Raw genomic sequence first — 72,089 nt, forward strand, 5'->3', positions numbered from 1 at the left:
ATCTTTTGGCAAATAGAGGCAAGGGCCACTTCAAAGCAGGGAGAAAGAAAGTGAGAGGTAGAGGCAGAGATGGGTTTTGGAGGTTTCTCTTGTGTTTTGAAGAATCACCAGACACCCACTTGGGTTTCCTTAACAAAATAATACACACTGACTTAAGTAAAGAAAATTTGGAAGTAGTTTATACCCCACATGTACACTTCTGATCCGGTTACCATCTATCTATGTTCTGAGCAGCTCTCAACACAGTTCGATTTCCACACAGAGGCAGATCCTGACGCAGCAATATTTAATTAAACTGGCAGATAACCAGCATCACATGGGTTATATGGGACATTCTCATCTAATGAGGAATAATATAATTATAATATATGAATAAGACATTATTAGCATCTTCCCTCAAGGAAGATCCAAGCTCTTTCCATACCTGAATTAACTGTAATTTGACTCTGTAATTATCAAATGAAAATGACAAGCATGTAACACATCAGAAATGAACGCTCATTACAGACCCTCTGAGGTTCACAAACCCTTCCCTGCATCCAGCCTGTGACCATCCACAAAGAAGATGATGCCTCTCCATAGCACAAATATTCACTGCTAGGCAGCCTGCAATGACTATTTGTCATGTGTTATTTATCTCCTTTTATTGGACATTTAAATTTGGTAATTACAGCGCTGTTCCTACCAACCAGTCACTGGCTCATTTCACCAGGCAGTAACAGTACAGGTTCATGCAATAAGATGCTGGGACATGGATGAATATGAATTTGGTGGCTAACATCACCCACTCTGCTTGGGACAGGGTAAGATTTGTCAGAATTGATCCCAGAGCTCCAATGGCAGCACAGGAAGCACACAGTGCACAGTGACTAGACACACGGCCAGATTCTGCCACCTTCCCTGACAGGGAGTAGTTCTGGCTTCTTTCTGGTGACACTTGAACCAGCCAATACTTGAGCCATGAAGAGCCTTTACCTTATGTTCGTTGTCCTCTTCTTGGTGCAGCAAATAAATATTGTATAAATCTGCACTATTTTGAAAGTTGGGTTTCAAATTGGGAACCTATAGATTGTGAGCGTATCCTTTTGCAACATGCCTACAGATGCCAAGAAGCCTAAATGTCCTTTGGATGCACCTCTGCATTTTCAGAACAGACAACCCGTTTATACTGGTTTGATAAAGAGGTATAACTGATACTGAACCCATCTTCCAACCTGAAATTGAACTGAAGAACAGGAAGACTTTATGGTGTCTTCTCCGATTTATAAGAAAGGAAAACGATGGAAAGGAGAGAGTGCAAGAGCTTTCTTGCAGCTTTGGAGGAGGCAGACTGGAAATAAGTTATGCCTGTAGATATGTAGAAGGTCTCATAAAATAGAACAGACATTTCAAAGGTTCTGGGAGTTTTTTTAAGAAAGGAGATCATGCAAGGGCATTTAAATCCAAAGAAGCTTTAGAATAGGGATATCAGCAAACCTTTGCCGATGAAATATTTATTGTGCTGGGGGGTTTATTATGCAGGCAGCGACCTCTGTAAACATTAAAAGATTATGGAGAAGAGGAAGTTGTAGGGTCCTTTTACCCTGAAGAATTACTAAGAGAAAACCCTAAGCATGACCACGTTTACAGAATAGAAAAGATTCTAGCAAAGAAAGGACAGGGGAGAAACACATATTTTCTGTTGATATGGAGAGGGTGACCTGAAAAATGTAACAATCGGATTGAAGCATCTAAAATTAAATACTTCTGATGAGGGGGGAAACGACTGAAGGGGGCTTTTATATTACCATATCTAGCAGCACATCTATGGGGGCTTTTCCTTAGAATACTAATTCCAACTTTACAATACAACTGGCTAAGTCTTTCAATTTGATCGGGAATTGGTACGTAGCTTTATTGGAATTTGATTATTGTCACTCGTGGACCATGCTCTCTCGTGATATACCATTAGCGATAGCGTTGAAAAAAGAAACCCGGTACTACCACATAGAAGCTGGTTATTATTCAACCATTCACTATTTAGTAGAGAACATCAACAGCAGCCCCAAGAAACCAGAGGTCAGTGTCATCTACTACGTGGTGACCAGCTGTGGTTTTTGGGGACAGAAGAGGAACATTTAGACCAATGTCTCCATGACAAATGGGGGTAGACTTGGAGGCAGGGTAGGTGGGTGCCAGTGGGTGAGTAAATTCATCAAACTTCAGCCAACAATCATTCCAACTTCCAGCTGGTTCTGAAAAGAGGTCAAGGTGAGGGTGTTTGGCAGAAGAAGAAGACAAGGAATTTTTGATTTATTGTGCAAGAGGGAGTTTATTTTATCTGGAGCAATACGCCCATCCCCACCTATCACACCCACATTATCCAGCTTCTTCAAAAGCCAGGATTAGTCATCAGTGAGATAGCTAGGTGCCAGTTAAGGCACATCTTTGGGTTCCAGTAAGCAGCTGCAAGGGAGCTAGTTGGAGCATCGTCAGCTGTGGGGAATGCGTGGGCTGTTGAAAACTGTATTCTAATTGTAAGCTATCACTTTAAATGCTCCTGATCCTGCTTGCAGGCTAGGGAAGCATGTGATTTGGGCTGAGCACCAAGTCAGAGCCAGCCAGTCTATGGTGAGATGGGTGAGTCGTGCTTCTTGTTATGGGTAGATTTACCTTTAACATGCATTGGATAAAATCTTCTTCCTTTAAAACATCCACCACATTATTAATATGTCAATTATTAAGAAGAGGTGCTAGAAAGGAACCCTGGTGTTTCCCCTAGAAATAGGGAAAATGTTAGAACATTCTCCATTGGCTTTAGATCCTACTGTACCCATCTTGCTCCAGTGGAGATCCGCCACAATATGCAGAAGTCTTTGCTCGATACCCAACCTTCTTAATTTCACCCAAAACTTTTCTAGATTAAAAGAATCAAATGTCATCTTCAAATCTGTAAAAGCAGCATACGAGGTTTCCCCTTTAACCACAGTATATTTATAAACCAGATAGGATAAAATAAAGCCATTATCAATTGTTTCTCTACCAACCACTTTCCCACAAGAGTATTGCTTAGGGTTACCATATTTCAACAATCAAAAAAGAGGACGGGAGGAGCCCCACCCTAGCCCCGCCCTGTCCTGCCCTAGCCCCGCCCCTGCCCCTTCCACTCCCTCCCACTTCCCGCCCCCTCAGAACCCCCAACCCTCCCCCCCACTCCTTGTCCCCTGACTGCCCCTTCCTGGGACCCCTGCCCCAACTGCCCCCCAGGACTCCACCCGCTACCTAAGCCTTCCTGCTCCTTGTCCCCTGACTGCCCCCTCCTGAGACCTTCCCCACATCCTAACTGGCCCCCTAGGACCCTACCCCCTACCTGTCCCCTGACTGCCCCAACCCTTATCCACACCCCCATCCCGACAGCCCCCCCAGAACTCCTGACCCATCTAAACCCCTCTGCTCCCTGTCCCCTGACTGCCCCCTCCTGGGACCCCTGCTCCTAACTGCCCTCCAGAACCCCACCCCCTACCTAAGCCTCCCTGTGCCTTGTCCCCTAACTGCCCCCTCCTGAGACCCCCCCACCTGTACTCTGACTGCCCAAAACCTTACACCCCCAACCCCCAGACATCCCCCCTGAACTCCTGACCCATCCAACCCTCCCCCTGCTCCCTGTCTCTTGACTACCCCCCCCCAGAACCTCCCTGCCGCTTCTCTGACCCCCGGCCCCCTTACCGTGCTGCAGAGCAGTGCGCTGGGCAGCGGGGGAGGGGAGCAGGGTCAGAGCTCCAGACTGCCGAAGGCCGAGGCGAACGGCTGGCCGGTGATCTGCGAATGCAGGAGGGAGGGGGAGGGAGGGAGAGAGAGGAGGGGACTGGTCTCAAGTTGCAGAGGAGAGGAGGGGGGAAGTGGAGGAAGGGCTCTGGCTGCCGGAGCCCCATGCGAGTGGCAGGATCCAGCCGGCTGCCCTGTAAGGTGCGCACGCTCTGCATGGTGTGGGGGGGGAAGTCCAGACATTGACAAATTCCCCCCGGACGCTATTTTTAACTCAAAAAAGCCAGACATGTCCGGGGGAATCCGGACGAATGGTAACCCTAGTATTGCTGTTTTCATTGAACTTGTGTGTGTGTATGGAAGAACATAAATAGGAAATAAGAAGAGTGAGGTGGCCAGCCAGATTGATGTACCAGATTCTGCTGTCTTCACTGGGCAAGGAAACATCCAGTGTCCTTTGTTCTGTCTCTGTGGAGAAAGTGGCATGTAAGGAGACCTGCCACCTACGTCCACAGAGACATATTTGAAATAGAGAGCAATGACTAGAGGATGAGAGTGACAACTCACTTCCCTGACACAGCTTCTCATTGCCCCGTTGATAATGTTCTCCTTTATGGTGCTATACAATAATAATCATTATTATTAACAGGTTGCATCACAAATTTAATATAGGTGACATTATTCAAAACAAGATTTCAACAGATCAGCATTTCACAATCCTTGGCAGCCCATAAATAGGGACTCTCCATCTGCTGTGTATCTTGTGTCTCTTCTCTCCAGTGAACTTGAGTTCCCAGCTAAACTTCAGCCATGAAGATTCTTTACCTTCTCTTTGCTGTCTTCTTCCTGGTGCTGCAAAGTTCTCCAGGTAAGATATTAATAAAATGAAGGGGGAGTATGGAAGGATGTTTGGGAGTCTGTACTATGGTTTTCTAGAAATTTATAATTTGTCCAACTTTTTGCCCCAAGAGCTATAGGGCTTTGCAGCAGGCACTTGACATTTTGTTTGAGAATTGTCCTGGGGTCAGGAAGGTGCCTTGGATGTGTTTATTAAAAGCCATTCAATTTAGCTAAACTATAACCAGAAATAATATCCCCAACCTGCGACCTAGTGGAGTCCCATAGAGATTGGTTCTTGCTGCTACAATGTTCAACATTTTTTATCCAGGACTTGAAAAGAAAACATAAAATCATCACCTATAAATTTGGCAGGCAACAAAAATGAAGGGACAGTTCAGTGATACACAGGGATTTGCACCATTTGGTAAGATGGGAAAAGGAAAGAATATGTATTTTCATACAGCGAAATATAAATGTGTGAATCTAGGAACAAAGAACATCAACCAACAGGATGAGAAATTCAGTAACTCTGTAAAAGATTTGGAGTTGTGGGTGGATTATCAGATGAACATGTGCTACATGTTCTGTAGCCAAAAGGTATCATTCAAAGCTTGGCTGCATAAAGACAGAAATCTTTAATAGGAGTAGGGAGGTTATTTTACCTCTGTATTAGCCACCTTCACTTGGGGCCAATACTGGAATATTGTGTCCAGTTCTGGTGTCCACAAGTCAAGAAGGACGTTGATCAATTCGAGAGGGTTCAGAGAAGAGCCATGAGACTGATTAAAGGATTAGAAACATGCCTCTTAGTGATAGACTCAAAGAGCTCAATCGATTTAACTGAATAAAGAGAAGTTTAAGGTAAGATTTTATCACAATTTACAAGTACATAAGTGTGGAACAAAGATATTATAGTGGACTCTTCAATGTGGTAGTGAAAGGTATTATGTGTTCCAATGGCTGGAAGTTAAAACTAGACAAATTCAGATGGGGAAAAAAGATGACCGTTTTGAACAGTGACAATAATTAACCACTGGAACAACTTAAGGATTATGGTGGATTCTCATCACTGGCAATTTGTACATCATGATTGTATTTTTTTCTATAATTTGATCACGCTTGTCCCTTCTGACACTGGAATCTGTCAGTTTATCCGCACTGAGCATGCATTGCTTGGTGTGCTTCAGCATGCCACAGAGAACTGAATGTCTGTATGGGACACATACCAGATGTGTCCTCTTCATCTGGCCTAATCCAATGAAAATACCTTTGGTCTAGGGGATTGTGAATTGGGTTGGGAAGCAGGAGACCAGGAATTCAAATCTAACATCTTCTGCCGATTAGGGTGATTATGTAGGGACTTTACAATCTTTATTATTAAGTGATATCTTATGCCCCAAAGAAAGAATACACAGTCTAGAACTATAAACCAGATGTATGATGTGGCAGACCATTTTCCAATTCTCTTAGCTATACTCTCCCCCAGTCATATTTGTGTGTCTGGCTTCATTAATGGAAATGCCATTGTGTGGGGTTAGAATAGTTTTGCAGAAATGACAATGCACCTATATTGTTGTTATTTCATTATTATTATTATTTGTTAATATTAATATTAATAATCATCATTTTATACACTTAGCAACTAGAAGCCCCAATAATGGACTGGGACCCCATTGTATCAGATTCTGAATACTTGAAGGAAAGCACAGCTAAAATCAAATTTAAATATTTTAATCTAAAAATCCTAAAGGACATTTGGGCTAGAATCCAAAAGGACCGGCCTGTGTGGCATGTCTAAACCTGGCATTTGCTAATTGAGAAAGTATTCCCAAGTGCTGAGTCTTCACAGTAATGTCTGTGCAGAATCTCACAGACAATCAGGCCTTCAGACTGGAAGGGATTTGTTCAAACCCTCCTGTTACTAAAAGTACCAGCCACCCAACCCAGTGCTGAGCTGGTTCAACCCTGCTCAGCCAATCAGTACTTATGACACTGCCTGGAACATCAGTGTAAAGAATCAGAAAGAGTCAAAACCACTTCAGCAGCTACCATGAGTAGTGCGTGGTTCAGGCAGCTGCCTGTTTTCCATCCTGTACAGATATGGGGCTGTGAAGGACACCCATATTCAGTGCTATGGTTCTGAAGCGTGCCGCTGGGGAGCCAGCACATCTGCTGAATGAACTCGCTGTGTTCAACTCTTAGGGGCAGCCGTTGAAAGAGCACAGAACTAGAGACATTTATGTATTGTCAAATATCTAGTGAAAGGGGGCACAGGAAGATAACTGAGCTGACTTGGCCTTGTCTCAGTGAATTGGAAATTCAGTTAATGGGAAATGCCCTGCATCCTGCAATCACAGCTCTTGTTTACTCTGTTCTGTGAATGAAAATCAAGACTCTTTTTCTCTCTGCAGGATTCACCCAGCCTCCTCCCACTAACGTCCGTGCATGTATAGAATATGGGGGGTTGTGCTTTGGTGCGTGTCCCCCCCCTTTTAGAGGGATTGGAAGCTGCGGTGGTGGGGTCTCTTGCTGTGTATGGCGGGTAAGTTCAGGATTCCACAAAGCAAACGTCACTGTGTGAACAGAATATTTGTGTTTTTAATTTCCATAGCTGTTATTTAATGATCTTGAAGGCTCAGAACACACAGCACAATCCTGTGACATGGGACAAAATCAAATTTTATGTTGACCTCATTATCAACTATATGGGGTTCTCATATTAGAATGACCTTACAGCTGCTTTACCCAGAATCTCCACAGTGCTCAGTGCTACAGATATTGCCCCTCTGAGATCCAATAACATCCAACACCACTCGAGGACAATGCTTACACCGAAGGTAGCAAATGGGCAATTAGGAGAGCTCTGTATGTTCTTGTATTGCACTTACACTCCCCCAACCACTTTGAAATACCCATCTCTGTTGCCAGCTTGACATCATATAAAGAGGGTCTATGAACAGACTCACCCCTATGTCTACTTTGTTGTTTCATTTTAGAATGTAGAAAACAACAGGGAAGGACAAATGTAAAGTCCCCAGGAGAGAGCATGGGGGATGTGTCTTCTTTAGATCATTGTGCAGCCCCTCTGAGTCCAAAGTGGCTGCTCTTTACAATTTTAACGCTCAGTTTACCAAAAAGAAATGTGTACAAGTTTGGAGCTATGTTTCATTGGTGTCTCTGTTTATGTGTGTCTCTGTTTCACTGGTGTCTCTGTTTATGGGGTGGGGGGTGTCCTAGTTTCTCATATTTCAGTATAAAAGGATTGACTATTACAGAAAATCTAGAATAACTAGCCATATGTTGGCTTCTGATTGACACTTATACTTTTAAATCTTTCAGGATTTTTATATGTCACTCTCCCAATCACTGAAGGAAGGATCCTACTTTCAATAAGTAGATGAGGACAGATTCAACCATAGTATTTTCATGTTAGCACTTACCATATTAGCATTTACCATATTAACAACTTCCAATCTGCTTCCATTATAACCCCTTCTTCTCATATGCTTGTCCATTCTGGAAAGGTCTCCTTTCTGGATATCATTTCTGTATATGAAAGGCTTGCTGTCATCAAAGTCAAGGGAGTTGGGAGTACCTGTTGTGAGTCTCTCTGGCAAGAAAGAGAGCAGCAGACAGTAGAAGAACGTATCTTAACAGAAAGAAATGACTCAAAAATGAAGCCTGGGGGAAGCTCAGAGAAGAGCTGAGTAGAAAAGAATTTGGGAGTCCTACATGAAAACAGCTGTGGGGAAGAAATGTTCATTCATCCCAGAAAATTTTGTTTATTTATGTTTTAACTTTTGTTATCAGCAGTTTAGGCCGTTCATGGATCAGATGGGGGCTTAATCACTCACCAAAGATGATGAGAAGGTAAGCTGCCCCCTCCCAGTGTGGGTATAACCACTCCACTTAAAAATGGCAGCAGAGTGAAACTCAATTTGTAGCCTAGTCTTCACTACAGACTCGACTCCACTGTGAAATATTGGAAATGAACAAAATGATGAACATTTGAGAACTAATGATCCAACAGAGGCAGGGCCACATTCTTGCAGCTGGGCTACAGAACATGTGGGTCCAGATCCTGAAAATACAGTGATCTGCATTGAGAATATAGTTGCTCCTGTGTGTATTTGTAGGATGGAGGGACTTGTGATCACACGTGTGAAGGCTGCCATGCCTTCTTGGCCAGCTCTCTGTCGTTTGAAGCAGAGTCCTTCAAGGGCTAAATGCTCCAGTGGCTTCAGTTCTAACACAAGACATTTTTGTTGAAAAGAGCCTTACAGGCTCGACTCACAGTCACAACCGCAGGGGATGTGTAACACACACTTACTGCTTGGGCACACGTGTATTATCAGATGTGCTCACTCTTCAATGAAATTCAACAAATACCAGTGCACTTTAAGGACTGATTTTACTTTCAGTTCTTAAGGTACCTCAGTACCTTCTGATAGCCTTCATGTTTCTCCTTTTAGAATTGCAGAACAAATACAAACCTTGGTGACTTCATTGCTAACATTATTCAGAATTTCTTTTTACTGGTTTAAACGTGAAAATTCCTAGAGTGAAGTTAATTTGCTTATCTGTAGCCCTTCTACCCCGTTCTGCTTGTTACCTGATGGATCTGCCCTTAAACACCACAGGATGACCGGCAGGATCAAAATAAGGTTGATTTGAAATGCAATGCCACATTTCCCTTGTGTGAATGGATATAAACAGAGAATGTAAGAGTTTCTTCCCTTTTTGCAGCTCAGCCAGGGAGTGATGTCAGCAGAGACTGTCAATGCAGGATCTCTGGGAATCTGGCAGATGACACCTTGCTTCTAAAATCCTTGGATCCTTTTCCTCCGGGCTGCAAAGAATGTCTCAAACTAGAAAAAATCCAGAAGAGACCCCTTGTGTCACTCATAATAACTTGTTCTTCTCTCTTCAATAAAAGTAACTGGTTGTGGTGGTGTATTGCACACATGTGTGGGACTGTTTTGATTTGCACTTGGTAGCTGTTTTGCTATTTCTTTTTGATAAAAATTCCTTTCTTTACATTAAATATAAATAAAATAAAAGGTCACTGTCATGGGTTAAATCCATACAGCGCTGTCTCTAGACGAGGGGACACACATTTGTACGTCTCAGCGAGCTCACTAGGATCAATGTTTACCTGTTCCTCCTCCATTAACAAATCCCTTTGGCTGGTGTTGTTGTCATAGAATCATAGAATATCAGGTTGGAAGGGACCTCAGAAGGTCATCTAGTCCAACCCCCTGCTCAAAGCAGGACCAATTCCCAACTAAATCATACCAGCCAGGGCTTTGTCAAGCCTGACCTTAAAAACCTCTAGGGAAGGAGATTCCACCACCTCCCTAGGTAACCCATTCCAGTGCTTCACCAAACTTCTAGTGACAAAGTTTTTCCTAATATCCAACCTAAACCTCCCCCACTGCCACTTGAGACCATTACTCTTTGTTCTGTCATCTGGTATCACTGAGAACAGTCTAGATCCACCCTCTTTGGAACCCCATTTCAGGTAGTTGAAAGCAGCTATCAAATCCCTCCTCCAAGCTGGTCGCCTGCCATATTTACTATTCTTTCTACACATCAGGATGGTTTGTTCCTGTAACCTCAATAAGGGTTCTTTAAAGTACAGCCAGCTCTCCTGGACTCCTTTGCCCTTCATGTTATTCTCCCAGGGGATCCCTCATACTCAACTATATGGGGTTCACATATTAGAATTACCTTACAGCTGCTTTACCCAGAATCTCCACAGTGCTACAGAGATTGCCCCTCTGAGATCCAATAACATCCAGCACCATCCAAGGAAAATGCTCACACAGAGGGTAGTACACAGGCAATTAGGAGAGCCATGTATTGTTCATGTATTGCAGTTACACTCCCCCAACCACTTTGAAAGCCCCATCTCTGTTGCCAGTTTAGCATCATCTGAAGAGGGTCTACGAACGGACTCGCCCGCTATGTCTACATTGTTGTTTCATTTTAGAATGTGGAAAACAACAGGGAAGGACAAACGTAAATCCTCGGGAGAGAGCATAGGGGATGTGTCTCCTTCAGATCACTGTGCAACACGTATAAGTCCAAAATTGCTTCTCTTTATAATTGTAACGCTCAGTTTACCAAAAAGAAATGTGTACAAGTTTGGAGTTATGTTTCACGGGGTGTTTGTGTGTGTGTGTGTGTGGGGGGGGGGGGTTCCTAGTTTCTCATATTTCATTATAAGAACATAAGACCGTGCCGGGTCAGACCAAAGGTCCATCTAGCCCAGTATCCTGTCTACTGATAGTAGCCAATGCCAGGTGCCCCAGAGGGAGTGGACCTAACAGGCAATGATCAAGTGATCTCTCTCCTGCCATCCATCTCCATCCTCTGACAAACAGAGTCTAGGGACACCATTCCTTACCCGTCCTGTCTAATAGCCATTAATGGACTTAACCACCATGAATTTATCCAGTTCTCATTTAAACGCTGTTATAGTCCTAGCCTTCACAAAATTAATGGAGATATCCTATCTCCTAGAACTGGAAGGGGCCTTGAAAGATTATTGAGTTTAGCCCCTGCCTTCACTAGCAGGAACAAGTACTGATTTTGCCCCAGATCCCTAAGTGGCCCCTTCAAGGAGTGAACTCACAATCCTGAGTTTAGCAGGCCACTGCGCAAACCACTGAGTTATCCTTCCCCTTCGTAAAAGGATTTAATCTATTACAGAAAAACTAGAATAACTAGCCATATGTTGGCTTCTGATTGACACTTATACTTTTAAACCTTTCAGGATTTTTATATGTTACTCTAGCAATCACTGCAGGAAGGATCCCATTTTCAATAAGTAGATGAGGACAGATTCAACCATAGTATTTTAATGTTAGCACTTACCATATTAGCATTTACCATATTAATAGCTTCCAATCTGCTTCCATTATAACCCCTTCTTCTCACATGCTTGTCCATTCCTGGAAAGGTCTCCTTTCTGGATATCATTTCTGGATATGAAAGGCCTGCTGTCATCAAACACCAGGGAATTGGGAATAACTGTTGTGAGTCTCTCTGGCAAGAAAGAGAGCAGGGGAAAGTAGGAGAATGTATCTTAACAGAAAGAAATGACTCAAAAATGAAGCCTGCAAAAGCAACCTGGGAAGAGCTGAGTAGGAGAGAATTTGGGAGTCCTACATGAAAACAGCTGTGGGGAAGAAATGTTCATTCATCCCAGAAAATTTTGTTTATTTAAGTTTTGACTTTTGTTTTCAGCAGTTTAAGGAGGTCCTGGATCAGATGTGGGCTAATTCACTCACCAAAGATGATGAGAAGGTAAGGTGCCCCCTCACAGTGTGGATATAACCACTCCACCTAAAAATGGCAGCAGAGTGAAACTCAATTTGTGGCCTAGTCTTCACTACAGACTCGACTCCACTGTGAAATATTGGAAATGAACAAAATGAGGAATATGTGAGAACTGCTGATCCAACAGAGGCAGGGCCACATTCTTGCAGCTGGGCTACAGAACATGTGGGTCCAGATCCTGAAAATAGAACGAGCTGTGTTGAGAATATAGTTGCTCCTATGTGTGTTTATGGGATGGATGCACTTGTGAGCACACGTGTGAAGGCTGCCATGCCTTCTTGGCCAGCTCTCTGTGGTTTGAACCAGAGTCCTCTGGGGCTAAATAGTCCAGTGTCTTCAGTTTGAACAAAAGAGCCTTTTGCTCAAAGTAGCCTTTAACTGGAGCCTGTAACAGACTCACAGCCGCCACCGCAGGGGATGTGTAACACACTCTTACTGCTTGGGCACACGTGTAATATCAGATGTGCTCACTCTTCAATGGAATTCAATAAATACCAGTGCACTTTAAGGACTGATGTTACCTTCAGTCCTTAAGCTACCTACTTGTAGCCTTCACATTTCTCCTTTTAGAATTCCAGAGCAGATACAAACCTTGTTGACTTCATTGCTAACATTGTTCAGAATTTCTTATTACTGGTTTAACGGTGAAGATTCCCAGAGTAAAGATAATTTGGTCTCATTGCTTATCTGTAGCTCATTCTATCCTGTTCTGCTTCTTACCTACTGAATCTCCCCTTAAACTACACAGGAGGCCCAGCAGACTCAAAATAATGTTGCAGCAGGGGCAATTGTCAGAGAAGAAGTTGGGATGTGTGAGACATTTTCCCAGACAGTGTGGGCTTGTCTACTCAAACAGCTACTGTAGCACAGCAGCGGCACTGTTGCTGTGCCAAAGTGCTTCAGTGAGGAAGCTACCAAGAGCAATGGGAGGTGTTCTCCCATCTATGTAGGCACCCCATCATATTTACAGCTGCTCCAATAGTCAATAAGCAGTGGTTCTTCTCCTCACCCCTTGAATTCATTTATCTATATTTGGTTGTTTCTTATCTTTTTAGAATGTTATAGGAAGGATTTTTTTTAAAAATAATCTACTTTTTTACTAGTGTATAAGGCATAGAGGGGAGATCCATGTTCCAAAGCAAATATATTTACCACGTAAACCAGGTAGGCAGCTAGCTCACATGTTTAGCTATATCTGTCTATGTTCATTAAATCTCTGTAGCACAATGTTGCAGGAGAGAAATGAATCCCCTGCTCTGGAGATAACTGGGAATATCTGCACTCACCGTTCAGTGATGGGGAAATTCCTGCTCTGCTTTTGATTTGAAATGCAATGCCACATTTCCCTTGTGTGAATGGATATAAACAGAGAATGTGAGAGTTTCTTCCCTTTTTGCAGCTCAGCCAGTGAGTGATGTCAGCAGCGATTGTCAATGGAGGTGTCATAAATGGATAGTTAAGGGTTAATGCGTCTTTTACCTGTAAAAGGTTAAGAAGTTCGCCTAGCCTAGCTGACACCTGAATTACTGAAATATCGGGTCCACCTAGCTGAGAGCCAATAACAGCCAGACAGGGATAAGGAAGAGTTGCTTTATTCTGCAGAAGAAAGGAGAGCTTTGCACCTTGGTACAAAACCTCTGTCTTACACACATTTTACAGATCCTTTATACACATTCAGACAAAGGTCCTTGCAGTGTTAACACTTGATTGGTGGTTGTCAGACCCGTGCTTTTGCTATCTGGTCAGTGAAAACGGGCTTGGGACCAGCTCCAACTACCTTTAAGGCCTTGAAGGGAAAACGGTTGAGAAGTTCAGGCTACTGTGTACTTGAAGTGTCTGCTTCCCCGTAATGGCCGCTGGTTGACATAAAGGCTGCTCTGTTAAGGGGGGGTCACTAGGAACTTTCACAGAAGGGAATTAGTGCTTGGGAGTGGTGGCAGCCAGACCAGATCTAAGCTGTTAATTGAGCTTAGAGCTTCTCATGCAGATCCCCGGCATCTGTACCCTAAAGTTCAGAGTGGGGAAGGAACTTTGACATGGTGAGCAGAGGTGAGGGATTTTTTTAAGAACCAAAAGCCAGATTTTTTTCCCCTCCTTTGAGATGCTGGGGAAGCAGTGAAGGAGAGATACCCTGAAGGCAAACAGATAAGAGCTTCTAACAGGGGGCTTTTTGTTAGGAGGGAAGCTCCAGCTGTGAGCACTGGAGGGTCATTAACATTGCCAAGACAAGTCACAAAAGTCTGTTTTACTGTTTGTTTGTTTTTTTTGTTTTTTTTTAAGAGTCACATAACAGTAACCAAAGATTCCAAGCTGTTTCTCCCTCCTTCCCCCCACACCCTCAGATAGCTAAGGTAGACCATGGGGAAAATGTCAGGCAAAGGAAAAAAACACTATGCAACAGGACCTAGAATTAGCCAAATTCCAGGCTGAGGAGAATAAAAAGGAACATGACAGACAGATGGCCAGGGCTGAGGCTGCACACAAAAGAGCTGTGGAGGAAAAGGAAAAAGAAGAAAAATCCAAAGAGGATGCCCACAAAAGAGCTATGGAGGAAAAACAAAAAGAGATGGAGCTGAGGCAAAAAGAGATGCAGCTGAAAGAAAAAGAGATGGAGCAAAAACAAAAAGAGATGGAGGAGAGGGAAAAAGAGAGGAAGCATGAACTGGAATTGGTAAGGGCTAGGCAGGATACACCAGCCAACCCTCACAACCCCGCTCTAGGTACTGCTTCCCATCCCAGAAGGCTCCCCACCTACAAGACAGACAATGATACTGAGGCCTTCTTAGAAAATGTTGAGAGGGCCTGCCTTGGGTACAGCATCCCTACAGACCAGTACATGGTAGAGATGAGGCCGCAGCTCAGTGGACCCTTAGCAGAGGTGGCGGCTGAAATGCCTAAGGAACACGTGAACAGTTATGAAATTTTTAAAAACAAGGCCAGAATCAGAATGGGGCTAACACCCGGGCATGCCAGTCAGTGGTTGAGAGCCATAAGGTGGAAACCAGACATGTCATTTACTCTACACGCCTACCACATTGACAAAAATTGTGATGCCTGGGTATCAGGAGCAAATGTTAAATCTCTGGAAGATCTGTTTTTCCTAGTGAAAATGGAGCAGTTCTTAGAGGGGTTCCTGAGGAAATAGAAAGGTACATCCTAGATGGGCAACCCAAAACTGTAACCAAGGGGAGGGAGATTGGAGCCAAATGGGTGGAGGTGACAGAAAAGAAAAAATCTAATAGCTGTTGGAGCGAATATGAGAAGGGGAAACCCGAACCAAAACCCTACCACCGGGGACAACCCAAGGCCCCCCCTACATCCCAAGGGAAACCCCAGATGCCTTCTCACCCCACCACACAAGTCTCCACCAACCAACCTCGACCCGGTGATACCTCAGCCGGGAGATATTTTAAATGTAATGAACTGGGACATATAAAGGCCCACTGCCCAAAACCCCAGCTGATTACAGTTCATTACACCACAATCACACCAAAGATCCCGAGGCCCAGATGCCTCTCTCATACCCTCGGAGTGAAGGGAAACCTTGAGAATGGGCGGAAAGAAGGTTATCGCGTGGAGGGACACTGGGGCACAAGTGTCGACGATCCACCAATCCCTAGTGGACCCCAAACTCATCAACCCAGAGGCTCCGGTGACAATTCAGCCCTTCATGTCACACTCTTTAACCCTGCCTACAGCCAAGTTGCCTGTCCTGTACAAGGGCTGGTCAGGAAAGTGGGCTTTTGCAGTCTATGACAATTATCCCATTCCCATGCTACTGGGGGAAGACTTGGCCAACCATGTGAAGCTAGCCAAGAGGGTGGGAATGGTCACCCGCAGCCAGGCTAAGCAAGCTTTCACCCCCATCCCTGTTCCTGAGCTGCCCACCAGGGCCCCGTTTGTGTTACCAGAGACCCAGACAGAAGTGGTGGAACTGGATCCTATCCCAGAGACCCAGCCAAAGCCAGTCCCAGAACAGGAACTGGTAATGCAGCCAACACCAGAACCATTACCAGCACTGAGTCCAGCGCTTGCAAACCCGTCTACAACTCCAACGCCAGAGGGCACCAGCAAGCCTGAACTGGCAGAAGCATCAAGTTAAAGACTCTTTAAGAGTCTCAGCCAGAACCTGAAATACCCAAGAGGCTCAGCCAGAACCTGAAATACCACATAGTGCACCAGTGGACAGCGGTTCACAGTCAATGGAAACAGCCCCAGAACCTGCATCGCTTCCAGAGGGGCCAAGCCCAAGTCCACAGTCCAAGGAGGAACGGATGTCTCCAGCATCAAGGGAACAGTTCCAGGCCGAGCAGGAAGCAGATGACAGCCTTCAGAAAGCTTCGGCGGCGGCACGGAGCACCCCACCCCCTCTCAGCTCTTCTAACTGATCCCGGTTTATTGTAGAACAAGGACTTTTATACAAGGAGACTCTTTCTGGTGGGCACCAGGAAGACTGGCATCCTCAAAGACAGTTGATAGTTCCCACTAGGTATCGGGTAAAGCTCTTGAGCTTAGCCCATGATCATCCCAGTGGCCATTCTGGGGTGAACAGAACCAAAGACCGGTTGGTGAAGTCCTTCCACTGGGAGGGAATGTTGCTAATTATGTCCGGTCTTGTGAGGTGTGCCAACGAGTGGGAAAGCCCCAAGACCAGGTCAAAGCCCCTCTCCAGCCACTACCCATAATTGAGATCCCATTTCAGAGAGTAGCTGTGGATATTCTGGGTCCTTTCCCAAAGAAGACACCCAAAGGAAAGCAGTACATACTGACTTTCATGGATTTTGCTACCCGATGGCCGGAAGCAGTACCCTTAAGCAACACCAGGGCTAAAAGTGTGTGCCAGGCATTAGCAGACATTTTTGCCAGGGTAGGTTGGCCCTCTGACATCCTTACCGATTCAGGAACTAATTTCCTAGCAGGGACCATGAAAAACCTGTGGGTAGCTCATGGGGTGAATCACTTGGTTGCCACCCCTTACCACCATGAAACCAATGGCCTGGTGGAGAGGTTTAATGGAACTTTGGGGGCCATGATACATAAATTCGTAAATGAACACTCCAATGACTGGGACCTAGTGTTGCAGCAGTTGCTTTTTGCCTACAGGGCTGTACGACATCCCAGTTTAGGGTTTTCACCATTTGAACTTGTGTATGGCCATGAGGTTAAGGGGCCATTACAGTTGGTGAAGCAGCAATGGGAGGGGTTTACGCCTTCCCCAGGAACTAACATTCTAGACTTTGTAAGCAACCTACAAACCACCCTCCGACACTCTTTAGCCCTTGCTAAAGAAAACCTAAAGGATGCTCAGGAAGAACAAAAGGCGTGATATGATAAACATTCCAGAGAACGGTCCTTCAAAGTAGGAGACCAAGTTATGGTCTTAAAGGCACTCCAGGCCCATAAAATGGAAACGTCATGGGAAGGACCATTCACGGTCCAGGAGCGCCTAGGAGCTGTTAACTATCTCATAGCCTCCCCCACCTCCAACATAAAGCCTAAGGTATACCATGTTAATTCTCTTAAGCCCTTTTATTCCAGAGAATTAAAAGTTTTCCAGTTTACAGCCCAGGAAACAGATGACGCGGAGTGGCCTGAAGGTGTCTACTATGAAGGAAAATGTAACGGTGGCGTGAAAGAGGTGAACCTCTCCACGACCCTTGGATGTCTGCAGCGGCAGCAGATCAAGGAGCTGTGCACTAGCTTTGCGCCAATGTTTTCAGCCACCCCAGGACTGACCGAATAGGCATACCACTCCATTGATACAGGTAATGCTCACCCAATTAGAACCCCATCCTACCGGGAGTCATCTCATGCCCAAACTGCTATAAAACGGGAGATCCAGGACATGCTACAGATGGGTATAATCCGCCCCCTAACAGTGCATGGGCATCTCCAGTGGTTCTAGTTCCTAAACCAGATGGGGAAATACGCTTTTGTGTGGACTACCGTAAGCTAAATGATGTAACTTGTCCCAACAACTATCCAATGCCATGCACAGATGAGCTATTGGAGAAATTGGGACATGCCCAATTCATCTCTACCTTAGACTTAACCAAGGGGTACTGGCAAGTACCACTAGATGAACCTGCCAAGGAAAGGTCAGCCTTCGTCACCCAGGCAGGGGTGTATGAATTTAATACGCTCCCTTTCGGGCTGCGAAATGCACCCGCCACCTTCCAAAAACTTGTAGATGGTCTCCTAGCGGGATTGGGAGAATCTGCACTTGCCTACCTCGATGATGTGGCCATTTGTTCTGATTCATGGGCAGAACATCTGGAGCACCTGGAAAAAGTCTTCGAGTGCATCAGGCAGGCAGGACTAACTGTTAAGGCTAAAAAGTGTCAAATAGGCCAAAACAGAGTGACTTACCTGGGGCACCAGGTGGGTCAAGGAACAATAAATCCCCTACAGGCCAAGGTGGATGCTATCCAAAAGTGGCCTGTCCCAAAGTCAAAGAAACAGGTCCAATCCTTCTTAGGCTTGGCTGGATATTATAGGCGATTTGTACCACACTACAGCCAAATTGCCGCCCCACTGACAGACCTAACCAAAAAGAAACAGCTAAATGCAGTTCAGTGGTCTGATGAGTGTCAGAAGGCCTTTAACCAGCTTAAGGCGACACTCATGTCTGACCCTGTGCTAAGGGCCCCAGACTTTGACAAACCATTCCTAGTAACCACAGATGCGTCCAAGCGTGGTATGGGAGCAGTTTTAATGCAGGAAGGACCGGATCAAGATTTCCATCCTGTCGTGTTTCTCAGCAAGAAATTGTCTGAGAGGGAAAGCCACTGGTCAATCAGCAAAAAAGAATGCTACACCATTGTGTACGCCCTGGAAAAGCTACGCCCATATGTTTGGGGACGGCGTTTCCAACTACAAACCGACCATGCTGTGCTAACGTGGCTTCATACCGCCAATGGGAAAAATCAAAAAACTTCTTTGGTGGAGTTTAGCTCTTCAAGATTTTGACTTTGAAATTCAACACATTTCAGGGGCTTCTAACAAATTGGCTGATGCACTCTCCCATGAAAGTTTCCCAGAATCAACTGGTTAAAATCGTCCTTGAAATGTGAAAAATCGTGTAGTTTTTACCTAAGTAGTAGTATATGTAAGGGTGCATGTGTTTTATTAATCTGTTTATTCTAAAGTTTAGAAAGAAATCACAGCCAGTGCGGTCCAACACTGTCTGAGATTTGGGGGGCGTGTCATAAACAGATAGTTAAGGGTTAATGCGTCTTTTACCTGTAAAGGGTTAAGAAGTTCACCTAGCCTAGCTGACACCTGACCAGAGGAACCAATGGGAGGACAAGATGGTTCAAAGGGAAGGAGGAAAGTTCCCTTTGTCTGTCGAGTTTTCACTTTGGATCGGAGTGGGAAAGCTCCAGAATTCAGCCTCTTATTAAGTAGTGAGTATTAGTGAAGGAAATAAATAGGTTGATGTTTATTTCTTTGTAACCTGTCTTGTGCAATTAGAGGAATAGTCAAATTGGGTATTTTTTGTGTAACTAAGGGTTTGCCCAGGGGAACATCCTCTGCGTTTGGAATCTGTTGTCTGTGAGAGTAGCTGGTATGCTAATCTCTCCCAGAGGGTTTTCTTTTACCTTTCTTTTCTTTAATTAAAAGCCTTTTTCTTAATACCTGATTGATTTTTCCTTGTTTTTAGATCCAAGGGGGTTGGATCTGGATCCACCAGGAGTTGGTGGGAGAGAGGAGGGGGGGATGGTTAATTTCTCCTTGTTTTAAGATCCAAGGGGTTTGGATCTGTGTTCACCAGGAAATTGATGAAGTCTCTCAAGGCTACCCAGGGAAGGGAATTAGTGCTTGGGAGTGGTGGCAGCCAGATCAGATCTAAGCTGTTAATTGAGCTTAGAGCTTCTCATGCAGGTCCCCTGCATCTGTACCCTAAAGTTCAGAGTGGGGAAGGAACCTTGACAGCAGGATCTCTGGGAATCTGACAGAGGATGCTTTGCTTCCAAAATCCTTGGATCCTTTTCCTCTGGGCTGCAAAGAATGTCTCAAACTAGAAAATCCACAAGAGACCCCTTGTGTCACACAGAATAACTTGTTCTTCTCTCTTCAATAAAAGTAACTGGTTGTGGTGGTGTATTGCACACTTGTGTGGGACTGTTTTGATTTGCACGTGATGGCTGTTTTGCTATTTTTTTTTGATAAAAATTCCTTTCTTCTTTTCTTTACATCAAATATAAATAAAATAAAAGGTCACTGTCATGGGTTAAATCCAGGCAGCGCAGTCTCTAGACGAGGGGACACACATTTGTACGTCTCAGCGAGCTCACTAGGATCAATGTTTACCTGTTCCTTCCTCCTTTAACAAATGTTTGGCTGGTGGTGTTGTCAGAGGAGCTGGGTTCAGTCGTAGCTTGGCTGCACAGTGTGTAAGACCCACTTCAGCACTCCATGGCCTGTCGAGCATCCCTCTGCTTCCCTCACCTCTGTAGGAGGTCATCTAGTCCAACTACATGCTCAAAGTAGGGCCAATCCCCAGACAGATTTTTGCCTCAAATCCCTAAATGGCCCCTAAACAATTGAACTCACCACCCTGAGTATAGCTAGCCAATGCTCAAATCACTGAGCTATCCCTCTCCCCCCACCCTTCTCTTTTACTAGACATGGCCATGGGCAGCAGACTTCTTTGCAGGAATCAAGATGGCACCAGAAATCCTAAAGACCCAGCGTTATAGAAACCAGACTAAATTTGCAAGTTTAAATTGGTTTAATTGCAGCAGCCACATGGCGTCCTGCCTTGGAGAGGGAGAAACAATGGAACTCACAGTTCCTTTCCCATTTGTGTGCAGCAGCAAAATATTGTGACCTGCATCTTTTCTCCACTAGCCAGCTCCTTTTTTTAGTACCGCATCTCCCTGCCCTGCGCCCAGGTCTCCCCCTCAGCCCTTACTGTGACATCTTCAGTGACCAGTGCTAGAGGGACTTTTCTTTACTGGTAAAAGGCTTTGTGTTTGTACAGGAGTTTCTGTATAAACAGCCTCGTGCGAAGAGCACTTCCCTGAGACATAGAAGACCTGGGGTGCCACATAGGCCGGCCCCAAGAGGCAGTTTGAAAAATTAGGGCAAGTTCCAGGGTAGAGATTGATATATAACCAGAAGCAAAATATGATGTGGGTTCCCACTAAAAACTCCCCCCCACACACACACTTTGCCACTCAGAGTGGTGTCCGGGCGCAGGCGCATGACACCATCCTGAGAATGGGTTTTACCAATCAGTTCTGGGACGGGTTGACTCCTATGGAAGAGGATCGTGTGAGTCTTCAAAGTACTCCTCCTGCTGCCCTCTATCAAGCAGAGTGGGTTGCAGACCCATGGGACCACCCAAGAGAAAGTTTGACCAACCAGGGCAAGTTTTGAGGAGAACTAACCCATCACATATAGGGGCACGTTATCCCCAAAACCTCCACCCACCACCTTCTACCAATTGGAGTGGGTTTCAACGTGTCGGCCCTCTAGAAGGAAAACACATACCAATCAGAACATGTATTGGGCCAAATGAAATTCAATAAGGACAAAGGGAAGGATAAACAAGGTCAGGGCAAGGGGATAGGGCACTAAAAAGAGGAGCTGGTTTGTGGAGAAAAGATGGAGGTCACAATATCTTGTTGCTGCACACAAATGGCAAAGGAACTGTGAGTTCCATTGTTTCTCCCTCTCCAGGGCAAGACCTCATGTGGCTGCTGCAAAAAAACCCAGACTTGCAAATTTAGTAAGGTTTCTATAGGGCTGGGTGTTTTGGGATTACTGCTGCCATCCTGATTCCTGCACAGGAACCTGCTGCACGTGGCCATGTCTGGAAGCTCAGGTACAAGAGAAGGCATGGGCAGTGCGTGAACCACCGGCTGGGGGAGGCTAGTCCCCAGTTCTGCCCCTTCTACCTACATCCCTATCCCTTCCCCCACCCCTCAAAAGCCCAGAGCCCCTCCACCCACCGCCACTGGCCCAGTCCCGCCCGAGGCTAGCCCTCAAGTCCTGGAGTGCGGGAGGGCAGGTGGCCACAGCTCCTTCAGTCCCGGAGCACTGGGAAGGTTGGCAGCACGCAGCCGCAGCCCCCCCAGCCACGAAGCACGGGAGGGCGTTCGTCCGTGGTCCCTGCAGTTCTGGAGTGCCGGGAGGGCGGGTGGCATGTGGCCTTGCCTTCCCAGCCCCAGCCCGAGCACTGGGGGCTGGAGGGCTGGGGCTACATGCCAGGAGCAGTGGTAAGCAGGGGGCAGGTCCACACCTGGTTGTTTGGTGAGGCACAGCCTCCCCCAGCCTATGTGACCTGCTGTCCACGAGAGAAAGGGACCCCTTGGGGGAGATTTTGGAGGAGAGGGGAGCAGAGGGACGGTCGACATGCCATGGAGCACTGAAGTGTGTCTTACACACCATGCAGCCAAGCTGTGACTGAACCCAGCTCCTCAGAAAAGCAGACTGACTCCCTCAGGGAACTGACCGGCAGGATCCCCTGGGAGAATAACATGAGGGGCAAAGCAGTCCAGGAGAGCTGGCTGTACTTTAAAGAATCCTTATTGAGGTTACAGGAACAAACCATCCCGATGTGTAGAAAGAATAGTAAATATGGCAGGCGACCAACTTGGCTTAACAGTGAAATCCTTGCTGATCTTAAACACAAAAAAGAAGCTTACAAGAAATGACCATGGAGGAGTATAAAAATATTGCTCAGGCATGCAGGAGTGAAATCAGGAAGGCCAAATCACACTTGGAGTTGCAGCTAGCAAGAGATGTTAAGAGTAACAAGAAGGATTTCTTCAGGTATGTTAGCAACAAGAAGAAAGTCAAGGAAAGTGTGGGCCCCTTACTGAATGAGGGAGGAAACCTAGTGACAGAGGATGTGGAAAAAGGTAATGTACTCAATATTTTTTTTGCCTCTGTCTTCACGAACAAGGTCAGCTCCTAGACTGCTGCACTGGGCAGCACAGCATGGGGAGAAGGTGACCAGTCCTCTGCGGAGAAAGAAGTGGTTCGGGACTATTTAGAAAAGCAGGACAAGCACAAGTCCATGGGGCCGAATGCGCTGAATCCGAGGGTGCTAAAGGAGTTGGCATATGTGATTGCAGAGCCTTTGGCCTTTATCTTTGAAAACTCATGGTGATTGGGGGAGGTCCCGGATGACTGGAAAAAGGCTAATGTAGTGCCCATCTTTAAAAACGGGAAGGAGGAGGATCGGGGAACTACAGGCCAGTCAGCCTCACTTCAGTCCCTGGTAAAATCATGGAGCAGGTCCTCAAGGAATCAATTCTGAAGCACTTAGAGGAGAGGAAAGTGATCAGGAACAGTCAGCATGAATTCACCAAGGGCAAGTCATGCCTGACTAACCTAATTGCTTTCTATGAGGAGATAACTGGGTCTGTGGATGAGGGGAAAGCAGTGTATGTGTTATTCCTTGACTTTAGCAAAGCTTTTGATACAGTCTCCCACAGTATTCTTGCCGGCAAGTTAAAGAAGTATGAGCAGGATGAATGGACTATAAGATGGATAGAAAGCTGTCTAGATCATTGGGCTCAACGGGTATTGATTAATGGCTCCATGTCTAGTTGGCAGCCAGTATCAAGCGGAGTGCCCCAAGGGTCGGTCCTGGGGCCGGTTTTGTTCAATATCTTCATTAATGATCTGGAGGATGGCGTGGACTGCACTCTCAGCAAGTTTGCAGATGACCCTAAACTGGGAGGAGTGGTAGATACGCTGGAGGGTAGGGATAGGATACAGAGGGACCTAGACAAATTAGAGGATTGGGCCAAAAGAAACCTGATGAGGTTCAACAGGACACATGCAGAGTCCTGCACTTAGGACGGAAGAATCCCATGCACTGTTACAGACTAGGGACCGAACGGCTAGGCAGCAGTTCTGCAGAAAAGGACCTAGGGGTTACAGTGGACAAGAAGCTGGATATGAGTCGACAGTGTGCCCTTGTTGCCAAGCAGGCTAATGGCATTTTGGGCTGCATAAGTAGGGTGTGACGGTCCACACCCCTACGGTTGCGAGCGGCATGGACTATCCACCACCGTCCGTCAAATAGCCCTTCAGTCCAGGGCAGTATGGCCTAGCAGCCAGAGTCTATGACGTCCCCTTTTCCTCAAGGAGGTGCGGCCTGACGGCCGGAGTCTGTTACACAGCCCTCGGCTGCAGGGCAGTAGGGCCTGTCGTCCAGAGTCCAGGAAGCAACCCTCGGGAGGAGGGTAGTGTGGCCTAGCGGCCAGAGTCCAGGAAACAACCCTCGGGTAGAGGGTAGCGTGGCCTAGCAGCCAGAGTCCAGGAAGCAATCCTCGGGTGGAGGGTAGCGTGGCTTAGTGGCCAGAGTCCAGGAAGCAACCCTCAGGTGGAGGGTAGCGTGGCCTAGCAGCCAGAGTCCATGTCATTGGGGTGTAACAGCCCCCGTAGGGGGGTCCCAACCCGTGGCCCTAACAGTAGCACAGTGCTTTTCCACCAACTCAGCGGGGGGTTCCGACTGAAACATGCTGAGTTTCCCCGGAGGGGGGTGGAAGGTACCACTCTGTCACCCTCCCAGGGTCCCTTCCTACCAGGCTCTCCGTCGGGGTCTCCCAGGAGTCGTCAGGTCCTTGGTACTCAGCAGATTCGGTCATCCCCTGGGTCTCCTCCAATCGCCGGGGCGCCGGCAGGCTGTGGATGGCGTCTCTTCCCAGTGCAGCCAACGGCTGTGGCTGGTCCGCCACAGGAACTTCCCCGGCAGGTCCTTCTTCTACGGGCTCCAGCCCAGAATGAGCTGGTCTCCCTCCCTTTATACTCATATAGCACTTGGAGCATGCCCAGTCCGCCCAGGGAGGCGGGACTTCCGCTGCCAGTCCCTGGGGCTTAACTCCTTCCGGGCTAAGGCGGGGTAGCCTGGCCCCGCCACCCAGTCCCTGGGGCTTAACTCCTTCCGGGCTAAGGCGGGGTAGCCTGGCCCCGCCACCCAGTCCCTGGGGCTTAACTCCTTCCGGGCTAAGGTGGGGTAGCCTGGCCCCGCCACCCAGTCCCTGGGGCTTAACTCCTTCCGGGCTAAGGCGGGGTAGCCTGGCCCCGCCACATAGGGGCATTGCCAGCAGATCGAGGGATGTGATCATTCCCCTCTATTCGACATTGGTGAGGCCTCATCTGGACTACTGTGTCCAGTTTTGGGCCCCACACTACAAGAAAGATGTGGAAAAATTGGAAAGAGTCCAGTGGAGGGCAACAAAAATGATTACGGGGATGTAGCACATGACTTATGAGGAGAGGCTGAGGGAACTGGGATTGTTTAGTCTGCAGAAGAGAAGAATGAGGAGGGATTTGATAGCTGCTTTCAACTACCTGAAATGGGGTTCCAAAGAGGGTGGATCTAGACTGTTCTCAGTGATACCAGATGACAGAACAAGGAGTAATGGTTTCAAGTGGCAGTGAGGTTGGTTTAGGTTGGATATTAGGAAAAACTTTTTCACTAGAAGTTTGGTGAAGCACTGGAATGGGTTACCTAGGGAGGTGGTGGAATCTCCTTCCCTAGAGGTTTTTAAGGTCAGGCTTGACAAAGCCCTGGCTGGCATGATTTAGTTGGGAATTGGTCCTGCTTTGAGCAGGGGGTTGGACTAGATGACCTCCTGAGGTCCCTTCCAACCCTGATATTCTATGATTCTATGACAACACCACCAGCCAAAGGGATTTGTTAAAGGAGGAGGAACAGGTAAACATTGATTCTAGTGAGCTCGCTGAGACATACAAATGTGTGTCCCCTCGTCTAGAGACAGCACTGTGTGGATTTAAAACATCACAGTGACCTTTTATTTTATTTATATTTAATGTAAAGAAAAGAGGAAAGGAATTTTTATCAAAAAGAAATAGCAAAACAGCTACCAAGTGCAAATCAAAACAATCCCACATATGTGTGCAATACACCACCACAACCAGTTACTTTTATTGAAGACAGAAGAACAAGTTATTATGAGTGACACAAGGGGTCTCTTGTGGATTTTTTCTAGTTTGAGACATTCTTTGTAGCCCAGAGGAAAAGGATCCAAGGATTTTAGAAGCACGGCGTCATCTGCCAGATTCCCAGAGATCCTGCATTGACAGTGTCCGCTGACATCACTCACTGGCTGAGCTGCAAAAAGGGAAGAAACTCTCACATTCTCTGTTTATATCCATTCATACAAGGAAAATGTGGCATTACATTTCAAATCAAAAGCAGAGCAGGAATTTCCCAATCACTGAACGGTGAGTGCAGATTTTCTCAGTTATCTCTAGAGTAGAGGATTCATTTCTCTCCTGCAACATTGTGCTACAGAGATTTAATGAGCATAGACAGATATAACTAAACATGTGAGCTAGCTGCCTACCTGGTTTACGTGGTAAATATATTTGCTTTGGAACATGGATCTCCCCGCTATGCCTTACTCACTAGTAAAAAATGTAGATTATTAAAAAATACAATCCTTCCTATGAACATTCTAAAAAGATAAGAAAATATAGATAAATGAATTCAAGGGGTGAGGAGAAGAACCACTGCTTTTTGACTATTGGAGCAGCTGTAAATATGATGGGGTGCCTACACAGATGGGAGAACACCTCCCATTGCTCTAGGTAACTTCCTCACTGAAGCACTTTGGCACAGCAACAGTGCCGCTGCTGTGCTACAGTAGCTGTTTATGAGTAGACAAGCCCACACTGTCTGGGAAAATGTCTCACACATCCCAACCTCTTCTCTGACACTTTCCCCTGCTGCAACATTATTTTGATCCTGCTGGTCATCCTGTAAAGTTTAAGGGCAGATCCATCAGGTAACAAGCAGAACAGCGCTAGAAGGGCTACAGATAAGCAAATTAACTTCACTCTAGGAATTTTCACATTTAAACCAGTAAAAAGAAATTCTGAACAATGTTAGCAATAAAGTCACCAAGGTTTGTATCTGCTCTGGAATTCTAAAAGGAGAAACATGAAGGCTATGAGAAGGTATTGAGGTACCTTAAGAACTGAAAGTAAAATCAGTCCTTAAAGTGCACTGGTATTTATTGAATTCCATTGAAGAGTGAGCACATCTGATAATACACGTTTGCCCAAGCAGTAAGTGTGTGTTACACATCCCCTCGGTTGTGGCTGTGAGTCGAGCTTGTAAGGCTCTTTTGAACAGAAATGTCTTGTGTTAGAACTGAAGCCACTGGAGCATTTAGCCCTTGAAGGACTCTGCTTCAAACGACAGAGAGCTGGCCAAGAAGGCATGGCAGCTTTCACAAGTCCCTCCACCCTACAAATACACACAGGAGCAACTATATTCTTAATGCAGAGCATTGTATTTTCAGGATCCGGACCCATATGTTCTGTAGCCCAGCTGCAAGAATGTGTCCCTGCCTCTCTTGGATCAGTAGTTCTCACATATTCATCATTTTGTTCATTTCCAATATTTCACAGTGGAGTCGAATCTGTAGTGAAGACTAGGCCACAAATTGAGTTTCACTCTGCTGCCATTTTTAGGTGGAGTGGTTATATCCACACTGTGAGGGTGCAGCTTACCTTCTCATCATCTTTGGTGAGTGATTTAGCCCCCATCTGATCCATGACCTCCTTAAACTGCTGAAAACAAAAATCAAAACTTAAATAAACAAAACATTCTGGGCTGAATGAACATTTATTCCCCATAGCTGTTTTCATGTAGGACTCCCAAATTCTCTCCTCATCTCTTCTCTGAGCTCCTCTCAGTTTGCTTTTGTAGACTTCATTTTTGAGTCATTTCTTTCTGTTAAGATACCTTCTCCTACTCTCCCCTGCTCTCTTTCTTGCCAGAGAGACTCACAACAGGTATTCCCAATTCCCTGGTGTTTGATGACAGCAGGCCTTTCATATCCAGAAATGATATCCAGAAAGGAGACCTTTCCAGGAATGGACAAACATGTGAGAAGAAGGGGTTATAATGGAAGCAGATTGGAAGTTGTTAATATGGTAAATGCTAATATGGTAAGTGCTAACATTAAAATACTATGGTTGAATCTGTCCTCATCTACTTATTGAAAATGGGATCCTTCCTGCAGTGATTGCTAGAGTGACATATAAAAATCCTGAAAGGTTTAAATGTATGTGTCAATCGGAAGCCAACATATGGCTAGTTATTCTAGTTTTTCTGTAATAGATTCAATCCTTTTATACTGAGATATGACAAATTATGAACCCCCTACACACACACAGACACCCTGTGAAACATAGCTCCAAACTTGTGCACATTTTTTTATGGTAAACTGAGCGTTAAAATTGTAAAGAGCAGCCATTTTGGACTCACAGGTGTTGCACAATTATCTGAAGGAGACACATCCCCTATGCTCTCTCCCGAGGACTTTATTTTGTCTTTCCCTGTTGTTTTCCGTATTCTAAAATCAAACAACAATGTAAACATGGGGGCGAGTCCGTTCGTAGACCCTGTTCAGATGATGCTAAACTGGCAACAGAGATGGGTCTGTCAAAGTGGTTGGGGGAGTGTAACTACAATACATGAACAATACATGGCTCTCCTATTTGCCTGTGTACTACCCTCTGTGTGAGCATTTCCCTCGGGTTGTGTTGGATGTTATTTGGTCTCAGAGGGGCAATCTCTGTAGCACTGAGCACTGTGGAGATTTTTGGTGAAGCATCTGTAACGTCATTTTAATATGTGAAACCCATATAGTCAAGAATAAGGGCAACATAAAATTTTCTTTTGTCCCATGTCACAGGGGTCTGCCATGTGTTCTGAGCCTTCAAGATAATTAAACAGCTGTGGAAATTGGAAACATAAATATTCTGTTTACACAGTGACGTTTGCTTTGTGGAATCCTGAACTTACCCGCTATTGACAGCAAGAGACCCCACAACCGCAGCTTCCAATCTCTCTAAAAGGGGGGGGGGGGAAACGCACCCTTGCACAACCCCCCATATTCTATAAATGTACGGGTGTTAGTGGGAGGAGGCTGGGTGAATCCTGCAGAGAGAAAAATAGTCTTGATTTTCATTCACATGTAAGCACTAGCACTGGGGCTCCCCTACTATGAGCTGAAATTGCTAAGAGCTGAAATCACAAAAGAGCTAAAGTTATTAAGAGCTGAGATCACTGAGGCTGTGTTAAGTAGTGGGGGAGCTAAGCGGCTGGCGGAGCAGCTAGCAGAGTGGAGCTGAGCGACTCACAGGTCGGTGAGCGGAGTGGCTGTAGGAGCAGCTAGCAGAGCGGAGCCTTGTGGGAGCAGCCCAAGGGACAGCTGAAGTGGAGCAGAGCTGAGCGGCTCACAGGTCAGTGAGCAGAGTGGAGCAGCTGCCAGAGCAGTTCGTGGGACGGCGGGAGCAGCTCACGGGGCAGCTGGTGGAGTGGTGCGGCTCGTGGTGAAGGCTGCGGCGGAACCCCGTCAGCCTCGGATCACGTAAGGTGCCCCTTAACACCCTGCGTGCCCCCCCCTGAACTCTGGGGCTGCACTGACCAGGGACAGAGACTTTGGGGGGTTGTTGGACTTTTGGGACCTTGGTGATCCTTGGGTTGCTGGTTTCAAGAACCCAAGGGAAATACACAGCCCAACTTGCTGGGGTGGGTTTTTTTGCTCACGGTTTGTGTTATGAATCCTGTTTGTGGTGTTTTTCCAATTTAATGCTGATGTCGTTTACCTCATGTTATTAAACATTTTCTGTTACACTCAGACTCCATGCTTGCTAGAGGGGAAATATTGCCTCTTAGAGGCACCCAGGGGGTGGTATGTAATTGTCCCAGGTCACTGGGTGGGGGCTCGAGCCAGTTTTGCATTGCGTTATTGAAACGGAACCCCTAGATACAGAACCCAGCCCTTGTTGCTGCCAACTTAGATGGGCAGAAGGGTTACATTTTGGGGGGCTCGTCCGGGATTCCCTGAGTCAGTACCCATCGCAAGCACCTGTTGAGTGTTCCACTGCATTGGGAAACAATTGTGTTTATATTTTGAGGAAATTACTGTTTGTATAATGTCTAATATGTCAGGTTTATTGGGCCCCAGCCCTGCAGCCTCTAGCTCAGGGGCCGCAGCCTCAGCCAATGATTGGGCAAAAGCACTGGGGCAAATATTGGAAAAGGTTGTGTTGTCCCATGCTAGGTCAAACTCTTGTCGTGAGTTAAGGTTATTTGCTGGAGGCCCTTGATCATACCTTTGGGACTGTAGAGGGCCCTGAAGACAGTTACTGTAAATTCCTTAATTCCCGACAGCAAATTGGCGAGAAGATTTCAGCGTATATACAGAGGCTGGAGAGACTGCTTCAGAGAGCTGTCATGAGGGGTGCAGTGACTGCTGAACAGATGGATCGGACCAGACTGGCTCAAATTGTAAGAGGAACTCAGTATCAGAACCCGATTCTGCTCCATCTCCGGCTAAGAGAACAACGGGAACATCCCCCAAGTTATTCCCAGCTGATAAAGGAGGTCAGAGAAGAGGAAGAAAGGCAGGCTGCCAGCGAGTTTTGGGAAGCCCAAACATTGGAGCCAGCCGGCACAACACCACTGCAAATGGCCAGTGTACTGATGGTGAGCACCACAGAGGAACTTGCCCAACAAGTGCAGGTCATGACAGAACGGATAGCTGAACTGCAAAGCACCATTGACCGAGCTAAGACTTCCGGGAATAAGGAGCCTCTTACTGTGGCGATGGAGAAGTCAGCATTTAGAGCCACCATCCCATCTGGGCGAAGGGGGAAAGGACAATTCTTCTGCTACCGATGTGGTCAGGATGGACACAGTGCTGCCAAGTGCCATAATGAAGAAAACCCCTCCTTAGTGTATGGAAAGCTGAGGATCAGTTGGGAGAGATCCGGTAGCTGCCAGAGAGTCCGGGGACGGGGACCACCCAGGCCTGCAGGATTTGAAGATTCCCCCAGAAAAGACCATCCAGCTGGGATCCCCGCAGGACTGATAGGGCCTCGAGCAGAGGTCATGGTGAAGATTGAAGGGGAGGAGTGTAAAGCCGTGCTTGACACTGGATCTCAAGTGACTATTATATTTCAGTCATTCTACCAACAAATGCTTAGGCACCTGCCTATACAGCCACTGACTGGCGTTGGTCTGCGTGGCCTCAGCATGGATGAATACCCTTACCAAGGGTATGTCATAGTGCACCTGGAATTCCCAGAGGAGGTTGCTGGGGTAAGAGAAGAGGTGGACACAGCTGCATTAATATGCCCTGACCCTAAAGGGACCTCTGATGTGTCTGTGCTGATAGGGACCAACTCCAGTCTCTTCAAGGTGCTCGCGGATTACTGCAGACGACGGGCTGGGGACCAGTACCTGAATACCCCGATGATCCATACACTTTGTGCTGAAGCCTATAGGAAGATTGAGGGTGCTAAAAAGGAGACATCTGAGCTACCGATTGGGGCACTGAAGTACATGGGCACAACCCCCTTAGTAGCGCCTGCAAGGATGGAGCAAGAAGTGCTTGTCATGAGTACTTGGCTGAAAGGCAGTAAAGGGGCATTAGCAATGGTAGAGCAGCCAGTTGAAGGAGAGCTCCCGGAAGGAGTGCTGGTCCTCAGTGGAGTCATAACCCTACCTGCTGAAGCCCAGGAAAAGGTGACTATACTGATTGCTAATGAAACAAGTCGAGATGTTGTTGTGAAGCAAGGACAAAAGATAGCAGATCTCTTCGAGCCTGAATCAATTGTAAAACCCCAGTGTGAGACTCAAGTTCCGACAATAGACCCTGCAAAGTTTGACTTTGGAGATTCACCGTTGTCCGAGGAGTGGAAAGATCGCCTGAGAAGGAAACTTTGTGAAAGATCCAAGGTGTTCTCATTGCATGAGTGGGATGTGGGATGTGCAAAAGGAGTCGAGCACAACATCAGACTACATGACTCTCGACCTTTCAGGGAGAGATCTAGGAGGATTGCCCTCTCCGAGATGGAAGATGTGCGACAACATCTTCAGGAGCTGGCTGCGAATGGCATCATTACAGAGTCCCGCAGCCCATACGCCTCACCCATTGTGGTGGTCCATAAAAAGAATGGGAAAATCCGGATGTGTATTGACTACCGCACCCTAAACCACCGTACTGTGGTTGACCAGTACACAATGCCCCGAGTCCAAGATGCCTTAGACTGTTTGCTGGGAAGCCAGTGGTTCTCTGTGTTGGATCTTCAGAGTGGATACTACCAGATCCCTCTGGGTGAAGAAGATAAGGAGAAGACAGCCTTCATCTGCCCAATAGGGTTTTATCAGTTTGAACGCATGCCCCAAGGGATTTCTGGAGCACCTGCCACATTTCAACGTCTTATGGAGAAAGTTGTGGGAGACATGAATTTACTGCAAGTGTTAGTTTATTTGGATGACCTGATAGTGTTTGGAAGAACCTTGGAGGAGCATGAAGAAAGACTTCTTAAAGTGCTTGATAGGTTAGAGGATTATGGTTTGAAGCTTTCAATTGACAAATGCCAGTTCTGCAGGACCTCAGTGAAGTATGTGGGTCACATCGTGTCCCAAGAGGGTGTGAGTACTGATCCCGATAAAATAGAAGCCCTCACTACATGGCCATATCCAAGTAACTACAGAGAACTCAAGACCTTTCTTGGGTTTAGTGGCTACTACCGCAGATTTGTGAAGAACTATGCTATGATTGTAAAACCTCTGAATGATCTTACCAGGGGATACCAGTCCAGCAGGAACAAATCTAAGACCAAGAATAAGGGGAGGTCCCCAAAGCCTCCTGTGCAGAGACACTATGGCCCCTTCGAACCATTTGGGCCACGGTGGGATGAGAGATGTGAAAGGGCTTTTCGAGAAATCATTACATGCCTAGTCTTTGCTGACCCAAGCAAGCCATTTATCCTGCATACTGATGCCAGTTTGGAGGGTCTGGGAGCAGTACTGTACCAGGAAGTGGAAGGAAGACGTAAACCTGTAGCCTTTGCCAGCCGAGGACTGTCTGATAGTGAAACTCGCTATCCCACCCACAAGCTGGAGTTCTTGGCCTTGAAATGGGTCATCACTGAGAAATTTCGAGACTACTTATATGGTGCTCAGTTCCAGGTGTGGACAAACAACCCACTGACCTATGTGTTAACAAGTGCTAAGCTGGATGCTACAGGGCAAAGATGGGTGGCCGCTTTGGCTAGCTATGACTTCAGCATTCAATACCGATCAGGGAGAAGCAATGTAGATGCAGATGCATTGTCCAGGCATCCACAGGCACCAGGAGTTGCTGTGATACCCACAGATGGAGTGAGGGCTATTTGCAGTGTGAGTCGCCGGGAACCAGAGTCCCATGAGAGTCTTCATGGATGTGCTGCAGAAGCTTTGGGCCTGCCCCCTGAATGCGTGCCTTCTGCTTCAGTGAACTATATTGCGTTGGACCAATCTCCTTTGCCCATGCTCAATGCGGCTGACTGGCAGGAAGCCCAGCTGCAAGATATTGACATTTGTGATACACTACTTGCCAAAAGGGAGGGGCGAAGCCCAGCTGTGGTTGTCCCACCTAACCCGGAGGGTAAACAACTATTGAGAGAATGGACCAAACTAAAACTGATTCAGGGAGTGCTACACCGAGTGACCACAGACCCTTTACAAAAGCAACGAGCACAGCTAGTGCTGCCAAAAGAGTACAGAGCCCTGGCCATGAGGGCCCTGCATGATGACTTTGGACATTTAGGGATGGAGAGGACCCTGGAACTTATTCGTAGTAGGTTCTATTGGCCTCGGATGGCTGAAGATGTTCGCAGGAAATGTGAGACCTGAGCTCGATGTGTTCAAAGGAAAACTCTGCCCACGAGGGCTGCATATCTGAAGAACATCACCAGCAACAAACCTCTGGAGCTGGTATGCATTGATTTCTTGTCTTTAGAAGTAGACAAGAGGAATATTGGGAACATTTAGTAGTGACTGACCATTATAAGCGATATGCGCAGGCATATCCCACACGTGATCAGAAGGCCACCACTGTTGCTCGAGTACTGTGGGAGAAATATTTCTCAGTTTATGGATTTCCAGCCCGGATACACTCGGATCAGGGGCGGGACTTTGAGAGTCATCTTATGAAGGAGGTGCTGAGGATAGCGGGAATTAAAAAGTCTAGGACAACGCCTTATCACCCACAAGGTGAGCCTCAGCCAGAGAGGTTCAACCGAACCCTATTAGATATGTTGGGGACTTTGCGGCCAGAGCAGAAGGCAACCTGGAGCCAACATGTTGCATTTCTGGTGCACGCCTACAATCCCACAAAGAATGATGCTACAGGAGCCACCCCATATCTCTTAATGTTTGGGCGAGAACCAAGATTACCCATAGACCTGTGCTTTGGTGTATCAGAGGATGAGGATAGCTATGAAACTCATCAGCAATATGTATCCCGACTAAGAGAAAAGCTGCGGGATGCTTATCACTTAGCTACATCTGCTGCTCAGAAGAACGCAGACCTCAACAAACAGCGATATGATGCTAGGGTACGTTTACAAGAGCTCCAGCCGGGGGACAGAGTCCTGCTGCGAAATTTGGGTATTGCTGGCAAACACAAGATAGCTGACAGATGGAAGGCAATAACTTATTTGGTGATGGAAAAGCTAGGAGACCTGCCGGTCTACAAGATCAAACCTGAAGAGGGTCCAGGGCAGACAAAGACAGTGCATAGAAACCTTTTGCTCAATGTGGGAGAACTGGTAGGCACCCCTTATGAGATGGGCCACAACAAGGCAACCGGGCAGAACGAAGGTGCTGGACCAAAGCTGCCCTCCAACGTGGACAGCCAGCCCCCTGCAGCTAACCTACCCCTATGCAGCACATCCGAGAGTGAGTCTGAGGAGGAAGACACAACCATGGTGTATCCTGGGATGGAGACAACATTTCAGTTTCGATCAGCTGAATCAAAAGACAGCTCCTCCTCTTCTGCCCTAAACCCCATGGCAGAAGTATTTAGGCCCATTCCTGACACCCCTGAGCCACTGGTGGGACCCCCATGTGATGACACACACAGGTTATTGGACAGTGGAGACATACAGGTGGAGGATGTCCTGGGCACCTTGGACCCTCCACTGTTAGAACTAGAAATGCAGGGGCCTATGCCAGTAGCCGAGGGGCCCTCAAAGGAAACCACTCCATCTGTCGTTCAAGAGGCTGTCCCCCCACCACGACAACAGAGATTCTCAATAGACGAGACAGGGTAATAAGGCCAGTAAAACGGTTGACTTATGATGCACCTGGGGTGACTAGTGAGGAATCAATATGTTTAGCACACAGGCTTGTGGAAGCTAAAGTGGGCTATCTGAGGCCCTTTGGAGGGAACCAGTGAGTTGTTATAATAGGGAGTGTGATTTGTTGGGACGACAAATTTTCGGCTGGGGGGAGGATGTAAGCAGAGTCAGGATGAGCTCAACCCTGACATCTGGTGGTGAATTATGGCGAGTGTGGAAAAGAACTCCAGGGGCTGATCTTGTTTGCATAGGCACACCCACTCGCCTGGCATGAAACAACAGCAACTCAAAGTGGTTACTTTGGCTGGTGTGGGATCCCCAGTTTTCTTTGTTATTGGGACAGGAAGAATAAAGTTTTGTTACCCTGATTCTGTGAATCAAGGCCAGTGAAACTGTTGTATGACAGAAGGACTGAGTGAGTCCTTCACCATTACCTAGGTAGCACTTGCTTGACAAGGGGCATGGGTTGCAAAACCCAGTGAATAGAGAGAGGATAGGGGCAGGTATTTGTACCTGATGGTATGAGCCCTCTCTGAGGGGTTGAAACACCAATTGCACTACCTCCTCTCTCCACTGTTGAATATCAGAGCTAACTTTGATTCCATTACAAGTCTAGTTACAGGCTGCTGAGCTGAATTCACTTTGGGCTAATGGTGCACTGGGGCTCCCCTACTATGAGCTGAAATTTCTAACAGCTGAAATCACAAAAGAGCTAAAGTTATTAAGAGCTGAGATCACTGAGGCTGTGTTAACTAGTGGGGGAGCCTGAAGCTATATTACTAAGCGACTGGCAGAGCAGCTAGCAGAGTGGAGCTGAACGACTCACAGGTTGGTGAGCGGAGTGGTTGGAGGAGCAGCTAGCAGAGCAGAGCGGAGCCTTGTGGGAGCAGCCCAAGGGACAGCTGAAGTGGAGCAGAGCTGAGCGGCTCACAGGTCAGTGAGCAGAGTGGAGCAGCTGCCAGAGCAGTTCGTGGGACGGCGGGAGCAGCTCACGGGGCAGCTGGTGGAGTGGAGCGGCTTGTGGTGAAGGCTGCGGCGGAACCCCGTCGGCCTCGGATCACGTAAGATGCCCCTTAACACCCTGCGTGCCCGCCCCCCCCCAAACTCTGGGGCTGCACTGACCAGGGACAGAGACTTTGGGGGGTTGTTGGACTTTTGGGACTTTGGTGATCCTTGGGTTGCTGGTTTCAAGAACCCAAGGGAAAGGACACAGCCCACCTTGCTGGGGTGGGTTTTTTTGCTCATGGTTTGTGTTATGAATCCTGTTTGTGGTGTTTTTCCAATTTAATGCTGATGTCGTTTACCTCATGTTATTAAACATTTTCTGTTACACTCAGACTCCGTGCTTGCTAGAGGGGAAGTATTGCCTCTTAGAGGCACCCAGGGGGTGGTATGTAATTGTCCCAGGTCACTGGGTGGGGGCTCGAGCCGGTTTTGCATTGCGTTATTGAAACGGAACCCCTAGATACAGAACCCGGCCCTTGTTGCTGCCAACTTAGATGGGCAGAAGGGTTACACACAGAACAGAGTAAACAAGAGCTGTGATTGCAGGATGACGGGCATTTCCCATTAACTGAATTTCCAATTCACTGAGACAAGGCCAAGTCAGCTCAGTTATCCTCCTGTGTCCCCTTTCACTAGATATTTGACAATACATAAATGTCTGTAGTTCTGTGCTCTTTCAACGGCTGCCCCTAAGAGCTGAACAGAGCGAGTTCATTCAGCAGATGTGCTGGCTCCCCAGCGGCACGCTTCAGAACCAGATCACTGAATATGGGTGTCCTTCACAGCCCCATATCTGTACAGGATGGAAAACAGGCAGCTGCCTGAACCGCGCACTACTCATGGTAGCTGCTGAAGTGGTTTTGACTCTTTCTGATTCTTTACACTGATGTTCCAGGCAGTGTCATAAGTACTGATTGGCTGAGCAGGGTAGAATGAGATCAGCACTGGGTTGGGTGGCTGGTACTTTTAGTAACAGGAGGGTTTGTACAAATCCCTTCCAGTCTGAAGGCCGGATTGTCTGTGAGACTCTGCACAGGCATTTCTGTGAAGACTCAGCACTTGGGAATACTTTCTCAATTAGCAAATTGCTACACAGGCCGGTCCTTTTGAAATGTAGCCCAAATGTCCTTTAGGATTTTTAGATTATAATATTTTAAATTAGATTTTAGCTGTGCTTTCCTTCAAGTATCCAGAATCTGATACAATGGGGTTCCAGTCCATCATTGGGGCTTCTAGTTGCTAAGTGTATACATTTTCTGTTTATTTATTATTGTTAATAGTAATAGTAATAATAGTAATAATAATAAGTAATAATAAGTAATAAATAGCAATAATACAGGTGCATTCTCATTTCTGCAGAACTATTCTAACCCCGCACAATGGCATTTCTAGTAACGAAGCCAAATACCCAAATATGAGTGGGGGAGTGTATAGCTAAGACAATTGGAAAATGGTCTGCTACATCATACATCTGGTTTCGAGTTCTAGACTGTGTATTCTTTCTTTAGGGCATAAGATACCACTTAATAATAAAGATTGTAAAGTCCCTAAATAATCACCCTGATCAGCAGAAGACGTTAGATTTGAATTCCTGGTCTCCTGCTTCCCAACCCAGTTCACAATCCCCTAGACCAAAGGTATTTTCATTGGGTTAGGCCAGAGGAAGAGGACACATCTGTTATGTGTCCCATACAGACATTCAGTTCTCTGTGGCATGCAGAAGCACACCAACCAATGCATGCTCAGTGCTGATCGATTGACAGATTCCAGTGTCAGAAGGGACCAGTGTGATCATTTACTCTGAGCTCTTATATTACCCAGGTCATAGAACTTCCTCCAAAAAATTTAATTATAGAAAAAAATCCATAATGTACAAATTGCCAGTGATGAGAGTCCACCACAATCCTTATTAAGTTGTTCCAGTGGTTAATTATTGTCACTGTTCTAAACGGTCATCATGTTTCCCATCTGAATTTGTCTGGTTTTAACTTACAGCCATTGGAACACATAATACCTTTTGCTACCAGATTGAAGAGTCCACTATAATATATTTTTTCCTCATTTATGTACTTCTAAATTGTGATCAAGTCTTACTTTAATCTTCTCTTTATTTAGCTAAATCGATTGAGCTCTTTGAGTCTATCACTAAGAGGCATGTTTTCTAATCCTTTAATCAGTCTCGTGGCTCTTCTCTGAACCCTCTCGAACTGATCAACGTTCTTCTTGACTTGTGGACAAGTATTGCGCCTTTCACACCCTGCAGCCAAACTGTGACTGAACCCAGCTCCTCTGACAACACCACCAGCCAAAGGGATTAGTTAAAGGAGGAAGGAACACGGAAACATTAATCCTAGTGAGCTCACTGAGACGTACAAATGTGTGTCCCCTCGTCTAAAGACAGCGCTGCCTGGATTTATCCCATGACAGTGACCTTTTATTTTATTTATATTTAATGTAAAAGAAAAGAAGAAAGGAATTTTTATCGAAAAGAAATAGCAAAACAGCCATCGCGTGCAAATCAAAACAGCCCCACACATGTGTGCAATACACCACCACAACCAGTTACTTTTATTGAAGACAGAAGAACAAGTTATTATGAGTGACACAAGGGGTCTCTTGTGGACTTTTTCTAGTTTGAGACATTCTTTGCAGCCCGGAGGAAAAGGATCCAAGGATTTTAGAAGCAAGGCGTCATCTGCCAGATTCCCAGAGATCCTGCATTGACAGTCTCTGCTGACATCACTCACTGGCTGAGCTGCAAAAAGGGAAGAAATTCTCACATTCTCTGTTTATATCCATTCACACAAGGAAAATGTGGCATTGCATTTCAAATCAAAAGCAGAGCAGGAATTTCCCCATCACTGAACGGTGAGTGCAGATATTCCCAGTTATCTCCAGAGCAGGGGAATCATTTCACTCCTGCAACATTGTGCTACAGAGATTTAATGAACATAGACAGATATAGCTAAACATGTGAGCTAGCTGCCTACCTGGTTTACGTGGTAAATATATTTGCTTTGGAACATGGATCTCCCCTCTATGCCTTACTCTCTAGTAAAAAATGTAAATTATTAAAAAATACAATCCTTCCTATTAACATTCTAAAAAGATAAGAAACAACCAAATATAGATAAATGAATTCAAGGGGTGAGGAGAAGAACCACTGCTTATAGCAGCCCATGAAAGCTTATGCTGAAATAAATGTGTTAGTTTCTAAGGTGCCACAAGTACTCCTGTTCTTTTTGCGGATACAGACTAACACAGCTGCTACTTTGAAACCTGCTTATTGACTATTGGAGCAGCTTTAAATATGATGGGGTCCCTACACAGATGGGAAAACACCTCCCATTGCTCTAGGTAGCTTCCACACACTGAAGCACTTTGACACAGCAACAGTGCCGCTGCTGTGCTACAGTGGCTGTTTATGAGTAGACAAGCCCACACTGTCTGGGAAAATGTCTCACACATCCCAACTTCTTCTCTGAGTTCTGCCCCTGCTGCAACATTATTTTGAGTCTGCTGGGCCTCCTTTGTAGTTTAAGGGGAGATCCAGTAGGTAACAAGCAGAACAGGATAGAATGGGCTACAGATAAGCAATGAGACCAAATTCAGTTCACTCTAGGAATTTTCACCTTTAAACCAGTAAAAAGAAATTCTGAACAATGTTAGCAATGAAGTCACCAAGGTTTGTGACTGTTCTGGAATTCTAAAAGGAGAAACATGAAGGCTACGAGAAGGTACTGAGGTACCTTAAGAACTGAAAGTAAAATCAGTCCTTAAAGTGCACTGGTATTTATTGAATTCCATTGAAGAGTGACCACAGCTGATAATACACGCGTGCCCCAGCGTGTGTTACACATCCTCTGCGGTTGTGGATGTGAGTTGAGCCTGTAACACTCTTTTGAACAAAAAGACACTGGAGCATTTAGCCCTTGGAGGACTCTGCTTCAAACGACAGAGAGCTGGCCAAGAAGGCATGGCAGCTTTCACACGTGTGCTCAGAAGCTCCTCCATCCCACAAATACACACAGAAGCAACTATATTGTCAATGGAGATCATTGTATTTTTAGGATCTGGACCCACATGTTCTGTAGCCCAACTGCAAGAATATGGCCCTGCCTCTGTTGGATCATCAGTTCTCACATTTTCATCATTTTATTCATTTCCAATATTTCACAGTGGAGTCGAGTCTGTAGTGAGGACCAGGTCACAAATTGAGTTTCACTCTGCTGCCATTTTTAAGTGGAGTGGTTATACCCACACTGTGAGGGGGCAGCTTACCTTCTCATCATCTTTGGTGAGTGATTTAGCCCCCATCTGATCCAGGACCTCCTAAAATTGCTGAAAACAAAAGTCAAAACTTAAATAAACAAAACATTCTGGGATGAATGAACATTTCTTCCCCACAGCTGTTTTCATGTAGGACTCCCAAATTCTCTCCTACTCATCTCCTCCCAGTTTGCTTTTGCAGACTTCATTTTTGAGTCATTTCTTTCTGTTAAGATACGTTCTCCTACTCTCCCCTGCTCTCTTTCTTGCCAGAGAGACTCACAACAGATATTCTCAACTCCATGGTGTTTGATGACAGTAGGCCTTTCATATGCAGAAATGATATCCAGAAAGGAGACCTTTCCAGAAATGGACAAGCATGTGAGAAGAAGGGGTTATAATGGAAGCAGATTGGAAGTTGTTAATATGGTAAATGCTAACATTAAAATACGATGGTTGAATCTGTCCTCATCTACTTATTGAAAATAGGATCCTTCCTTCAGTGATTGGGAGAGTGACATATAAAAATCCTGAAAGGTTTAGAAGTATAAGTGTCAATCGGAAGCCAACATATGACTAGTTATTCTAGTTTTTCTGTAATAGATTCAATCCTTTTATACTGAGATATGACAAACTATGAACCCCCTACACACACACAGACACCCTGTGAAACATAACTCCAAACTTGTGCACATTTCTTTATGGTAAACTGAGCATTAATATTGTAAAGAGCAGCCATTTTGGACTCACAGGCATTGTACAATTATCTGAAGGAGAAAAATCCCCTAGGCTCTCTCCTGAGGACTTTATTTTTCTCTTTCCCTGTTGTTTTACATATTCTAAAATCAAACAACAATGTAAACATAGGGGGCGAGTCCGTTCGTAGACCCTGTTCAGATGATGCTAAACTGGCAACAGAGATGGGTCTGTCAAAGTGGTTGGGTGAGTGTAACTGCAATTCATGAACAATACATGGCTCTCCTAATTGCCTGTGTACTACCCTCCATGTGAGCATTTTCTTCGGGTTGCGCTGGATGTTATTGGGTCTCAGAGGGGCAATCTCTGTAGCACTGAGCACAGTGGAGATTCTTGGTAAAGTATCTGTAAGGTCATTTTAATATGTGAACCCCATATAGTCAAGAATAAGGGCAACATAAATTTTTCTTTTGTCCCATGTCACAGGGTTCTGCCATGTATTCTGAGCCTTCAAGATAATTAAACAGCTATGGAAATTGGAAACACAAATATTCTGCTTACACAGTGATGTTTGCTTTGTGGAATCCTGAACTTACCCGCCATACACAGCAAGAGACCCCACCACCGCAGCTTCCAATCTCTCTAAAAGGGGGGGGACACACACCGAAGCACAACCCCCCATATTCTACACATTCACGGACGTTAGTGGCAGGACACTTGGTGAATCCTGCAGAGAGAAAAAGAGTCTTGATTTTCATTCACACAGCAGGATAAACAAGAGCTGTTCTTGCAGGATGACGGGTATTTCCCATTAAGTGAATTTCCAATTCACTGAGACAAGGCGAAGTCAGCTCAGTTATCTTCCTGTGCAGCATTTCACTAGATATTTGACAATACATAAATGTCTGTAGTTCTGTCCCCTTTCAACGGCTGCCCCTAAGAGTTGAACACAGCGAGTTCATTCAGCAGATGTGCTGGCTCCCCAGCGGCACGCTTCAGAACCAGATCACTGAATATGGGTGTCCTTCACAGCCCCATATCTGTACAGGATGGAAAACAGGCAGCTGCCTGAACCGCGCACTACTCATGGTAGCTGCTGAAGTGGTTTTGACACTTTCTGATTCTTTACACTGATGTTCCAGGCAGTGTCATAAGTACTGATTGGCTGAGCAGGGTAGAACGAGATCAGCACTGGGTTGGGTGGCTGGTACTTTTAGTAACAGGAGGGTTTGAACAAATCCCTTCCAGTCTGAAGGCCTGATTGTCTGTGAGATTCTGCACAGACATTACTGTGAAGACTCAGCACTTGGGAATACTTTCTCAATTAGCAAATTGCTACACAGGCCGGTCCTTTTGAAATGTAGCCCAAATGTCCTTTAGGCTTTTTAGATTATAATATTTTAAATTAGATTTTAGCTGTGCTTTCCTTCAAGTATCCAGAATCTGATAGAATGGGGTCCCAGTCCATTATTGGGGCTTCTAGTTGCTAAGTGTATACATTTCTTGTTTATGTATTATTATTAATAGTAATAGTAATAATAGTAATAATAATAAGTCATAAATAGCAAAAATACAGGTGCATTCTCATTTCTGCAGAACTATTCTAACCCCACACAATGGCATTTCCATTAACGAAGCCAGACACACAAATATGACTGGGGGAGAGTATAGCTAAGAGAATTGGAAAATGGTCATACATCTGGTTTCTAGTTCTAGACTGTGTATTCTTTCTTTGGGGCATAAGATACCACTTCCTAATAAAGATTATAAAATCCCTAAATAATCACCCTAATCGGTAGAAGACGTTAGATTTGAATTCCTGGTCTCCTGCTTCCCAACCCAGTTCACAATCCCCTAGACCAAAGCTATTTTCGTTGGGTTAGGCCAGAGGAAGAGGACACATCTGGTATGTGTCCCATACAGACATTCAGTTCTCTGTGGCATGCAGAAGCACACCAACCAATGCATGCTCAGTGCTGATAGATTGACAGATTCCAGTGTCAGAAGGGACCAGCGTGATCATTTACTCTGAGCTCCTCTCTAACCCAGGCCATAGAGCTTCCCCAAAATAATTAAATTATAGAAAAAAATACAATCATGATGTACAAATTGCCAGTGATGAGAGTCCACCACAATCCATATTAAGTTGTTCCAGTGGTTAATTATTGTCACTGTTCAAAACGGTCACCATGTTTCCCATCTGAATTTGTCTAGTTTTATCTTCCAGCCATTGGAACACATAATACCTTTTGCTACCAGACTGAAGAGTCCACTATAATATATATTTTTCCTCATTTATGTACTTCAAAATTGTGATCAAGTCTTACTTTAATCTTCTCTTTATTTCGCTAAATCGATTGAGCTCTTTGAGTCTATCACTAAGAGGCATGTTTTCTAATCCTTTAATCAGTCTCGTGGCTCTTCTCTGAACCCTCTCGAACTGATCAACGTTCTTCTTGACTTGTGGACACAAGAACTGGACACAGTATTCCAGTAGTGACCCCAAGTGGAGGTGGCCAATACAGAGGTAAAATAATCACCATACTCCTATTCAAGATTTCCCTCTTTATGCAGCCAAGGAATGAATTATCCCTTTTGGCCACAGAATTGTACTGTAGCACATGTTCAGCTGATAATCCACCCACAACTCCCAAATCTTGTACAGAGTTACTACTTCTAAGGATAGAGTCTCTCATCCTATAAGTGTGGTTGACGTTCTTCGTTCCTAGATTCATACATTTATTTTCAGCCACATTGAGTGGCTTTTAATAGACACATCAATGGCACCCTTCTGATTCCAGGACTATTCTCAAACCAAATGTCAAGTGTCTGCTGCGAACATGTATGCCCTATAGCTCTTGGGGGGGAAAAGTTGGAAAAAATTATAAGTTTTAGGAAACGGTAGTACAGACTCACAAACATCCTTCCATGCTCCCCCTTCATTTCATTAATATCTTACCTGCAGAGCTTTGCAGCACCAGGAAGAAGACAGCAAAGAGAAGGTAAAGAATCTTCATGGCTGAAGTGTAGCTGGGAACTCAATGTCAGTGGAGAGAAGAGACTCTAAGATACACAGGAGATGGAGAGTCTCTATTTATGGGCTGCCGGGGATTGTGAAATGCTGATCTTTGAAATATTTTTTTGAAGAATGTCACATTTATTAAGTTTGTGTTGTCATCTGTTAATAATAATGATGATTACTATTTGTACAGCACCATAAAAATTCCTGGAGAATTGCAGGGAAATACAATTAACAATACCTTGCCTTAAGGTGTTATAATATGAACATTTACACGTAGCAAATATCAACTGTCTGGTCAAAAACCTTTTGATGTCCATGGAAAGCCTCCTATTACATGTAAATGAAGGCCTTAATGTGGAGAGAAATTCAAGAACACAGCTGTACCTGGGAGCATTGGCCAAAGGATGTGTGCATTTCTGCATTTGTTATGTACAATATTTCTCAATACACCTCTACCCCGATATAGCGCTGTGCTCAGGAGCCAAAAAATCTTACCACGTTATAGGTGAAACCGTGTTATATCGAACTTGCTTTGATCCGCCGGAGTGCGCAGCCCCGCCCCCCCAGAGCGCTGCTTTACCGCGTTATATTCAAATTTGTGTTATATCGGGTCACGTTATATTGGGGTAGAGGTGTATTTTACTTGTATTTTCCTAATTTCATGTATCAAAACCCATTACAAAATAGTAAAATTCCCTTTTAAGATAAGAAATAAAGTGAATAACATTGTAAATACTCTGTCCCAGGAATGTATGGTATTTTTTTTAAACCAATCTAATCTGATGAATTTTAAAGTTAGTGATGGGAGACAAGCATAAGTTTTCTCTTTCTTTTCCTCCCCATAACAGGCATGAGGATGAATGATAACGGGCCATCATGTAAAGTAGAGAAATATAATGTTGCTGCATCAAACATGCGGAAGCCAATGGCACATGCAGGTGCTAATCACCTATCAGGATATATCTCATTCTGCCAGGTAGGAGAGAAGGGGAAGTGATTGGGGTTAAACCACAGCCAGGAAAATTGTAGAAAATTTCTAACGGTTCTATAGCGCATTTGATACCTAAGTGTTGCCTGACTGATGCATTCTAACTAGGGCCCAGAACCGCCCCACAAAGCTTCACAGCATCCTGTGGAATCTCCCTCCCAATCCTCTCCTTTGTCTCCCCCCCATCCTATTTCCAGCCATTTGGAGGTACCAAATATATGAAGTTGAGGAGAGCAGACCAAGAATGAAAATGCACGGGGAGGAGGTCATCAACAGAGCAATGAGGAGCTGTGACAGGGAAGTGAATTGTCCCTCTCAAACTCTACTCATTGCCTTCTATTTCAACTATGTCTCTGTGGATGGAGGTGGCAGGTCTCCTTCCATGTCACTTTCTCCACAGAGACAGAACAAAGGACACTGGATGTTTTCCTGCCCAGTGGAGACACCCGGATCTGGTACATCAACCTGGCTGGCCACCTCACTCCTCTTATTTCCTATTTATGTTCTTGCCATACACACACAGAAGTTCAATAAAAACAGCAATACTCTTGAGGGAAGGTGGCTGGTAGAGAAACTATTGATAATGGCTTTATTTTATCCTATCTTGTTTATAAATATACTGTGGTTAAAGGGGACACCTTGTATGCTGCTTTTACAGATTTGAAGATGACATTTGATTCTTTTAATCTAGAAACATTTTGGGTGAAATTAAGAAGGATGGGTATCGATCAAAGACTTCTGCATTTTGTGGAGGATCTCCACTGGAGCAAGATGGGTACAGTAGGATTTTAAGCCAATGTTCTAACATTTTCCCTATTTCTAGGGGAAACACCAGGGTCGTTTTCTAGCACCTCTTCTTAATAATTGACATATTAATAATGTGGTGGATGTTTTAAAGGAAGATTTTATCCATTGCATGTTCAGGTAAATCTATCTGTAACTCGAGGCACAACTCACCCATCTCACCATAGACTGGCTGGCTCCTGACTTGGTGCTCAGCCCAAATTACATGCTTCCCTAGCCTGCAAGCGGGATCAGGAGCATTTAAAGTGATAGCTTACAATTAGAATACAGTTTTCAACAGCCCACACATTCCCCACAGCTGACGATGCTCCAACTAGCTCCCTTGCAGCTGCTGACTGGAACCCAGGGATGTGTCTTAACTGGCGCCTAGCTGTCTCACTGATGACCAGTCCTGGCTTTTGGAGAAGCTGGAGAATGTGAGCATGATAGGTTGGGATGGGCGTACTGCTCTAGATAAAATAAACCCCCTCTTGCACAAAAAATCAAAAATTCCTTGTCTTCCCCTTCTTCTACCAAATACCCTCACCTTGATCTCTTTTCAGAACCAGCTGGAAGTTGGAATGATTGTTGGCTGAAGTTTGAGGAGAATTCACTCACCCACTGGCACCCACCTACCCTGCCTCCAACTCTGCCCCCATCTGTCATGCTTTGTGCTCTGCTCTTGGGGGAGGCCCATCCACCTCCAACCCTTCACTCCCAGCATCTTGCGGAGATGGCCCATAACTCTGCAGACTTTCTAGAGGGTGGTTGGGGGCCCACTCCTCCTCCCACTATCTTAGAGATCTGGCCAGCCACCCTTAGAGACTGAAGTATAGGAGCCCTCGTCCTTTAGTAGAAGGACATGGCACTTCTTCTTTATACACTAGGTCTAGCATTTTCTAATGCACTGTAGATATTTAACCTAGGATAGTGCCTGGTAATTGTAAAGGAGAAAATAGCAATGGGCCTGTGCTCTTTTTTACTTCTTTACTGTTAGAAGACAAACAGAAGGTTTTGTTGTTGTTGTTTTTTGTTGTTTTTTAAAGTTTTTTTTGGGGGGGGGGGAAGGGTTGCGGGGGGGGGAAGGGTTGCATTTATTCAATTATTTATTTTTTTTGGTTTGTTCTATACCTTAGAAACATCAGGAAAATCATGTTGGGTCTTTCCTCTTTATCTGGAAGGCTCTTCAACCCCTGAGCTGAAGGGGCAAGGAGTTGCTAAACTTTTAACAAAGAAAGTTTTCTCTGAACTGCTTAAAAATAATGTCAATGAAATACTCGTTAATAATGAAAAAATAAACAAAGGGTTTCAAATCCTTCTTTAGTACCTGTGGTGTCCTAACATGATCTCTCTCTCTGTCTCTCAAGACTCTTGTGGGAGACGGCTATGAGGTGGGGGGGAAGGGGCGAGACGGTGTGTGTTTGAGTGTGTGTGCATGTGTGTGTGTGTGTGTGTGTGTGTGTGTGTGTGTGTGTGTGTGTGTGTGTGTGTATTTCTTAAGAACATAATAACAGCCATACTGGGTCAGAACAATGGTCCGTCTAGCCCAGTGGCCAATGCGAGGTGCTTCAGAGGGAATGAACACAACAGGTAATCATCAAATGATTAATCCCCTGTCACTTATTCCCATCTTCTGGCAAATAGAGGCAAGGGGCACTTCAAAGCAGGGAGAAAGAAAGTGAGAGGTAGAGGCAGAGATGGGTTTTGAAGGTTTCTCTTGTGTTTTGAAGAATTACCAGACATTCACTTGGGTTTCCTTAACAAAATAATACACATTGACTTAAGTAAAGACAATTTGGAAGTAGTTTATACCCCACACGTACACTTCTGATCTGGTTACCATCTATCTATGTTCTGAGCAGCTCTCAACACAGCTCCATTTCCACACAGAGGCAGATCCTGACGCACCAATATTTAATTCAACTGGCAGATAACCAGCACCACATGGGTTACATGGGACATTCTCATCTAATGAGGAATAATATAATTATAATATATGAATAAGACATCATTAGCATCTTCCCTCAAGGAAGATCCAAGCTCTTTCCATACCTGAAATAACTGTAATTTGACTCTGTAATTACCAAATGAAAATGACAAGCATGTAACACATCAGAAATGAACTCTCATTACAGACCCTCTGAGGTTCACAAACCCTTCCCTGCATCCAGCTTGTGACCATCCACAAAGAATGGTATATTTAACACCATTAGTAATGCTGGAGGCAAAGTGGGGTTTGGCGTGGAGGATGACAGCTTGCGACCCCCCATGTAATTATTATTATTATTATTATTATTATTATTATTATTATTATTATGTGACTCTCATGCCCCATGGAGCGAGTTGAAAGTCTGGGAGTCCTAGTGACAGACTAGGACCTGTAGTAAAACAGCTTAGAGAATTCTGAAATAATAAAGCTGTACAATTATAAGGGATTAAATACATCTATCTGTTTATTTTTAAACAGGGAGCAGAGACGGCTGATAAGGAGAGACAGATGGTTTTCAAAACAGACAAGGGAATGGTTGAGGTAGCATAAGGCATTGGAAATAAATTATGCCTGTTGATATGTACGAGGTTTCGTAAAATAGAACAGACATTTCAAAGCTTCTTCCTAAAAGGTAAAATAATAATAATAATAATATTGATTGACATGTACACAGCCCACGGTCAGAAACAAATAACAACCTTTTGCTTTTCTCAGCCGTTCTCATTCATTTTTTTATTTTCTCTAAAAAACACATGCTCTATTCTATTTGAAAATAACCATTTTTATTTTCTAAAAAAATCTCTAATTTTCTCTAAAAATTCAAAATGGCTGACCACATCAAAAGTGTACATGTCCAGATATGATACCGGAGGGTGGGACAAATATGAAAAAGGGGCCTGATAATGGATCAAATTTCTATGGTGATGAATGCTATAGCGTAGTGATTGATAGAACGGGGTTGAACAGCCTCAGGACTGTGGTGGGTGGCAGCAACATTTAGAAACTGAAGCATCTGAATGAGTCCACTTTAGTCTAAATGCCTGATTCTCTGTGGGACTCTGCACAAACATTCTTGTGAAGACTCACAGTTGGGAATACTTCCTTAATCACCAATTACCAGGATTAGACATGTAGAAAGGCCGGTCCTTTTGGAATGCAGCCCAAATATCCATCACCTCATCCTTTAGGAGATTTCAATTTGAATATTTTAAATTGGATTTTAGCTGTGCTTTCATTAACTACCCACTCAACATAGACAGGAGCCCAAGATGTAAACAGTGTTGTTTCATTACTTCCTTGTTCTCAACCCATCTCTCTCTGTTTTTCTCTCCTCGTATACATGGATTATGAATTCTTTGGTGCAAGGAGTGTGTCTTAGTGATACCTTAGTAGAAGGTCCTAGTCTGTCACTAGGACTCCAAGGGCCCTATACATTTCTTTAATAATAATAATAATTAATAATAAATACAGATGCATGTTCTTGTCTGCTGAAACTTTTCCAAGATAATTAAAACAAGTAATTAAGACAAGTAATTAAGACAAGCGCACAGATTATTGTCTGGGAGACATTGTGGCTAGGACACTGGGACAATAATCTGCCACATCAAAATTGTAGGTTTTATTCCCAGACTTTCAACTCGCTCCATGGGGCATGAGAGTCACATAATAATAATAATAATAATAATAATAATAATAATTACATGGGGGGTCGCAAGCTGTCATCCTCCATGCCAAACCCCACTTTGCCTCCAGCATTACTAATGGTGTTAAATATACCATTCTTTGTGGATGGTCACAAGCTGGATGCAGGGAAGGGTTTGTGAACCTCAGAGGGTCTGTAATGAGAGTTCATTTCTGATGTGTTACATGCTTGTCATTTTCATTTGGTAATTACAGAGTCAAATTACAGTTATTTCAAGTATGGAAAGAGCTTGGATCTTCCTTGAGGGAAGATGCTAATGATGTCTTATTCATATATTATAATTATATTATTCCTCATTAGATGAGAATGTCCCATGTAACCCATGTGGTGCTGGTTATCTGCCAGTTGAATTAAATATTGGTGCGTCAGGATCTGCCTCTGTGTGGAAATGGAGCTGTGTTGAGAGCTGTTCAGAACATAGATAGATGGTAACCGGATCAGAAGTGTACGTGTGGGGTATAAATTACTTCCAAATTGTCTTTACTTAAGTCAATGCATATTATTTTGTTAAGGAAACCCAAGTGAATGTCTGGTAATTCTTCAAAACACAAGAGAAACCTTCAAAACCCATCTCTGCCTCTACCTCTCACTTTCTTTCTCCCTGCTTTGAAGTGCCCCTTGCCTCTATTTGCCAGAAGATGGGAATAAGCGACAGGGGATTAATCATTTGATGATTACCTGTTGTGTTCATTCCCTCTGAAGCACCTCGCATTGGCCACTGGGCTAGACGGACCATTGTTCTGACCCAGTATGGCTGTTATTATGTTCTTAAGAAATACACACACACACACACACACAAACACATGCACACACACTCAAACACACACCGTCTCGCCCCTTCCCCCCCACCTCATAGCCGTCTCCCACAAGAGTCTTGAGAGACAGAGAGAGAGATCATGTTAGGACACCACAGGTACTAAAGAAGGATTTGAAGTCCTTTGTTTATTTTTTCATTATTAACAAGTATTTCATTGACATTATTTTTAAGCAGTTCAGAGAAAACTTTCTTTGTTAAAAGTTTAGCAACTCCTTGCTCCTTCAGCTCAGGGGTTGAAGAGCCTTCCAGATAAAGAGGAAAGACCCAACATGATTTTCCTGATGTTTCTAAGGTATAGAACAAACCAAAATAAATAAATAATTGAATAAATGCAACCCTTTCCCCCCCCAAAAAAACTTTAAAAAACAACAAAAAACAACAACAACAACAACAAAACCTTCTGTTTGTCTTCTAACAGTAAAGAAGTAAAAAAGAGCACAGGCTCATTGCTATTTTCTCCTTTACAATTACCAGGCACTATCCTAGGTTAAATATCTACAGTGCATTAAAAAATGCTAGACCTAGTGCATAAAGAAGTGCCATGTCCTTCTACTAAAGGACGAGGGCTCCTATACTTCAGTCTCTAAGGGTGGCTGGCCAGATCTCTAAGATAGTGGGAGGAGGAGTGGGCCCCCAACCACCCTCTAGAAAGTCTGCAGAGTTATGGGCCATCTCCACAAGATGCTGGGAGTGAAGGGTTGGAGGTGGATGGGATTGGGAGGGAGATTCCACAGGATGCTGTGAAGCTTTGTGGGGCGGTTCTGGGCCCTAGTTAGAAAGAACAGAGCACAAAGCATGACAGATGGAGGCAGAGTTGGAGGCAGGGTAGGTGGGTGCCAGTGGGTGAGTGAATTCTCCTCAAACTTCAGCCAACAATCATTCCAACTTCCAGCTGGTTCTGAAAAGAGATCAAGGTGAGGGTATTTGGTAGAAGAAGGGGAAGACAAGGAATTTTTGATTTTTTGTGCAAGAGGGGGTTTATTTTATCTAGAGCAGTACGCCCATCCCAACCTATCATGCTCACATTCTCCAGCTTCTCCAAAAGCCAGGACTGGTCATCAGTGAGACTGCTAGGCGCCAGTTAAGACACATCCTTGGGTTCCAGTCAGCAGCTGCAAGGGAGCTAGTTGGAGCATCGTCAGCTGTGGGGAATGTGTGGGCTGTTGAAAACTGTATTCTAATTGTAAGCTATCACTTTAAGTGCTCCTGATCCTGCTTGCAGGCTAGGGAAGCATGTAATTTGGGCTGAGCACCAAGTCAGGAGCCAGCCAGTCTATGGTGAGATGGGTGAGTTGTGCCTCGAGTTACGGATAGATTAACCTGAACATGCAATGGATAAAATCTTCTTCCTTTAAAACATCCACCACATTATTAATATGTCAATTATTAAGAAGAGGTGCTAGAAAACGACCCTGGTGTTTCCCCTAGAAATAGGGAAAATGTTAGAACATTGACTTTAAATCCTACTGTACCCATCTTGCTCCAGTGGAGATCCTCCACAAAATGCAGAAGTCTTTGATCGATACCCATCCTTCTTAATTTCACCCCAAAGATTTCTAGATTAAAAGAATCAAATGTCATCTTCAAATCTGTAAAAGCAGCATACAAGGTGTCCCCTTTAACCACAGTATATTTATAAACCAGATAGGATAAAATAAAGCCATTATCAATAGTTTCTCTACCAGCCACCTTCCCTCAAGAGTATTGCTGTTTTTATTGAACTTCTGTGTGTGTATGGCAAGAACATAAATAAGAAATGGAAATAAGAGGAGTGAGGTGGCCAGCCAGGTTGATGTACCAGATCCGGGTGTCTCCACTGGGCAGGAAAACATCCAGTGTCCTTTGTTCTGTCTCTGTGCAGAAAGTGACATGGAAGGAGACCTGCCACCTCCATCCGCAGAGACATAGTTGAAATAGAAGGCAATGAGTAGAGGATGAGAGGGACAATTCACTTCCCTGTCACAGCTCCTCATTGCTCTGTTGATGACCTCCTCCAGGTGCATTTTCATTCCTGGTCTGCTCTCCTCAACTTCCTATATTTGGTACCTCCAAATGGCTGTAAAGAGGATGGGGGGGAGACAAAGGAGAGGATTGGGAGGGAGATTCCACAGGATGCTGTGAAGCTTTGTGGGGCTGTTCTGGGCCCTAGTTAGAATGAATCAGTCAGGCAACACTTAGGTGTCAAATGCGCTATAGAACCCTTAGAAATTTTCTACAATTTTCCTGGCTGCGGTTTAACCCCAATCACTTCCCCTTCTCTCCTACCTGGCAGAATGAGATATATCCTGATAGGTGATTAGCACCTGCATGTGCCATTGGCTTCCGCATGTTTGATGCAGCAACATTATATTTCTCTACTTTACATGATGGCCCGTTATCATTGATCCTCATGCCTGTTATGGGGAGGAAAAGAAAGAGAAAACTTATGCTTGTCTCCCATCACTAACTTTAAAATTCATCAGATTAGATTGGTTTAAAAAAAAAAAACACCATACATTCCTGGGACAGAGTATTTACAATGTTATTCACTTTATTTCTTATCTTAAAAGGGAATTTTACTATTTTGTAATGGGTTTTGATACATGAAATTAGGAAAATACAAGTAAAATACACCTCTACCCCAATATAACATGACCCGATATAACACAAATTTGAATATAACGCGGTAAAGCAGCGCTCTGGGGGCGCGGGGCTGCGCACTCCGGCGGATCAAAGCAAGTTCGATATAACACGGTTTCACCTATAACGCGGTAAGATTTTTTGGCTCCTGAGCACAGCGCTATATCGGGGTAGAGGTGTATTGAGAAATATTGTACATAACAAATGCAGAAATGCACACATCCTTTGGCCAATGCTCCCAGGTACAGCTGTGTTCTTGAATTTCTCTCCACATTAAAGCCTTCATTTACATGTAATAGGAGGCTTTCCATGGACATCAAAAGGTTTTTGACCAGACAGTTGATATTTGCTACGTGTAAATGTTCATATTATAACACCTTAAGGCAAGGTATTGTTAATTGTATTTCCCTGAAATTGTCCAGGAATTTTTATGGTGCTGTACAAATAGTAATCATCATTATTATTAACAGATGACAACACAAACTTAATAAATGTGACATTCTTCAAAAAAATATTTCAAAGATCAGCATTTCACAATCCCCGGCAGCCCATAAATAGAGACTCTCCATCTCCTGTGTATCTTAGAGTCTCTTCTCTCCAGCGACATTGAGTTCCCAGCTAACCTTCAGCCATGAAGATTCTTTACCTTCTCTTTGCTGTCTTCTTCTTGGTGCTGCAAAGCTCTGCAGGTAAGATATTAATGAAATGAAGGGGGAGCATGGAAGGATGTTTGTGAGTCTGTACTACCGTTTCCTAAAACTTATAATTTTTTCCAACTTTTCCCCCCCAAGAGCTATAGGGCATACATGTTTGCAGCAGACACTTGACATTTGGTTTGAGAATAGTCCTGGAGTCAGAAGGGTGCCATTGATATGTCTATGAAACGCTATTCAATGTGGCTGAACATAAATGTATGAATCTAGGAACGAAGAACGTCAACCACACTTACAGGATGAGAGACTCTATCCTTAGAAGTAGTAACTCTGTACAAGATTTGGGAGTTGTGGGTGGATTATCAGCTGAACATGTGCTACAGTACAATTCTGTAAAAAGCAACAGAGGGTCCTGTGGCACCTTTGAGACTAACAGAAGTACTGGGAGCATAAGCTTTCCTGGGTAAGAACCTCACTTCTTCAGATGCAAGTAATGGAAATCTCCAGAGGCAGGTATATATCAGTGTGGAGATAACGAGGTTAGTTCAATCAGGGAGGATGAGGTGCTCTGCTAGCAGTTGAGGTGTGAACACCAAGGGAGGAGAAACTGTTTCTGTAGTTGGATAGCCATTCACAGTCTTTGTTTAATCCTGATCTGATGGTGTCAAATTTGCAAATGAACTGGAGCTCAGCAGTTTCTCTTTGGAGTCTGGTCCTGAAGTTTTTTTGCTGTAAGATGGCAACCTTTACATCTGCTATTGTGTGGCCAGGGAGGTTGAAGTGTTCTCCTACAGGTTTTTGTATATTGCCATTCCTGATATCTGACTTGTGTCCATTTATCCTCTTGCGTAGTGACTGTCCAGTTTGGCCAATGTACATAGCAGAGGGGCATTGCTGGCATATGATGGCATATATAACATTGGTGGACGTGCAGGTGAATGAGCCGGTGATGTTGTAGCTGATCTGGTTAGGTCCAGTGATGGTGTTGCTGGTGTAGATATGTGGGCAGAGTTGGCATCGAGGTTTGTTGCATGGGTTGGTTCCTGAGTTAGAATTGTTATGGTGCGGTGCGTGGTTGCTGGTGAGAATATGCTTAAGGTTGGCAGGTTGTCTGTGGGCGAGGACTGGCCTGCCTCCCAAGGTCTGTGAAAGTGAGGGATCATTGTCCAGGATGGGTTGTAGATCATTGATGATGCGTTGGAGAGGTTTAAGCTGAGGACTGTAGATGATGGCCAGTGGAGTTCTGTTGGTTTCTCTTCTGGGCCTGTCTTGTAGCAGGAGGCTTCTGGGTACACGTCTGGCTCTGTTGATCGTCTTCTACCGATTAGGGTGATTATTTAGGGATTTTATAATCTTTATTAGTAAGTGTTATCTTATGCAAGTACAATTCTGTAGCCCAAAAGGATAATTCATTCTTTGGCTGCATAAAGAGGGAAATCTTGAATAAGAGTATGGTGTTCATTTTACCTCTGTATTGGCCACCTCCACTTGGGGTCACTACTGGAATATTGTATCCAGTTCTTGTGTCCACAAGTCAAGAAGAACGTTGATCAATTCGAGAGGGTTCAGAGAAGAGCCATGAGACTGATTAAAGGATTAGAAAACATGCCTCTTAGTGATTGACTCAAAGAGTTCAATCGATTTAGCTAAATAAAGAGAAGATTAAAGTAAGACTTGATCACAATTTAGAAGTATATAAATGAGGAAAAAATATATTATAGTGGACTCTTCAATCTGGTAGCAAAAGGTATTATGTGTTCCAATGGCTGGAAGTTAAAACTAGACAAATTCAGATGGGAAACATGGTGACCGTTTAGAACAGTGACAATAATTAACCACTGGAGCAACTTAATATGGATTGTGGTGGACTCTCATCACTGGCAATTTGTACATCATGATTGTATTTTTTTCTATAAATTAATTATTTTGGGGAAGCTCTATGGCCTGGGTTAGACAGGAGCTCAGAGTAAATGATCACGCTGGTCCCTTCTGACACTGGAATCTGTCAATCTATCAGCACTGAGCATGCATTGGTTGGTGTGCTTCAGCATGCCACAGAGAACTGAATGTCTGTATGGGACACATACCAGATGTGTCCTCTTTATCTGGCTTAACCCAATGAAAATACCTTTGGTCAAGGGGATTGTGAACTGGGTTGGGAAGCAAGAGACCAGGAATTGGAATATAACATCTTCTACCGATTAGGGTGATTATTTAGGGATTTTATAATCTTTATTAGTAAGTGTTATCTTATGCCCCAAAGAAAGAATACACAGTCTAGAACTAGAAACCAGATTTATGACCATTTTCCAATTCTCTTAGCTATACTCTCCCCCAGTCATATTTGTGTGTCTGACTTCATTAATGGAAATGCCATTGTGTGGGGTTAGAATAGTTCTGCAGAAATAAGAATGCACCTGTATTATTGCTATTTATTACTTATTATTACTTATTATTATTACTATTATTACTATTACTATTAATAATAATAAATAAACAAGAAATTTATACACTTAGCAACTAGAAGCCCCAATAATGGACTGGGACCCAAATCTATCAGATTCTGGATACTTGAAGGAAGGCACAGCTAAAATCTAACTTAAAATATTATAATCTAAAAAGCCTAAAGGACATTTGGGCTACATTTCAAAAGGACCGGCCTGTGTAGTAATTTGCTAATTCAGAAAGTATTCCCAAGTGCTGAGTCTTCACAGTAATGTCTGTGCCGAGTCTCACGGACAATCAGGCCATCAGACTGGAAGGGATTTGTTCAAACCCTCCTGTTACTAAAAGTACCAGCCACCCAACCCAGTGCTGATCTCATTCTACCCTGCTCAGCCAATCAGTACTTATGACACTGCCTGGAACATCAGTGTAAAGAATCAGAAAGAGTCAAAACCACTTCAGCAGCTACCATGAGTAGTGCGTGGTTCAGGCAGCTGCCTGTTTTCCATCCTGTACAGATATGGGGCTGTGAAGGACACCCATATTCAGTGATCTGGTTCTGAAGCGTGCCGCTGGGGAGCCAGCAGATCTGCTGAATGAACTCGCTGTGTTCAACTCTTAGGGGCAGCCGTTGAAAGGGGACAGAACTACAGACATTTATGTATTGTCAAATATCTAGTGAAATGCTGCACAGGAAGATAACTGGGCTGACTTCGCCTTGTCTCAGTGAATTGGAAATTCACTTAATGGGAAATACCCGTCATCCTGCAATCACAGCTCTTGTTTATCCTGCTGTGTGAATGAAAATCAAGACTCTTTTTCTCTCTGCAGGATTCACCCAGTGTCCTGCCACTAACGTCAGTGAATGTGTAGAATATGGGGGGTTGTGCTTCGGTGTGTGTCCCCCCCCTTTTAGAGAGATTGGAAGCTGCGGTGATGGGGTCTCTTGCTGTGTATGGCGGGTATGTTCAGGATTCCACAAAGCAAACATCACTGTGTAAACAGAATATTTGTGTTTCCAATTTCCATAGCTGTTTAATTATCTTGAAGGCTCAGAATACATGACAGAACCCTGTGACATGGGACAAAAGAAAAATTTATGTTGCCCTTATTCTTGACTATATGGGGTTCACATATTAAAATGACCTTACAGATACTTTACCAAGAATCTCCACTGTGCTCAGTGCTACAGAGATTGCCCCTCTGAGACCCAATAACATCCAGCGCAACCCGAGGAAAATGCTCACACGGAGGGTAGTACACAGGCAATTAGGAGAGCCATGTATTGTTCATGTATTGCAGTTACACTCCCCCAACCACTTTGACAGACCCATCTCTGTTGCCAGTTTAGCATCATCTGAACAGGGTCTACGAATGGACTCGCCCCCTATGTTTACATTGTTGTTTGATTTTAGAATATGGAAAACAACAGGGAAAGACAAAAGTAAAGTCCTCAGGAGAGAGCCTAGGGGATTTGTCTCCTTCACATAATTGTACAACGCCTGTGAGTCCAAAATGGCTGCTCTTTACAATTTTAACGCTCAGTTTACCATAAAGAAATGTGCACAAGTTTGGAGTTATGTTTCACAGGGTGTCTGTGTGTGTGTAGGGGGTTCATAGTTTGTCATATCTCAGTATAAAAGGATTGAATCTATTACAGAAAAACTAGAATAACTAGTCATATGTTGGCTTCCGATTGACACTTATACTTTTAAACCTTTCAGGATTTTTATATGTCACTCTCCCAATCACTGAAGGAAGGATTCTATTTTCAATAAGTAGATGAGGACAGATTCAACCATAGTATTTTAGTGTTAGCATTTACCATATTAACAACTTCCAATCTGCTTCCATTAAAACCCCTTCTTCTCACATGCTTGTCCATTTCTGGAAAGGTCTCCTTTCTGGATATCATTTCTGGATATGAAAGGCCTACTGTCATCAAACACCATGGAGTTGAGAATACCTGTTGTGATTCTCTCTGGCAAGAAAGAGAGCAGGGGAGAGTAGGAGAACGTATCTTAACAGAAAAATGACTCAAAAATGAAGTCTGCAAAAGCAAACTGGGAGGAGATGAGTAGGAGAGAATTTGGGAGTCCTACATGAAAACAGCTGTGGGGAAGAAATCTTCATTCAGCCCAGAATGTTTTGTTTATTTAAGTTTTGACTTTTGTTTTCAGCAATTTTAGGAGGTCCTGGATCAGATGGGGGCTAAATCACTCACCAAAGATGATGAGAAGGTAAGCTGCCCCCTCACAGTGTGGGTATAACCACTCCACTTAAAAATGGCAGCAGAGTGAAACTCAATTTGTGACCTGGTCCTCACTACAGACTCAACTCCACTGTGAAATATTGGAAATGAATAAAATGATGAAAATGTGAGAACTGATGATCCAACAGAGGCAGGGCCACATTCTTGCAGCTGGGGTACAGAACATGTGGGTCCAGATCCTGAAAATACAATGATCTGCATTGACAATATAGTTGCTTCTGTGTGTATTTGTGGGATGGAGGAGCTTCTGAGCACACGTGTGAAGGCTGCCATGCCTTCTTGGCCAGCTCTCTGTCGTTTGAAGCAGAGTCCTCCAAGGGCTAAATGCTCCAGTGTTTTTTTGTTCAAAAGAGCCTTACAGGCTCAACTCACATCCACAACCGCAGAGGATGTGTAACACACGCTGGGGCACGCGTGTATTATCAGATGTGCTCACTCTTCAATGGAATTCAATAAATACCAGTGCACTTTAAGGACTGATTTTACTTTCAGTTCTTAAGGTACCTCAGTACCTTCTCGTAGCCTTCATGTTTCTCCTTTTAGAATTCCAGAGCAGTCACAAACCTTAGTGACTTCATTGCTAACATTGTTCAGAATTTCTTTTTACTGGTTTAAAGGTGAAAATTCCTAGAGTGAACTGAATTTGGTCTCATTGCTTATCTGTAGCCCATTCTATCCTGTTCTGCTTGTTACCTACTGGATCTCCCCTTAAACTACACAGGAGGCCCAGCAGGATCAAAATAATGTTGCAGCAGGGGCAGGACTCAGAGAAGAAGTTGTGAGGTGTGAGACATTTTCCCAGACAGTGTGGGCTTGTCTACTCATAAACAGCCACTGTAGCACAGCAGCGGCACTGTTGCTGTGCCAAAGTGCTTCAGTGTGTGGAAGCTACCTAGAGCAATGGGAGGTGTTCTCCCATCTGTGTAGGGACCCCATCATATTTACAGCTGCTCCAATAGTCAATAAGCAGGTTTCAAAGTAGCAGCCGTGTTAGTCTGTATCCGCAAAAAGAACAGGAGTACTTGTGGCACCTTAGAAACTAACACATTTATTTCAGCATAAGCTTTCATGGGCTGCAATAAGCAGTGGTTCTTCTCCTCACCCCTTGAATTCATTTATCTATATTTGGTTGTTTCTTATCTTTTTAGAATGTTAATAGGAAGGATTGTATTTTTTAATAATCTACATTTTTTACTAGTGAGTAAGGCATAGAGGGGAGATCCATGTTCCAAAGCAAATATATTTACCGGGTAAACCAGGTAGGCAGCTAGCTCACATGTTTAGCTATATCTGTCTATGTTCATTAAATCTCTGTAGCACAATGTTGCAGGAGAGAAATGATTCCCCTGCTCTGGAGATAACTGGGAATATCTGCACTCACCGTTCAGTGATGGGGAAATTCCTGCTCTGCTTTTGATTTGAAATGCAATGCCATTTTTTCCTTGTGTGAATGGATATAAACAGAGAATGTGAGAATTTCTTCCCTTTTTGCAGCTCAGCCAGTGAGTGATGTCAGCAGAGACTGTCAATGCAGGATCTCTGGGAATCTGGCAGATGACGCCTTGCTTCTAAAATCCTTGGATCCTTTTCCTCCGGGCTGCAAAGAATGTCTCAAACTAGAAAAAATCCACAAGAGACCCCTTGTGTCACTCATAATAACTTGTTCTTCTCTCTTCAATAAAAGTAACTGGTTGTGGTGGTGTATTGCACACATGTGTGGGACTGTTTTGATTTGCACGCGATGGCTGTTTTGCTATTTCTTTTCGATAAAAATTCCTTTCTTCTTTTCTTTTACATTAAATATAAATAAAATAAAAGGTCACTGTCATGGGTTAAATCCATGCAGTGCTTTCTCTAGACGAGGGGACACATATTTGTATGTCTCTGTGAGCTCACTAGGATCAATGTTTACCTGTTCCTCCTCCTTTAACTAATCCCTTTGGCTGGTGGTGTTGTCAGAGGAGCTGGTTTCAGTCACAGCTTGGCTGCAGGGTGTGTAAGGCGCACTTCAGTGCTCCATGGCATGTTGACCATCCCTCTGCGTCCCTCACCTCCAAAACCTCCCCCACGAGGTCCCCTTCTCTCGTGGCCGGCAGGTCGCATAGGCTGGGGGAGGCTGTGCCTCACCAAACAGCCAGGTGTGGATCTGCCCTCCTTACCACCACTCCTGGCATGTAGCCCAGCCCTCCATCTCCCCGTGCTCGAGCTGGGGCTGGGAAGGCAAGGCCACATGCCACCCACCCTCCCGGCACTCCAGAACTGGGGGGACAGCGGAGGAACGCCCTCCCATGCTTTGTGGCTGGGGGGCGCTGCGGCCGCGTGCCGTCAACCTTCCCAGAGCTCCGGGACTGGGGGATCTGTGGCCGCTTGCCCTCCCGCGCTCCAGAGCTGGGGAGGCTGGCGCCATGTGCCACCCGCCCTCCCGCACTCCGGGACTTGGGGGCTAGCCTCGGGCGGGACTGGGCTAGTGGTCGTGGGGGGAGGGCCTCTGGGGTTTTGATGGGGGTGGAAGGAGCAGGGCCTCAGCAGAAGGGGCAGAGCTCGGGACTAGCTTCCTGCAGCCAGCGGTTCATGCACTGCCCAGGCCTTCTCTTTTACCTGAGCTTCCAGACATGGCCATGTGCAGCAGGCTCCTGTGCAGGAATCAGGATGGCAGCACTAATCCCAAAGACCCAGCCTTATAGAAACCTCACTAAATTTGCAAGTTTTATTCGGTTTAATGGCAGCAGCCACATGGGGTCCTGTCTTGGAGAGGGAGAAACAATGGAACTCACAGTTCCTTTGCCATTTGTGTGCAGCAGCAAAATATTGTGACCGGCATCTTTTTTCCACAAACCAGCTCCTTTTTTTAGTGCCCCCGCCCTGTGCCAAGCTCTCCCTTACAGCCCTTACTGTGATATCTTCAGTGACCATCCCTAGACGGACTTTCCTTTACTTGGAAAAGGCATTGTGTTTAGAAAGGTGTTTCTATATAAACAGCCTCGTGCGAAGAGCACTGCCCTGGGACCTAGAAGACCTGGGGTGGCACATAGGCCGGCCCCAAGAGGGAGTTTGATAAATTAGAACAAGTTCCAGGATAGAGATTGATGTATAACCAGAAGCAAGATATGGTGTGGGTTCCCTCCTAAACTGCCCCTTCCCACCCACCCCCCACACACACTTTGCCACTCAGATTGGCGTCCTGGCGCAGGTGCATGGCACCATCCCAAGAGCAGGTTTGACCTATCAGTTCTGGGATGGGTTGACTCATATGGAAGAGGATCCTGTGAGTCTTCAAAGTACTCCTCCTGCTGCCCTCTAGCAAGCAAAGTGGGTTTCAGCCCCATAGGACCACCCAAGAGATGGTTTGACTAACCAGGACAAGTTTTGAGGAGAACTAACCCATCGCATATAGGGGCACGTTATCCCAAAGATCTCCATCCATCACCTTCTATCAATTGGAGTCGGTCTCAATGTGTCGGCCCTACCGGAAGGAAAACACATACCAATCAGAACATGTATTGGGCCAAATGAAATTGAATAAGGACAAAGGGAAGAATAAGCAAAGGTCCAAATACAGAATGTGGGGCAACTGACTTGGCAGCAGCCCTGTTGAAAGGGATCTGGGAGTTGTGGTGGATCACAACCTCAACGTGAGTCAAAAATGGGATGCGGTTGCAATAAAATCAAATACAATTGTGTGTTGCTTTAACAGGGGCATAGCATGCAAGTCATGGGAGATAATAGAATGAATCTGCTCGGCATAGGTTAGGCCTCAGGTAGAGTACTGTATCCAACTTTGGCACAGCTGTATAGAAAGCTGTATAGAAACGGGAAAGTATCCAGAGGCAAGTGACAAAGATGATGAAAGGGATGGAATGGATGCCTTAGTAGGAAAGGCTGAATGAACTGGGTATGTTTACTTTGGGAGAAAAGGAGATTAGCAGGGGACATTGTAGTCATCGTCAACTGTTTGGAAGGCTGCCAGAAAAAAGATGAAGAAAAATTATTCTCTCTTGCCACAGAGTGCAGAACAAGATGCAGTGGGTTCAAAGTATATGTGACGGTGTGGACTAGGCCCTGAGTCCCCCAGCTGGAGGCCTCTGGGTCCTGCCCCACCCTTTCCAGGAAAGGAGCAGTAGAGTAAAATTCTCCGAGTAGCTTAGAGAGGTTGCAAACAGCTAGCCAATCATAGAGGCTGCAGGGAGAATCCAATCAGGGCCCAGGAGGCCGTATAAAATGGAGATGCACCACAAAAGACAGTCATTACTTTGCTGGAGGCAGAGGAGAGCAGATGGTGCTCCTGGGTGGTGCAGCACCACAGACAGCTCAGTGCTGGCTGGGACCCAGGGAAGGGAGAAGGAGCTCCTGGCTGGCTGCTGGGCCTGAACACAGAAGAGCTCTGAGCAAACGGTGAAGCTTTGTTGAAGGTTGGGCTGTGGGGAAGTTGTCCAGGGAACGGAAAGCATTTTAGTTAAAGGAACATGGCAGTGCATGGCTGCTATTCTAAGTGGCCCAACCTGGGAACCAGAGTAGTGGGCGAGGTAGGGTTCCCCCCATAGGCCACTGTGGAAGTGGCCTACAATCGGACAGTGATAAACTCCCCGAAGGGGAAACCAAACTGTTAAGTGGCCCGGTTGGAGAGTTGGAGCCAGAATGACCCAGAGAGGGAAGTCATGGAATTTCCTTCATGGACGAGGCTGGATCAGAAAGAGGCTGGATAGCCACCTCTCTTGGCTGGTTTAGACCCAAAGAAAGCTGCATCTTGGCAGTGGGTTAGGCTAGATAACTCTTGCAGTGCCTTCTATCCCTGTGATTTTATGAGTCTCTATTCTAAGGGTTTAGGCTGCACTGCAGCACCATAGGTGCATGGAAGAGGTTGTCTTGTTTCAAAAGCGTGTTTTTCAGAAATCGTGGAAATACTGAGAGGAAACAGGGCCTCCTTCTATTCCCTCCCTCCCCCCCCATGAGAACTATGGGATTTGTTTGAGCTTTGATGTGTTCTTGTAATAATGTTCTCCCCTGCACAGTACAGTCAAAACAACACAGACCCTTAGACCGGAATGTAAACAACTCACAATTGAAAAGAAAGAGACCGTTGAAATGGAAATTTCTCCAGCATCAACAGCTGACAGATGGTTGAATCCCAGTAAATATATTTTGATTTTTTTTTTTGGTTGTTTAAACAATTTTAGTTTTAATCAAATACATAGGTGTGGGTGGGTTTTGGTGAGAAAGAGAGATTATAGAGGGCATTTTTTGTGAAGTTTGTAAAATGGTTACTTGATGGTAAATTGGAACATTTGTGATTTCCTAATCAGGCCTGTGCAGCTCTCTTGATGATACCGTAGTCAACTACAGAGACGCCACCAAGAAAGAACTGGAAATCTGCTGAGATTTTTAACTATGTCGTCAGCACAAAACTGCAGAATCACAGAATCTAAGGGCTGGAAAGGACCTTGCAGAGTCATCTAGTTCAGTCCCCTGCATTTATGGCAGGACCAAGAGGAGCACAGACAAAGTTTCAGGACAGTGCAAAGCTAAAGGACAAAACAAAAGCCTCTGCTAAAAAGTAACCATGCAAACCCATCTCAGTTCTTCAGTGGTCAACACCATGCCAAGTTCTGAGAAAATTATGAGTGAGACCACACAGATTAACAAACCCAGAGCACGCGCTGTAGGGGATTTGAATAAAAAAAAAAACAAGTATCAAAACCTCATGTAATGCACACATATCTCTTTGGGAAGCATTTGAAAATTGTTATGAACTATTCTGTTCTCTCAGTAAGCTAGCCACAGCTCTTCAGTATTTTAAAAACATTTGGGCCAAAAAATATTGCTTTGTTCAGAAAACTGATGGCCACTGTAGGCTCCAGGGCTCTAAAACAAAGGATGGCTGGCAATGACCTCAACAATACAAAAGCCCTTGTGGATTACTTTGAAAAATAATTTAGCAAATTCCCCAGAAGGCTCTGTAGAGCATTTCTCATCTACTCCTGATGGTTAGGGGCCTACCAAATTCATGGTCCATTTTGGTCAATTTCACGGTCGTAGGATTTTTAAAATAGTAAATTTCATTATTTCAGTTATTTAAATGTGAAATGTCAAGGTGTTGCAATTGTAGGGGTCCTGACCCAAAAAGGAGTTGTGGAGGGGTTGAAAGGTTATTGTGGGGGGGTTGCAGTACTGCTACCCTTACTTCTGTGCTGCTGCTGCTGGTGACCGTGCTGCCTTCAGAGCTGGGCAGGTGGAGAGTGGTGGCTGCTGGCCCAGAGCCCAGCTCGGAAGGCAGAGCCACCGCCAGCAGCAGTGCAGAAGTAAGGATGGCAGGGTATGGTATTGCCACCCTTACTTCTGCGGTGCTGCCTGCAGAGGTGGACCCTCAGTCAGCAGCCACTACTCTCCACCCGCCCAGCTCTGAAGGCAGCAGCGCAGAAGTAAAAGTGACATGGTATGGTATTGCCACGCTTACTTCTGTGCTGCTACTGGTGCAGTGCTGCCTTCAGAGCTGGTCGCCCAGCCACCAGCCGTTGCTCTCTGGCTGCCCAACTCTGAAGGCAGAGCAGAAGTAAGGGTGTCCCTACTGATGATCACTGTGGTGGCCCTGGAAGTCTGTCACTCAGTGTCTGATGTTGAAGACACACCTGATGGCTTTGTGGAGAAACCAATTAACATGCCTGACAATTCCGATCCTCAAACTGATGTGTATATGGAGCGATTGAGAAGCTGGCAATGGGGATTACCTAGATTTATAAGTGCTGTGTATTGTGAGGACTTTTGTTTTGTCATTCTTGAGCCAAAGAAATTCAGGTCAGCAGGTTGTGGAAGCCTTGCTAGGGGTGATACACTTAATTCTTGATGACGTTAATGGTAGGCTAGCCCCGGATGGTTTTGTTCAGTTACATTCAGAGAGCTGTTATTAAACCAGTCCTTTGTTTTCTGTTATGTGAACTAGGGGATGACGTCTCTGCTGAACATTTCTCAGTTAATGCCGGTAAGCTAGAGTAGAGGAAGAAAGAGATACATTATCATGTAGACTAGGGACCGAGTGGCAAGGCAGCAGTTCTGCAGAAAAGGACCTAGGGGTTACAGTGGACGAGAAGCTGGGTATGAGTCAACAGTGTGCCCTTAAAAAGAAGAACAGGAGTACTTGTGGCACCTTAGAGACTAACAAATTTATTAGAGCATAAGCTTTCGTGGACTACAGCCCACTTCTTCGGATGCATATAGAATGGAACATATATTGAGGAGATATATATACACACATACAGAGAGCATAAACAGGTGGGAGTTGTCTTACCAACTCCGAGAGGAATCATCAGGAATCAAAATACTCAAAAACCAGTGGGAGAACACTTTAACCTGTCTGGTCATTCAGTGACAGATCTGCGGGTGGCTATATTACAACAGAAAAACTTCAAAAACAGACTCCAACGAGAGACTGCTGAGCTAGAATTGATATGCAAACTAGACACAATCAACTCCGGTTTGAATAAGGACTGGGAATGGCTGAGCCATTACAAACATTGAATCTATCTCCCCTTGTAAGTATTCTCACACTTCTTATCAAACTGTCTGTACTGGGCTAGCTTGATTATCACTTCAAAAGTTTTTTTTCTCTTAATTAATTGGCCTCTCGGAGTTGGTAAGACAACTCCCACCTGTTTATGCTCTCTGTATGTGTGTATATATATCTCCTCAATATATGTTCCATTCTATATGCATCTGAAGAAGTGGGCTGTAGTCCACGAAAGCTTATGCTCTAATAAATTTGTTAGTCTCTAAGGTGCCACAAGTACTCCTGTTCTTCTTTTTGCGGATACAGACTAACACGGCTGCTACTCTGAAACCTGTCAGTGTGCCCTTGTTGCCAAGAAGGCTAAGAGCATTTTGGACTCTGTAAGTAGGAGCATTGCCAGCAGATCGAGGGACCTAATCATTCCCCTCTTTTTGGCATTGGTGAGGCCTCTTCTGGAGTACTGTGTCCAGTTTTGGGCCCCACACTACAAGAAGGATGTGGAAAAATTGGAAAGAGTCCAGCGAAGGGCAACAAAAATGATTAAGGGGCTGGAGCACATGATTTATGAGGAGAGGCTGAGGGAACTGGGATTATTTAGTCTCCAGAAGAGAAGAATGAGGGAGGATTTGATAGCTGCTTTCAACTACTGAAAAGGGGTTCCAAAGAGGATGGATCTAGACTGTTCTCAGTGGTACCAGAGGACAGAACACGGAGTAATGGTCTCGAGTTGCAGTGGGGTTGCTTAAGGTTGGATATTAGGAACAACTTTTTCAGTAGGAGGGTGGTGAAGCACTGGAATGCGTTACCTAGGGAGGTGGTGGAATCTCCTTCTTAGAGGTTTTTAAGGTCAGGCTTGACAAAGCACTGTCTGGGATGATTTATTTGGGAATTGGTCCTGCTTTGAACAGGGGGTTGAACCTCCTGAGGTCCCTTCCAACCATGATATTCTATGATTCTATGATGTGACCTTACACCTCATTGTGACAGAAGCTATTTTATAGCTATGTCATGGAATACATTTTCCTCAACCAGTCATGGCATGGCTATCAACCGTTAGTGAACTCAAAAAATACAAAGGGGAGAGAAGACAAGATACAATACATAACACAAAGAAGTCCTTTTTTGATTTTGGGACATAGGGACATAGGGATCCTTACTTAGACGTGAGGAACACACTCTTATATGCATGCTGCAAGGTTGTGAAAGAAGACGTGTCCGGCATTGGTAAACATGCCCTTAAATACTTCCCCATCGCCACCCGTTTTAAGCAGCCCGATGTTACTTTAGGTGCCCATCTGATTAGCCAGAGCAACAATTGTTGCCCTTACAGACCCTTTATACAGCCATGACACCCTTGCTATCCAGTTTTCCCTAGGAGGATTTCAGAAAGACACAGCTGGGGTCCACGAGTTTTATATGCAGGGTCGAATTAATGGCCCATGGCAGGAAGTTGCATTTGCTGGGGCTTCTACACAGTAATTTGTTTTTTCCCAAGAAAAACTGCTGCTTAATGGCGTGGACTTGAAAATGAAACTCACGCATAAAGCAAAGATATTTTTTGCCTCATGTGTGGGAATGCTGAGCAGAATTATACAGTGCACATTATCTCGGCGTCTCCGTGAAAGTTACACCAGGGGTCCATTTGTGCCATGCAGAAGCTCTAATGACTGACAACGCTAAGTACACTGTACACAAGGTGGGCATGACAATGTTCAGTATACCGGCTGGCAGGCATGTCAGTAATCAAGAAAACCTCTTTTTTTAACAGTTACCCAAACGCTCGTTATCAGGTTTATAGATAACGATGCCTTCAGTGGCAATCATGCTTCTAACTTTAAATATTATGAAATTAATTTTGTGGCCTTATATGTGGTTGGAGAACAAGAGCTGGCTAAAACTCTACAACCCAGTTTTGAGAATGGGAACAGCATGAGGAAGAGCATACAGCTCTTGCAGGCAATTGGGAAATATGTAAAAGACCGAACATTCTTGATCAACCGTAGTAATTTTGCCCAGGGTTACATGCTGTACGCCTTCAATCTGACCCCAGACCAGGAATGCCCCGAACGTTACTCTCTGATTAAAACTCGAAACCTGAAGGCAGAGATTTATTTCGCAACTATGGTCAACATGAGAGTGTATAGGGTTTTTTGATAACGGACTCAAGGTGAACCACACAAGGAGCATCCTGTTTAACTATCTGTGATTATGAACTCCATGCAGTTAACGCATATTTTATCAAAGGATGCTTCTTTTTTAGATGTTTTCCCTAGGAGTCTGTGTCCAGAAGACCTCTAGGGCTTATTATTAATACCCACCCCCATAACTTACCCAAGGAATTCTGTCTGGTGTTCTACTTACCAAAACAGGGACTAAGCAAGTTCTTTGACTCCTATGGATTTCCCCCAGACAGTTACTTCTTTCCTAAATCGATCATGACTTTTTCAAACCATAACTCTAATAACATCATGTTTTACCAGAGACAGCTACGAGACCCTCTAGTGTAACCTGCAGATATCGTATATTTTTAAAAGAAAAGTAGTAATGGTTTATCTTTTGATCAGATTTTAAAATTGCATACAGTTGGTTCACCAGAAATGACCATATGGTGGCTCAGTAAGTAAAAGGGAAAATGTCAGGAGTATCCAGACGTGCCCTAAGCATGTTTCAACATGTGCAGCTGTGTCTTTCTTCTTGTGAATTTGCAGATGTGCATCACTAAAGCTGGTGGGTTTAAAAACAAATAAAGCACATGCTGTTTTTTGTTCAAGTATTTATTTTGCACCATTAACCAGTCAGGCTTTTTAAACAGCCATCTTTTAGAAGGTCCATTTCTAAAAGGGGGGATCCTACATTCAGCTTCTGTTCTTATTTCCCCTTGGCAAGTTATAGACCTCTTTTTAGAGGTTCCAATAACTCTCTATTGGTAACATATCCTAGAAGGGATCTAGTCTCATCCAGCTCTGCCATGGCTTTCATTCAAAAAATCCCAATCTTTAGGAGGCCTCTTGTTAGCGAGAGAATGCGCACCGGTAACCCCCCTGACTAAATCAAGCATGAGAGAGCCCACAACCACTCCCCCCTACTACACAAAGCTTCCCTTATCATCTCCGGAAGAAACATCTTTATGGTGTCTCAGTTTATTTAACAACATTTCAGCATTTTTCTCATCACAAGCATTTTCCTCCTCCAAGACCTCTGGAGCGACAATGTCTGATGAGCCCCCCTCAACTTCAGGAAGTCAAATTTGCTCTTGGTCGGGGAGAAAGAGACTTATTTTACTCTTTTCCTCTTCACCCAGCTTGGCAAATACCAGGTATCTTTGCAGGAACTTGTCGTAAAGTTTAGCCTTTTCATAGTTGTATAAACTGGATTTTTGAAGAACATCTTTCATCTCAGCATCCAATTTGTGTTATTGTGGTTCTATTTTCTTTGCCACTAGAGGTGCCTTTCATTTGTTCTAGCTGATGTCTAGGCACAAGGTACAATTTTTCAACATGTTCCATTATCCACTATTTAAAACTCCTGACAGTAGAGGGAGTGCAAAGGACCAGTAAATGCCCTGGCCTGTTTTACAATCAGCTTTTTATTTTTTTGAGGGGCAGCCTCTTATTGCTCAGTTTTTTTGAATGACACCGAGTTAACAATGCTTCCTTGCTTGGATTTCAGGGGGACATTTCCTTTTGAAGTGTTAAGCGCTATTTCAGAGATGGCTGCAACCAGGTTGTGAGAGGCCGAGCACAGATTAGCCTTCCTATGCTGAAGTCTGGCTTTGATGAGGAGTTTTAAAAGAGCCAGGTTTCTCTGCACACAAATTCTTGTCAGAGGGGCGTTCTTCTTTTAAAATGGTGTGGGGTTGGTAAATATTACTGTTTGTCTGGGTTTTTTATTAAAATGTATATACAGGGCCAGTCTGGGGGGGAAAGCCTGTTCTTTACCTGTAGCCTTTGGATGTTAAAGTGTTTAAATCCACCAACAGAGACAGGGTTTTTTGGTAGCATCCTCAAAAGCCTCCAAAAAGAATTGTGCTTTACAAAGGTACATTTGACACACCAGGGTGGTAATTTGCAGTTTATCAGGGAGTTTTTAAAAGAGAACCATACACTTGGTATTTAAATTAATCATTCCCCCTGCCCTGACAAAAACACATTTTTCAAAATGCACATAATATTCAAGTTTCTGAGGGGTATGTATTTTGTAAAGGCTTTCTTGCTCTCACCTATTTCAGAAGCAAACTCTATCAGCTCACCTGTAATTACCGTATTCATTTTGTTACTAGGAAATAAAAGATCATCATTAAAAGTATCAATGTTATACATGTATCAGAGGGGTAGCCGTGTTAGTCTGGATCTATAAAAAGCAACAAAGAGTCCTGTGGCACCTTATAGACTAATAAATGTATTGGAGCATATGCTTTCGTGGGTGAATACCCACTTTGTCAGACGCATGTAATGAAAATTTCCAGAGGCAGGTATAAATATGCAGGCAAGAATCAGTCTAGAGAGATACATGTGTAAGCAGAGTCAGGACGAGCTCTACCCTGACATCTGGTGGTGAATAATGGCGAGTGTGGGAAAGAACTCTAGGGGCTGATCTTGTTTGCATAGGCACACCCACTCGCCTGGCATGAAACAACAGCAACTGAAAGTGGTTACTCTGGCTGGTGTGGGATCCCCAGTTTCTCTGTTATTGGGGCAGGAAGAATAAAGTTTTTTTACCCTGATTCTGCGTATCAAGGCCAGTGGAACTGTTGTATGACAGAAGGACTCACTATTAACTAAGTAGCACTTGCTTGACAAGGGGCATGGGTTACAAAACCTAGTGAATTGAGAGAGGTTGGGAAAGGTATTTGTATGTGGTGGTGGGGGCCTCTTTTGTGAGCCTGAAACACCAATTGCACTGCCTTCTCTCTCCACTGTTGAATGTCAGAGCTAACTTTGACTCCATTAGGTGTCTAGTTACAGGCTGCTGAGCTGAATTCGCTTCAGGCCAATAGTGCACCAGCCCTGGGACTCCCCTACTACTAGCTGAAATCACGAAAGAGCTAAAGTTACTAAGAGCTGAGATCACTGAGGCTGTGTTAACTAGTGGGGGAGCCTGAAGATATATTGCTAAGCAGCTGGCGGAGCAGCTAGCAGAGCAGAGCCTTGCGGGGACGGTTGGAGCAGCCCAAGGAACGGCGAGTGGAGCAGAGCCGTTTCTGGGGACGGCTGGAGCGGATCACAGGTCAGTGAGTGGAGCAGCTCGTAGAGCAGAGCAGTTCGTGGGACGGCAGGAGCGGCTCACGGGACGGCTGGTGGAGTGGAGCAGCTCGCGGTGAAGGCTGCGGCGGAACCCCACAGAGAAGCGGCCGGTCGGCCTCGGATCACGTAAGGTGCCCCTTAACACCTTGCGCGCCCCCCCCCCTTGAACTCTGGGGCTGCACTGACCAGGGACAGAAACTTTGGGGGTTGTTGGACTTTTGGGACTTTGGTGACTTTGGGGGTGTTGGACTTTTGGGACTTTGGGTGATTTTTGGGTTGCTGGTTTCAAGAACCAATGGGAAAAGACACGGCCCAATTTGCTGGGGTGGGTCTTTGCTCATGGTTTGGTCTATGAACTCTAGTTGTGGTGTTTTCCCAATTTAATGCTATGTCGTTTACCTCATGTTATTAAACATTTTCTGCTACACCGAGACTCTGTGCTTGCGAGAGGGGAAGTATTGCCTCTCTCCCAGGGGTGTGTGTAAGATTTTCCTAGGTCACTGGGTGGGGGCTCGAGCTGGTTTTGTGTTACACTGTTGGGAGGGGACCCCTATGTACTGAACCCGGTCCTTGCTGCTATCAACTCGGCCTGGCAGAAGGGTTACGCATGGAAATGTATGTAACAACCCTTTCTTTATACAATGGTTGCCAACAGCTATAACACCACACAATATTTTCAGTTATGCACAATAACAGCCTATGGCTGTTTTCTAATAGTTGCTTTATAAACAATGATTTTCAGGAATTTGAAGGTCCACAAAACAAACCGGAAAAGGGAGGAACAAACTGAATGTGACTCTGCATAATAATCAATACTACTTTGGCAAGGTTTTTAAATCTGCCTCGGGGGTTCTTTTGTTGTCAGTAACTTTCCAGCTGTTATTAAAAATACCTGTCTATATCAAGCAGTGCTTTTTCACCCTCACCATCCCAGGTTGCTGAACCACAATCTCTTTTGCACCCTCTCCTGCAGGGATCAAATAGCAGTCCTGGGACGAGATCTTTTACACTCTCAAA

Source organism: Chrysemys picta, chromosome 3 (genome assembly GCF_011386835.1).
Source record: "Chrysemys picta bellii isolate R12L10 chromosome 3, ASM1138683v2, whole genome shotgun sequence".
Classification (NCBI taxonomy): domain Eukaryota; kingdom Metazoa; phylum Chordata; order Testudines; family Emydidae; genus Chrysemys; species Chrysemys picta.